The sequence below is a fragment of the Cucurbita maxima genome, unplaced genomic scaffold, assembly GCF_002738345.1.
Source record: "Cucurbita maxima cultivar Rimu unplaced genomic scaffold, Cmax_1.0 Cma_Scf00025, whole genome shotgun sequence".
In the NCBI taxonomy this organism is placed as follows: Eukaryota; Viridiplantae; Streptophyta; class Magnoliopsida; order Cucurbitales; family Cucurbitaceae; genus Cucurbita; species Cucurbita maxima.
In genome coordinates, this window is record NW_019272041.1 from 1,586,699 (window position 1) to 1,655,358 (window position 68,660).

At 36.1% G+C, this 68,660-nt stretch overlaps 11 protein-coding genes across 15 annotated transcripts in view; 4 read left to right on the forward strand and 7 right to left on the reverse strand.

The window, feature by feature from the left end:
• Positions 1-343: 343 nt before the first annotated feature.
• Positions 344-1,840, reverse strand: LOC111498819 (scarecrow-like protein 18). Its single transcript, XM_023150193.1, has 2 exons — positions 1,134-1,840; positions 344-1,054 (listed from the first exon to the last, which is right to left on the reverse strand). Exons 1-2 carry the CDS (start codon positions 1,838-1,840, stop codon positions 580-582), a joined length of 1,182 nt encoding a protein of 393 aa, XP_023005961.1. The 3' UTR covers positions 344-579.
• A 2,925-nt stretch (positions 1,841-4,765) lies between these two features.
• Positions 4,766-8,723, forward strand: LOC111498360 (glutamyl-tRNA(Gln) amidotransferase subunit A). 2 transcript variants are annotated; one of them, XM_023149561.1, is made up of 13 exons: positions 4,766-5,047; positions 5,454-5,530; positions 5,614-5,698; positions 5,801-6,025; positions 6,225-6,307; positions 6,390-6,490; positions 6,647-6,770; positions 6,858-7,012; positions 7,316-7,452; positions 7,527-7,697; positions 7,784-8,008; positions 8,076-8,312; positions 8,423-8,723. In XM_023149561.1, exons 1-13 carry the CDS (start codon positions 4,880-4,882, stop codon positions 8,558-8,560), a joined length of 1,926 nt encoding a protein of 641 aa, XP_023005329.1. In that variant the 5' UTR covers positions 4,766-4,879; the 3' UTR covers positions 8,561-8,723. The 2 variants fall into 2 exon arrangements, with proteins under 2 accessions (XP_023005329.1, XP_023005330.1); XM_023149562.1 differs by lacking the exon at positions 5,454-5,530 and having other exon boundaries at positions 4,767-5,047; positions 5,609-5,698.
• Positions 8,724-9,981: 1,258 nt separating this feature from the next.
• On the reverse strand, positions 9,982-24,434 carry LOC111498320 (DNA-directed RNA polymerase IV subunit 1). Of its 2 annotated transcripts, XM_023149479.1 has the most exons (20): positions 23,981-24,434; positions 23,296-23,365; positions 22,691-22,789; positions 21,215-21,335; positions 20,994-21,118; positions 20,606-20,659; positions 20,264-20,491; positions 17,322-17,477; positions 17,107-17,202; positions 15,081-17,009; positions 14,782-14,951; positions 14,615-14,681; positions 14,401-14,519; positions 14,122-14,270; positions 13,232-13,488; positions 12,943-13,116; positions 12,720-12,857; positions 12,365-12,624; positions 12,090-12,201; positions 9,982-10,729 (listed from the first exon to the last, which is right to left on the reverse strand). In XM_023149479.1, exons 2-20 carry the CDS (start codon positions 23,329-23,331, stop codon positions 10,559-10,561), a joined length of 4,461 nt encoding a protein of 1,486 aa, XP_023005247.1. In that variant the 5' UTR covers positions 23,332-23,365; positions 23,981-24,434; the 3' UTR covers positions 9,982-10,558. The 2 variants fall into 2 exon arrangements, with proteins under 2 accessions (XP_023005247.1, XP_023005248.1); XM_023149480.1 differs by lacking the exons at positions 21,215-21,335; positions 22,691-22,789; positions 23,296-23,365; positions 23,981-24,434 and having other exon boundaries at positions 20,989-21,118.
• Positions 24,435-28,311: 3,877 nt separating this feature from the next.
• Positions 28,312-29,784, forward strand: LOC111498526 (5-epiaristolochene synthase-like). Its single transcript, XM_023149818.1, has 4 exons — positions 28,312-28,491; positions 28,611-28,714; positions 29,359-29,577; positions 29,651-29,784. Exons 1-4 carry the CDS (start codon positions 28,408-28,410, stop codon positions 29,724-29,726), a joined length of 483 nt encoding a protein of 160 aa, XP_023005586.1. The 5' UTR covers positions 28,312-28,407; the 3' UTR covers positions 29,727-29,784.
• Positions 29,785-34,785: 5,001 nt separating this feature from the next.
• Positions 34,786-35,418, reverse strand: LOC111498515 (ethylene-responsive transcription factor ERF026-like). The gene has a single exon (XM_023149803.1). The coding sequence runs from the start codon at positions 35,394-35,396 to the stop codon at positions 34,896-34,898; it is 501 nt and encodes a 166-aa protein (XP_023005571.1). The 5' UTR covers positions 35,397-35,418; the 3' UTR covers positions 34,786-34,895.
• Positions 35,419-37,623: 2,205 nt separating this feature from the next.
• LOC111498398 (lysophospholipid acyltransferase 1-like) lies at positions 37,624-43,961 on the reverse strand. Of its 2 annotated transcripts, XM_023149630.1 has the most exons (10): positions 43,956-43,961; positions 43,134-43,138; positions 41,762-42,131; positions 40,533-40,588; positions 39,121-39,344; positions 38,623-39,031; positions 38,457-38,542; positions 38,262-38,325; positions 38,062-38,180; positions 37,624-37,973 (listed from the first exon to the last, which is right to left on the reverse strand). In XM_023149630.1, exons 3-10 carry the CDS (start codon positions 42,061-42,063, stop codon positions 37,836-37,838), a joined length of 1,398 nt encoding a protein of 465 aa, XP_023005398.1. In that variant the 5' UTR covers positions 42,064-42,131; positions 43,134-43,138; positions 43,956-43,961; the 3' UTR covers positions 37,624-37,835. The 2 variants fall into 2 exon arrangements, with proteins under 2 accessions (XP_023005398.1, XP_023005399.1); XM_023149631.1 differs by lacking the exons at positions 43,134-43,138; positions 43,956-43,961 and having other exon boundaries at positions 41,762-42,150.
• LOC111498463 (F-box protein PP2-A12-like) lies at positions 42,982-45,370 on the reverse strand. Its single transcript, XM_023149727.1, has 3 exons — positions 44,907-45,370; positions 44,664-44,782; positions 42,982-43,560 (listed from the first exon to the last, which is right to left on the reverse strand). The coding sequence occupies exons 1-3, from the start codon at positions 45,237-45,239 to the stop codon at positions 43,140-43,142; spliced, it is 873 nt and encodes a 290-aa protein (XP_023005495.1). The 5' UTR covers positions 45,240-45,370; the 3' UTR covers positions 42,982-43,139.
• Positions 45,371-47,820: 2,450 nt separating this feature from the next.
• On the forward strand, positions 47,821-50,923 carry LOC111498359 (scarecrow-like protein 28). The gene is made up of 2 exons (XM_023149560.1): positions 47,821-48,055; positions 48,195-50,923. Exon 2 carries the CDS (start codon positions 48,773-48,775, stop codon positions 50,726-50,728), a length of 1,956 nt encoding a protein of 651 aa, XP_023005328.1. The 5' UTR covers positions 47,821-48,055; positions 48,195-48,772; the 3' UTR covers positions 50,729-50,923.
• Positions 50,924-51,891: 968 nt separating this feature from the next.
• On the reverse strand, positions 51,892-56,827 carry LOC111498367 (plant UBX domain-containing protein 8-like). Its single transcript, XM_023149576.1, has 11 exons — positions 56,658-56,827; positions 56,072-56,142; positions 55,335-55,917; positions 55,155-55,235; positions 54,974-55,080; positions 54,597-54,807; positions 54,277-54,477; positions 54,062-54,193; positions 52,948-53,091; positions 52,811-52,867; positions 51,892-52,333 (listed from the first exon to the last, which is right to left on the reverse strand). Exons 1-11 carry the CDS (start codon positions 56,739-56,741, stop codon positions 52,226-52,228), a joined length of 1,779 nt encoding a protein of 592 aa, XP_023005344.1. The 5' UTR covers positions 56,742-56,827; the 3' UTR covers positions 51,892-52,225.
• Positions 56,828-62,118: 5,291 nt separating this feature from the next.
• Positions 62,119-64,998, reverse strand: LOC111498369 (WPP domain-interacting protein 2-like). 2 transcript variants are annotated; one of them, XM_023149578.1, is made up of 3 exons: positions 64,720-64,998; positions 63,395-64,587; positions 62,119-63,073 (listed from the first exon to the last, which is right to left on the reverse strand). In XM_023149578.1, exons 2-3 carry the CDS (start codon positions 64,491-64,493, stop codon positions 62,400-62,402), a joined length of 1,773 nt encoding a protein of 590 aa, XP_023005346.1. In that variant the 5' UTR covers positions 64,494-64,587; positions 64,720-64,998; the 3' UTR covers positions 62,119-62,399. The 2 variants fall into 2 exon arrangements, with proteins under 2 accessions (XP_023005346.1, XP_023005345.1); XM_023149577.1 differs by having other exon boundaries at positions 63,395-64,593.
• Positions 64,999-67,978: 2,980 nt separating this feature from the next.
• The window catches only part of LOC111498330, a 3,972-nt gene continuing 3,290 nt past the window's right edge, over positions 67,979-68,660 (forward strand). Inside the window, exon 1 of the mRNA XM_023149511.1 lies at positions 67,979-68,660. This exon is cut by the window's right edge and continues 3,290 nt beyond it. The gene's annotated coding sequence lies outside the window, so the exon portion shown is untranslated.

Here is a 68,660-nt window from a genome sequence, read left to right on the forward strand (position 1 = left end):
TTGTTGAGGGGACACAAGGCAGAGTTTCTGGTTTTTTTTTTTACAAAGCAATGACTACACTTAAATAATAAAATATAATAATGTGTACAAAAAGTTCAAAGAACAAGAACTTCTCATGGATTCCCTTCTGGAAGCCACACCAATGGAATTTTAGGGAACAAATCAATCCAATTAACTTAGTTTAATTACCATTAATTATACAACAAGGAGACAAGTGAGGATGTTAATGAAGACGATGTTTTTGGTTTGAAACATCATATGAGAAGAAATTAGGAAGAAAATAAAACTAAGAAACAAAGATTTTATTGAGTACATAAAATAATATTGCATATTCATATTCATATTCTAGTTTTACACATTTATATCAAGCAAAGGAATGAAATTTGGCTGATGGGGTTTCTTGAAATCACTCAAATTCACAAAGGGGTTGCTTGATTTTGGCTAATTCCTTCATTTTTCTTGGTGGGGTTTCTTGAAATCACTCAAATACACAAAGGGGGAGCTTGATTTTTGCAAATTCCTTCATTTTTCTTGGTGGGGTTTGTAAATCAAAGCCATTTTGAGTGGTTTTTTGAGCCTTCAATGCCATGAAGAGACTGAAAAAAGGGGTCTATTTTGCCAACCAAGAAAAAGGGAATCATGAAGGATTTGAAGATGGTAACCTTCAGATGGATAATGAAGCCTTAGAAGGAGTTTAGCTTGTGAGAGAGCAAAAGGGCTCAAAGGAATATTAGAAAACCCCAAACTTTTAAGCATTGTCTCCCATGATTCATACCTCTCATAACGCTGCTTTCTCTTGTTCCCTTCTCTTGAAACGACGTCGTCTATTTCCCTTCCAAACCAAACTTGCTCCACTGCTAGTCTCTCCCTACTATTTGGAGGCAAAGTTGCTTCCAATGAGTCAAATATTAGAGAATAATGATTCAATGCCTCTAGAAACCTTTGCATGAATAAAGGGTGGTTGAAATTCGCTTCCTTTTCAGCAATGGTCACCACTTTAGGGTTCAATGCCTTGATTTTATGTAGCAACACTTGAAGATCCTCCTTTACAAGCCTATAAAAATATTATAAAAATGTCAAATATGATATCTATGATAAACCGTAATAAAAGGCTAAATATCCTGAACACTTACTTGTGTAAGTAGAGAACGCAATTAAAGGCGAGAGCTTCATCGGGGAAGAGTGTAAGAGAGGCGGGGATAAGGCGGTGATGATCATGGTCATTAAGAAGGAGAAGAGGATGAAATTGAAATCTCAAACCGAGAGAGTGAGCGAACTTCGAAAGACGGTCACCAGTCTTGTGAAGAAAGTTAAGGTCACGACCAATGGCAGAAATCCTCAACATAGGAGAAGGAAAGCGCTCGGCCAAAGCTTGCATGAGAGGCGGCCATTGAACACCATGCATGATATCAAAATCCACAACATGAATCCCTCCTTCCACAATAGCTTCCAAAATGGCTTGATTTGCAGTCAAATGGGTGAATCTTATAAAGGGTGTGATTTGATTCAATGATAAATAACAAGATTGAGTCAATTTGTGTTGTTCATCATCAATAGAACTCAAACTAGGAAGAGGAAGAACAGAAGAGGAATTTGAAGAAGGGATGCGATGGGAGAGAGAAGTGGTGAAATAATGAAGCAATCGTTCGGTGGCATCGCCATAAGGGGAGGAATTTGAGGAAAGAATTGAGAGAAGGCGATGAGCTGAGAGGAAATCAGATTGAGAAATGAAATGAGCACAACGGATGAGTAATTGACGCATTTGGAGGGAATTATTTGAAGAGGAGGTGGTTTCTTCTTCTTGATGATGATGATGATGTTCATAATGATGAGAGGCCATCAGCATGATCTATTGCCACAAAAAAAAAAATGGGGTTTTTATTTTTATTTTTATGGGTTGATATATGGATTTGGAAGAAGAGAAGAAGACCCACATCGGTTGTTTTTGATCTGAAACTTGTAGTAGTTAGTAACAGTGAGCAGCACTGTTCCCATTTGTGAGCTTTCATTATTTATATGAGGGGCGAATGGAATGGTTGGGCATTGATTTGGGTGAGTGGAAGTCAAAACCCAGGGCGGGCGGCTTGTTTTGGTGGTTTGTGTTGGTTTGAGCAAGAGGGAGGAGGAGAGAGATGATTACTTCCATTTTGGTTCGTGTAAATCAATCATGGTTTCGTATGGATTGGATTTAGAAGATAGAAAGGAAAAGTTTCTTCCTTTTTTGTGTCTCTTCCTTTTCTGTGTCCCTTCTCTCCTATCAATTAAACTACATCAAATTCTATGCTCTATTGGTCAATGGAGAGATATGGTTCAAAAACTATGTACAAATAACTCCGGGTTTGGCCTAAAAACCGTTCAAACTAGTTAACTCTTGTGCATACAAATGAGTAGCAATTACATGTAAAAAGTAGCCATATAGTGGTACAATCACTATGTACGTAAGTAGATGATTGTCATAAGATGATATCACAGTAAGGAGAACAAAGTTTAAGTCATAGTGACTTATGTGTTGAATAAATGGTTTATTTTGTTTGAAGGCTCTAGAGGAGTTGAGTCTTAAGAGGAGGTTGTTAGTGAGCTCTATAGAAGAGGTTTCGAAAGGAAGCTCTATGTTGTACTTTGTTTGAAGGGTGGATTCTTTGTTTGAAGGGTCTACTTTCTTTGAAGGAGGGTTCGAGAGAAGGTTGTAATGTGTTCTTTGAAGGCAAGACGAGGCATAAACAAGATTGAGATAACAAGTAGACAAGGACCTTAATCTCAAAAGTTGGAGTTTTGAGAGGAGTTTGGACATGCAGCTCTCCATCCATATAAAATATGAATACTCATCAAGTATGGTATGGTGTAAATATTCTAACGGATTATAACCATGCAACTCCTAAATGCTTTCCCTCCTCGACCGACGCAGCCAGTAAACACATTATATATTGGGTTTTCCTCTTTAAGTCATCTTTATAAATGGTGTTTCGTTCTATTCCTCAACCACGGTGGGATATCATTGCTCACTCTGGTTCTTGAGATTGTTCACCCATTTATACGTCTCAAATAGAAGCACTACCTCATAGTTGGTAGTTACATGTTTTGTGAGAGGCTATTAATGATATACATTATTGAAGCAAAGTTAACCCCAATTGTTGGCTTAACACTGAACACTCCCCAATGCCTTTTGTTCATTACATTGCGTTGAGAAATGTGCAGGAAGGTCGATGTGTCTGAATCAAGAGCTCGTGTGTGCCTTTTTCTATGCCAATCTTTGAGGCAATTATTATGAGGTTGGGGAGAGTTGAGTGATAAAGTTGTGGCCTTTTCCCAGTCATTTCCATATCCTGTGTTCATTTTTACCCTACAAAATGTGGAGTGCAAGCTTTAAAAAGCTGAGCCCCCTCCTCCTCACTTCAATATGCTTTCTTTTCTTTCCCTTTCAATTCAACTCTCTTTTGATTTGACATTCTATCATTCTTCACCTTCTTCTTCTTCGTCTACACTTTTTTGACTTGTACATTTCACGTGGTAGAGAAAGCGGAAACAACATCGAACATACTTACAAACCCACGAACATAAGTGAACAAAGAGACACAAATTTACGTAATTCGGAGAGAATAAATACTCCTACATTCACTAGCGGTAGCCAATCACTGTAACCGTAGTGTTTACAAGTGAAAGTCTCATTTTTTAAAGTTTCTCTTTGTTGAATCTAGACAAATACAAAATGACACTGACTCCCACGTCTCACAAAATAATGAGATAAGATGGAAATGTACCAAAAATGTTATTTTAGTTCAACACTTCATTTGTTATATTTTTTGGTTAAATGGGGTTCGACCTAAATAAGCTTCCGCTCAAGTTCCAAATCTCTTGATGCAACGTGACTCCATGCAATTCTATAATGACCGGAATTTTCAATACTTGATTTGGTCGTTGGTATATACCTGTTATGAAGTTCTACGTGCACATTGTACACAAAAATCTTTTGGGGTCATACCCACTTCTGTTATTCTTGTGCCTTGTCGAGTATGCACTACTTTCATACGCATCAACCCAACACTACATGTTGTGATGCAAGTAGGTTCTCCAAAAGAGTATATTTTCATGTCTATATGAATCATGCACATCCATGAGTTCCCCCGAGAACAAAGCATTTGCTTTAATATATGATGTAACATCGTAACTATTTGTTCATAAATGTTTTTTTGTCATTCGCATTGCTTACATAAATATATCATTTAAAAATCGTAGTTAGCATTCATCTCCTCGTAAAAATGTTTACATCAGACAAAAACTATCAAATATATATTTTTAAACTATACAAGAATCGCATCAAATTTATTCTCATTTTTGGATCCGCTCGAATCTTCTAAAATTGAGGTTCAACTATTAAAAATCATTATGTGCATGTAAGGCATAACCCAATACTTTAGTGCAAGCGTTTAAGCCAATTGACCTGCACGAGTAGCACGGAGACACTATTTTTGGCATCTCGATACAAAATGTTACTTTTTCTTTTTCTTTTTATCATTATTATACGACAAAAACGTTTATCGGAAAGGCGTCGTCAAAGCTTCGTTGGAGATTAAAGGTATTTTCGTGTAGAAAATCCATAAACAAGTCTAGCAAGGGTTTTAATTGCGTATTGTTCTACTATTTGTGTGTCGTATGATTGTCAATATTAACAAACAAAGGGACCTGAAATTTTCAATTTATGAACAATAAGGTGTTCGTTTACTTTACAATTATTCAAAATCCCAAATTCAACGCCGGGCGAGAGTGCTACTATGTTAATTGCTCAAATGGAGAAATTCAAAGAAACCTGCAGAAAGCGAAAGAGAGAGAGAGAGAGTGAAAAATCTCAATCTCCGAGAAGTGACTAAGTGGTCACTCGGCCATGCCGATCGACAAGTGGCTTTCAATGCCGGCGACTCGTACTGCCATTGCATCCAACTGTTTCTTCTTCGTCTTCTTCGTCTTCATCTTCTTCGCAGTTCCACTCCGATCTTCCATTTCCCCCAATTTCTCTTCCTCCGATCAATCCAGACCTTGTTTCACTGCAATGGTAATCTCTTATCTTCTCTTTTTTGTTTTTTGTTCTTCGTCTTTTGTTTTTGCAGCGACTGATGATATAGTCTTCTTTTTTGTTGCGACTGTCTAATAAATCAAACCCGATCCGCCCTGTAGCTGTTAAGAGTAATCGACAATATTAGAAGTTTATGAATGCGTTAATTTTTTTGTTGTTAAAAGCTTAAAAACATAATTATCAAGTAGAATAATCTTGAAAATTGAGGATGTTGTTCTTTTTTTGTGGTTAAATTACGAACTTAGTTTCCATATTGGATTTGGATATCCAGAAGTTTTTACAAAATTAGTTGAAAGGTATTATAGTCAACTTTAAGACCAAATTTGTACATTTTTCTTGTTATTAATTTTTTTGAAGTATTAGTTCTCTGATAAACGTAAAACAGGGAGCAACTTATAAAAAAATCTGGAAACTTTTGTGTGAAAAAGTTGGGGATCATTACCGTTCTCCTCCTTCGTACAGGTAACACTTGTTGGCTACCTGCTAATGGATTGTTCTACTCAATTTTTGTCTTGTTTCTTTTCATATTCTTTTCATCAGGACAGAAACAAAGACACTGAAAGTTTCAAAAATGGTGGAAAAAGATCTTTTTTTAGAGCATTTGATGCAGAATTCTTCAGTAAAACTGAGGTATACATATATATAGCGAAATTCCTTTTTGTTTTCATGTTTTTATGTCCTGTTCGGTCCTTTTAATCCGTATAGGGCTTTGGAACTTCTGTTTTTGCGTAGATGGATGAGGTTTTAAAGGGAGCTGAAGAATTTAATTTTCCTGTAATTCGAGCCAATCGGAAGCTAGTTGCTTCTGAAAATGGAGGTCTGCATAATCCTTCTCCTTTAGTGTTCAGTTCCAACTGGGCGAACGAAGGATTTCAACATAAGAGTAGAAGATTTTGCTATCCTCCTGTTTTTGGAGTAAAGAGACCAAAAAACGAAGAAGATATTGCCTTCATGAGCGTATGTTTGTGCAGACTAACCTTTTTAGTTTTAAATGGGTTAAAATACAAGTTATAGTTTATGAACTTTCATATCTACTAGGTTCTGAACTTATAATTTTGTCTCTAAAAGATAAGAGTAAATTGAAAAGAGCTAAATATTAGGGACTAGATTCAATAGTGATGACTTTTGTGGTTCTTGACGTGTTGGTGTCTATTAGGTTCTTGAGCTTGGAGAACTGATCAAAACGAAGCAGATTACATCCCAGGAGCTCGTTGGAATATTTCTGCAGAGATTGAAAAGGTATTTATGCGCAAAATCACCTTATAGTTTTCGCTATCAAGGTTGAAATTCTTATGCAACAAATTTTTGTAAACAATACCAGGTATGACTATGTTCTTCAAGCAGTAGTTTCCTTTACTGAAGATTTGGCTTATAAACAAGCCAAAGAGGCTGATGAATTGTTCGCTCGAGGAGTGTATTTAGGTTCGTGCTTTTTATGATTAAAATTTGTTCTGCCACGTCAATGGAAGTGGTTGATTATGGTGGTGCATCGATCAATTGTAGTTTTCTTGAACTTTCCTCTTCATTTTTCAAATGCTGTGTTAAATTTATACATTGAGTTAATTCTTTGTTTTCCAGGTCCACTACATGGAATTCCATATGGGTTGAAGGATATAATTTCTGTTCCAGGATATAAAACAACTTGGGGTTCAAAAAGTTTTAAAGAACAAGTAATTGATGTTGAAGCTTGGGTTTACCAGCAGTAAGAAAGATTTGGCTGTAAATTTCTCTCAGAAATATGTCAAGTGACAAATTTCACCAACAAATCATGAATTATTTGGTTATACAGGTTGAAGTCAGCAGGTGCTGTTCTTGTCGCTAAGCTTGTTACAGGATCGCTTGCATATGATGACATCTGGTTTGGTGGGAGGACAAGGAACCCGTGGAATATCGAGGAGTTCACAACAGGGTCATCAGCTGGACCTGCTGCATGTACATCTGCAGGTGCCTTTTAGACTTGATTGGATTATTTCACCTTAAAATGTTGGGAAAACATCTTCCTTGTTATAAAATATTTTTGTTTGAACTCAAAAGCGAAACTGCAGAAGTTTCAGTTCGAACGGAGACTTCATGGTCTTTTAACAATAACCATGATTTGCTTTGGGACTACCAAGTTAGGTCTCTGTGTTTCTTAAGAAAAAAAGAGCTTGTGTCGTAGTTTCTTGCAGTAAGAATCTTAACTTTATAATGTTGGAAATGACCGAGAGAGATTTGGCTTTACATCTGTATGGCCCCTTCTTTTACTAGGTCTGGTTCCATTTGCTATTGGATCAGAGACAGCTGGTTCGATGACTTATCCTGCATCTCGTTGTGGAGTGACTGCACTGCGGCCAACATTTGGGACGGTTGGTCGCAGTGGAGTGATGAGTATATCCGAAAGCTTGGTAGTAGCTATGAGTCCTTTTTTCTTTTAGTTTCTCGACTCTTCTTCGGTATTCATTCTTCCTTTGCTTAACAGGACAAGCTTGGTCCATTTTGTAGAAATGCTATTGATTGTGCAGTCATTTTGGATGTCATTAGAGGAAAGGATCCACATGACCTCTCATCAGTTGAGAGTTCTCTTGATGATCCATTCTCCATCGACATTTCAAAACTTACTGTTGGATATCTCGATGATGCTGATATGGAGGTTAGTTAGTAACTCCAGTAGACCAACGTCATCTGTCTTGACATCTGGATTGTTAACACAATTTCTACAATTAATGATGATTATAGGTCGTTCGGGTTCTTTCATCAAAGGGCGCAAATATGGTTCCATTCAACTTAACTTATTCCCTTGACTCTGTTCAAGGCATCCTTAACTTCACTATGGATATTGATATGTTGGCTCATTTTGACGAGTGGCAACGATCGGGGCTTGATCATGAATATGAAGCTCAAGACCAATGGCCAACAGAACTGCGACGAGCACGTTTAATTCCTGCAGTAGATTATTTGCAGGTACTTTTGTTTCTTGTTGACAAATTATAGAAACGTGTGATTTCAAGTTATTTGATAATATGCACAGGCACAGAGAGCAAGGGGAAAGCTAATAAGGGAAGTTAAAGAAAGTTTCAATGTGGATGCTTTGATTGGCAATGCCACCGACTGGGAGAGGGTCTGTATGGGAAATCTTGTTGGTCTGCCTGTCATGGTTGTTCCAACAGGTTTCAAAAACATCTCAAACCCACCTGCCACGGGCACCACAAGAAGAAGAACCGCCATTACTACTGGAATCTATGCTCCTCCTCACAAGGATCACATTGTATGAACACATCTCAACATTTTCAAGTTTTTGGAACAAAAATTTGATTCCTCCTTTAGCTTTGGATTTTTTTTGAGAAGTGTGATTGGATTGATGATGTGTTGTTGTAGGCACTGGCTTTGGCCATGGCGTACCAGTCTGCAACAGATCACCACAGAGCAAGGCCACCCATTGATGACTTGGGACCTCATGATGCTATTCCAGAACCACCTTCTGTTCCTATTCCTCCGAGATTGTTGCGCGTTTGAGCGTGAATCTGCACTTTAGTCCATGGTCTTTAATAGTCAACACCGCAATCGAAATGGTAGATCACTGACCTTATGTGCCTTATATTTTGGAGACTTCCTTTTTCTTTTCGTATGTTTATATGACACAATGTTTTAGTCCTCAATTTTCGGTTTTGCATAGTAATCAAGTTGCACGCACCTCTAACAACTAGTGAATATAAAAGAGTGAGAAATCTCTGTTTTCAAGCCCATTTAGTTAATAAGGAAACATACCGTTCCCTCTCGAATTTTTTATTTCACTCGAGACTGATTAAACGGACGATCTCTAATTAGGACATCGAGTTTGGTTTGATTTAGCTGAAGTTCTTAATTGATAGGTCACTATTTTGTTTAGCCATAGCCATTAATTGGAATGAATTTCTTTATTTAGATAAAAACACATCTTCATCAGTAATTTTTTTTCTATACAGGATAACAATTTTGAACTACAACGATGAAGGAAGATCATGACTTTTATGTTTTCTTGACTGGTAGTTATAGTCCCTTTTAATTGTTTCTCTAAGATTCATGACATCCAAATGAATTTCAACCTCAACCACAACACAAAAAATAAAAAATGTATATTTTATGTAAATTGCTTTGAGAATGATCGTTATCATTTAAAGATGTTTAGCTAACCAATATGATTGGGGTTCTTCAAATTTATCTCCAAACGAGAAGGTGAATGAGGGAGGAAGTGGGGAAAGTTTTTTTTTTCATTAGATCGAAGTAAGATTAATGCTAAACGGTCAAGGAAGTTAAGTGATGACGAGAGTTGAGACTTAAACTCTGTTGAATAATGTCCATAGCTATTATTCTAAGATCTCACAAGATCACACATTGATTAAAGAAAACATTTATAAGAGTATAAAAAAACATCTTCCTAGCCAACATATTTAAAAAATATTAAAGAAATTCTAAGGAAACACTCGAAAGAAAAAATTTAAAGAAAACCATATATGTATAGCAGTGGACTTGAACCGTTACAATAATGGATCTACAGTAGCGAGATTCCTTGTCAAGTATGATATAATTTAATATTCCTGAACTTCATTTAAACATTGTTACTAAATAGATATGATGTTAAATTAATATTTAAAAGAAGAAAAAGGAAATTCATCTAAAATTCACAACACTCGAACTATTTCCAACTTTCCAATACATACAATCTTCTGGGCTGGAAGGTTGCAAGAACAAACGTTCAACAATATCTCAAAAACCATACTGAATCCTGAACATGAAACCCTTTTTGTCGCTTTGAAAATTCAATAAACACGACCTGAACTCGTATTAGCAAGACCGAACCGACCACATGGCAAAAGAGAACAATTTAGAGTCGGCTCTTTGTAAACAGTGATGCAGAAAAGGGAAGAAAAAGGCATGATCCCAGGAGCCTCCTGATAGCAAACAATGCCAAAATGTAGAGAGAAAACTAAGTTGTTCAATGTATGATTAAGAACATTACATTATGAAGAGACAGACCTGAAAGAGCTTCTCTTTGCTGCTTCCACTAGATCTTTTTTGCCTATTGCTTATATGAAGGCAAATAAGTTAGAGTAGAAGGAGCAAAAAGAAGCTCAGGAATTCAAATATACAGATGAGAGTTTATTATGTTTATTGACAAAAACAAACAAACAAAGACAATGGTTAACTGCTCATCTAGCTCTCTTCCTCTTCACATATATATTCTACATCCTAAACTACTACCTCTCCGCGAGATCATAACAGGGTATACATATTCAAAATCTGATGAACCACCACCCTCAAAGTCGAAGTGAAAATTCATCAATACTAATAGCTAAACAGGTCAGCAAAGCAACAACCAATACCTTTTTTCGGCATTGCTCGATATAAAGACACTAGGCTAAGTCAAAGATGACTCAACTGCGTTCAAACACCCAAAAACTTGGGATATTTTAGACCAAAACCTCCAGGATACTGTACATATCTGAGCTTTGGAATATGTACATGATAGATAGATCACTCGAACTTGTCCTGCATCCATTTTGACTGATATGCCTTCACTCGATGAGGCGCAATGATCTCCAACGCACCTAAAACACACTTGTGATAAGAAAAATCTTCTGTCGTCCCGTCTGATCGTACCAATATGAAGCAACGCGTATTTGAGTATTTTGAGTGGCTACCAACCTGCAAAAGAACCAGGTTGCGGGTCGAGAAATGATTAGATAAATTACATGAATAAACAGGTACCAGGTAACTAGAACTATCTTTTTTTTAAATCCTAAAAATCCATCCTTGTAAGAAGCATCCTTCAGGGTGTTTCCTACGTAATCAAATTCTATACTCATTCAACCTGTGGGCATGCTCTTTCTACAGCCAAGCAAGGATCTAGAGAGGGCCAAGATGACATACATTGTCGTGTAGGATTGGAACAAATTTCTATTAGGAATCGCATATCTCCACAATGGTATGATATTGTCACTTTGAGCATAAGTTCTCATGGCTTTGCTTTGGGCTTCCCTAAAAGGTCTCATGCCAATGGAGATGTATTCTTTACTTATAAACCCATGATCATTCCCTAAATTAGCCAATGTGGGACTCCCTCTCAACGATCCTCAACAATTTCTTCATAGGCACTATACATCCAGGTAGCTCAAGACGTGTTCATCTCTTCATCATATGGCCATGCGAAGTGCATACCTTGCTCCCTCATGGTCCTTGAGTTGTGGCTATGGTAAATAATATGATCAAGGTGAAATTATTCTTCAAACAATATCTTAGACTTTTCAGTGAACATAAACAAGTCAGAGATCTCAAGGCTTAATTGCTCCGAGTCGGAGAGGCAATCAGTGAGATGACTTCGCCATGCTAACTTGGGCTCCACCCTATCTAACCTATTTGAACCTGCCACTGAGACACACCTCTGATATTTATCGTGGAGAACGCAAAATTGCGTTATTCGCAGAAAATAATAGTGAGCAGATACGGTGCCTTGCATCCAGATTAGACTGCTCGAGAATGCTCCGTTCCCAGCAGCTCCCAATCCCGGATCTCTATCATCCTTCAAGGATGTTCTCCCTTCTTAATTCCTAAGAACAGTCTGTCCATAATTGCTGGAACCCGGACAAGAATGGTTCGGCAGAATGGAGCATGGTAACCCGAGCGTCAAAGACAATCGCCCAGAGCAGAGGAAGATAACAATGGTTAAGGGTTATGAACGGTACGACAGAATGGAGCATGTACCCCTGAGAGTTCAAGACTGTGAGATCCCACATCGATTGGGGAGGAGAACGAAACATTCTTTATAAGGGTGTAGAAGTCTCTCCCTAACAAACGCGCTTTAAAAACCTTAAGGGGAAACCCGAAAGAGAAAGCCTAAAGAGGACAATATCTGCTAGCGGTGAGCTTGGGCTGTAACAAAGATCATTGCCCGATGTCCTCTTTCCTTTGTTTTTACTTTAATTATTCATAATATTATTGTTTGGGGGTGCAGGGAGGGGGGATACATGAAATATGCTAAAAGAATTTCATGTTCTATAGAAAATACCTTTATATCCTGAGCTCCAACGCCAATCTTTTCATCCCTTTGAGGATGAAAGTATAAAGCCATCATCAAAGTTGACTTGTCCACTTCATTTAATCTTTCATTTAAAGAATACCTATACACACAAGTGAAATAATTCTAAGATACTAGCTAAGTGATTTTCAAGCAATAAACAATTATTAATCGATCTAGAACATGTCCAAATAGAAAAAACGACGCATCTAATATAACGATGCCAATTGTACGAGCCAAGAAATGCCGAAAGAGGAAGAACTAACTTGCGTAAAATGCTTCTCAATGTATGAGACAGCTTCTGAATATCATTCAATGTCAAGAACTCCCTTAAAATTGATTTAGAAACACTATCCAGCTTTTTAAGTCCTTTAATGGTAGAGCCACCATTTTTATGCACTACAGCACTATATTTCTCATATATAGTGTTTTTATCAAGAGATTCCATCTTTACGTTCGGCTTCTCACAAATGCCTTGGCTACCCAGTAGATTATAAACATCGACGGGCTTACTAAGCTCGTGCCCCTGAAGAGTAAGAACAAGTAGAAAACATTAGATAGTTGAAGTAACGCAACAAATAACAGGCACAGTGATATGACACTATAATGTTATAATCTCACCTTCCCAGAGTAAAGGATATCGAACTGTCCCCCGGTACCCATAGAAGGTATTTTCCCCCACGCCAAGGCGTCTAGACTTCCTGAAAGACTGTCCTTAATTCCAGCCTTAGCAGCTTTAACAAAGGAAGCACCAGGACTCTGCAGAAAACCGAGTACGGATTAAATTTACATTCATTGCTTGCTCATGAGGATTCAAATGAATATTAGCAATTAGATAACTAACTGAGAAGCAAGCTTGCATAAAGGGTGTTTTGACCAAAGCATGTTCCCTTTGACGTGATACTCCTTTAACATTTAAGCCAACAAACTCTCCGGTAGCCGAAAGAGTATTTGCAACAAGCAGCAAATGTTCATGACGTATTGTTTTACCGATATCCAATGTTGCAGACTCCAAACTCTACATTAAAATCTTTGAATGGTTAAATTAGAAGCATTCAAAAGTACCCGTGAATGGTCAGATGCAACAACCGGGCCAAACTTGTAGGGAGAGTAGAGGACAGAAAATTACTCACGTTGAGAAAGTAATTCCTTCCAGAATCTATTCCATATGCCATGCAGAAACTATGGATGTTATCTGGATGACTACGAGACCAATCGATCAAATCCATTATCGGGAGGCAATTATTCATAAGAGTTGCCCAGAATCTAGAATTTCCTTCTCCCGACATGGTCACTCGCAAGTAGAGCTCCCCATGAGATTTACAATGAGGTTTTGGTACCTTTGGTCGGTCATTCCACGAAATATCTACCTTGTCAATCTCAGCAAAGCCTAATGTGAAAACCAAAGGGGGGAAAAAACATAAAATTTTGGTAAATCTAGCCAAATAAAAACCATATTTAGGCATACGACACACCAACGTAAAAAGTCGCTTCATATTTCAAGAAAGTTATACCAGTTGAAACAATGAGAAATCAAGAGAAACCTAGCAATTTATTGTAAATATCATCTCAATCTTGTCAAACATAAGGCATGGTACATGATATATATATACATATATATAGATATACACACGCACAAACACGTCCTCCATCTAAAGCTCAAACCATTAATGACCAATTGGCCTTGTCTTAAGTTTTTTCAAAATAAAGCTCTCTTTTACTAAAACTCGACCCCACTACAACATCACTTGCTCTCGACTTGTAGATTATTCAAATAGAATGAACCAGGTTCCCAAAATTAAAGCATACCAATTATAACCAGATATGAAAAGAGCCCAAAAACATATCACTGAAGATGTCTTTAACACATTGTAACTACAACTCTAAATTCAAGAAAAAAAAACGAACAATGATAAGTTTTATATCTAACGAAATATTATCAAGTCAAAACGTCAGCTTTTCAGACTGGCCTTGTGTGTGTGGACAAGCACATTAAATATTGGAAGGAAACAACAGTACAGACCTCTTATAACTGTACCAAGAAGGAAATGAATCAGCAAATCTTGAATGAAATCTAATTGCAGGAAAGAGTTTTTTGTGTTTTCAGCTATTGTAACAGTTAAGCACACGGTATCACCATCTTCTCTCGATGAATCAGCTAGAGAACAATCCCTTAATAGCCAAGCCAAAAAACGACATACAGCTCAAGTGAGATGACAATGGTTAAACTTGCTCCGGTAAAAGAAAAACCCCCAATTACATGAAAGGGGAGATCTAAGTGTCAATGGAAAAATGAACTTACTGGGTAGATATGTGCAAAAAGGGCAAATTTATTTTTGCTTCTTGTCTCATAGAGTCGCACCGCATATTAAGGGAATGGATGACGGAACTAATTTTCAATCTTCTTTTCTTCAAAATTTCCTGGATCGATGAGCCGTAGTTGATACCAGATATAGAGGACTGAAACAATATATACATACATCATATAATGAAAGACATATTCCAGATTGCATTACCTTGCATACATGAAAGTGGCAAACCCAAGGACTAAAATGCCTTTTCCGGGAGGGCTCTGGGGCGAAGCTAATATCGTAGGAAACGTTGTTAATAATGTCAAACCAAAGATAAACACAGCTAATGAAAAATACAACAAAAATGAATCATAGAAAACATAATAACTTACATAATCATAACACTAGACACAATATCTTTAAAGATTACTCTTTCTAAATGGTTCTTAACTCCTAAAGCTCCATACTCATATCCATAACTTCGTTTCGAAAGTTTCTCCAATAAAAACAAGGAAAATATTTGTTTGGGACTATTCCTCTTTGAACCACACTCCAGCACTTTCTGCACAAGTCAAATATATAACAATCATTAGTCTTGATATTAGAAACTAAAGACTTGTTTATAAATATATACAAATACATACAAATCCTTGATTTAAATTGTCAAATTGAGAGGAGCAGGCTGCAGTACCTTAAGGTTTAGCAATGGAGAAGTTTCAAGTAGACTAATTGGTTGGTCCAAAGCACTATATGCAGCTTCTGAAATGGCACAAGCAGCCAATGAACCAACAGGCTGACCACCAATATCACGATTTGTATTATTATTCTCACCATCCAATTCATTAGAGATGCTCGTGGGGCTATCAGTATCATAAGAAAACTGAACCAGTTGATTTCCATATGCATTCCTCACTGTTCCATCATATGCATTATATATATCCCGCATTAAAAATGTTAGTTTTCGTGTCAAAGTCCCAGGAACTTCAGCATTGTCACTGAAAGAGCTATCTCGATTTGTCACTGAATGAGCAAAACACTCGAAAGGATTAAGCCCTGAGAGAAAGGAATTTTCAACCACAGCATAAGGGATGAAAGACTGAGTACGGTCAGCAAGACCATCCTTCCGAATATAACGAGGCATCTTTTGACTATTCCATGAAGAACATGAGAGTTTATGTGGAAGGCCGAAGGACAGAGTAACCAAAGAGTGTTGCAAGCCAAGACACATGCTATGCTGAACTAATTTCAACAAATTGCCCTTGCTTCCAGCCTTGAACATGGTTAAAAGTGAATTGTCTTTTCCAGAATACTTGTACACAAGATTTTGTATCTCACGGAAAACTCTCTTGAAAGCATCAACAGAAGCTTGATTTAGAGCAGCAGATTTCTGCTTCTCATAACTTAAATGCTCCACTTCGATAGATAGCACGTGTTGATTACCTTCATCATCTCCTGTAAGGGCATCTTTATGTGAATCCACCATCAGCTGTATTAAATTACATGTTTCCTCCGCTTCTTGTAACCCACAAAAGATATCATCCATCATGTTTTTATGTGAGTGTGAATCGACTGAGAGATACAAATCTGATAGTGAAACACTCAATCCCCTCATTGATAACCATTCACAAAGAACTCTTTGAGCGATGTGCAAGTAGTTCAGGGTCATTCCCTCACAATGTTCTATCAGAGCTTGAAAAGGGTTTCTGCCAGTGTCGCGAAGCCAATAAGATCCTTCAGAAGATAGAAGTTCTCCATTTTTAATGTGAACACGATGAGACGGAGAAGAATAATCAAAATCAGGAGGTAGGAAGATGCTAAATAATTGTTTTCCTGTCCACGCACAACTTCTAAATGAAGGAGCTTTTACAATTGCTGGGGGCAACAACTGATGTAAAGCAAACATTTGCAACTGCTGAATTTGGAAAAGATTTAAAGAAACTCCATCTTCCATAATTAAATGAGCAGCAGTTAAACTATCATGACTAAGTGACAGCAGATTTCTACCACTTTGGCCATTGACTAGCTGTCTATCTAGTGCAACCAGCTCTCTAAGCTCCACTCGGGCCTCAAGTGATTGAGGAACATAACCGTGAAGGCAATCGCCATCGAAATCTCCACGGAAAGGAGAACAACAAAGTGGGTTTAAGGAAAGAACTGAGGAGACTGGAAGAACCCTGACAGACAGGGCAATAAGTGAGTGTTGATGTATGGATGGAGGTCGATTAACCAATACAACATCCCCATCAGCTAGGGGCCTATATATAGTATCCCCCATACTAAGTTCAAGAACGTGACGTACACGAACCAGACGACCTTCACGACGAACAAAAATCTCTCCCTTTTCAACAAGACGAAGGTAACAAGAAGTGCTTAGTTTCTTCATATTCCAAGAACTCAGATGCTCGGATATTTGCAACCGCTCTGCAACATGACAAGGTATACCAATTTCACTTAACTCAATGTTTGGATCACCAACAACAACCATGCGGAAACAATGGTCACTCCGCTTTCCAAGAACAACATCTTTGATCCACCTCAAACCATTTGAGCTAGTAGCAGTATCCTTAATTTTCTTTTGCTGGTAAATCAAATCTTTACTTTCTAACTTCTCTGGGCTAAGCTGCATAAAAGAAGTGTCATTATAAGCAAGAACAAAAGTTTCACATAATAGTTAAGTTGATTAAGGAAAAAAAAAAAAAAAAGATGTTGAAAATTGCCTTGGAAATTTTGAGACAATCGAGAACACGAGAACCTAACTCGTTAGCTGTCCCTCTGAAATCAACCAGCTTCTTGTAAGCCCTGGTCCTTTCATCCTTAAATCGTTAAACAGGTTCAAAAGAAACACATTAGAAAGACACAAATATCATTCAAATATCCTTCTATTTGAATAATCTCCATCTAACAATAGAGCATTAGAGAAGACGAGTCTTACAAAGACCAAACGCTGTCCACTTGAAAATGAATGTGTCATTTCAGTCACACGGTGACAGTTTGGAGTCACAGGGAAAGAGTTTAGAAACAATGAATCTGTCGCAGACACAAACTTTTTAAGAAATTTTGGGTCGATGTCTTTCAACAAATAATGCACCTGAAATCCAAGAAAAATGTATCACTAAAATATCGGTGCAGTATCAGTTAAGACATATATCATAGGCTTCCAATAATGTAAGGATTTAAAAGCTTCCAACTAGAAATGCAAAAGGTATAAATGACAAAGAAACACTAGAACCGAAAAGTTGAAGCCAAAATAAATTTTAAAATGCATCGGTGGAGCGAAGTACTAGATAACAATCTCCACTACTTCATAATTTTTGTTAAATTCTCCAGTCTGTTCAAGACTTTTGACATTGTGAAGTTCGTCCACTTAAAAAATTGAGGGAAAAAAACACCGTACATAAAAACCATAACATGGTATTGGTAAAATTGATAATTTTGAAGCACTAATATGAATATCAGCATCATAGAGTTTATTGGGTCAGGACGGGGGAAGCTGTAAGTATTTATTCAAATTGATATAAAATTTACTATAACCTAACAGATTAAGCTTTCGAATTGATTGGTGATTTAATATAATATTACAACAAGAGGTCTTGCGTCCGAACCTCTATGAAGTTATGTCCTCTCCAGTTAACATTGATTTTCACTAGTTGGGACTTCAACAAATTTTCAAGCCCATAATGAAGTACAGTATTTAAGTATTGATACAATTAATTTTACGATAACGGATCCATTTAAGCTTTTGGGTTGATGATTGATTTAACATATTCATTATTGGAAATAAATTAAAGAGGGTTGAGGCACATTATAATAAGCAAATAATTTTAACTTAAAAAAGGTAGATCTAAGACGCATAAGCACAAACGCAAACACAAGACAAAAGCACAACATGACGAGAACTAGGTGACACATTATCTTTTATGAATCTAGGACAGACATATTTCAGGGAGTAGGATTAGTGAGGCAAGTGCTAGCTCTCTTGAAGCTAAATTGTGACACTGCTAAGTTGAAGAAGTGGGTGACTTTGGTCGGGTATGAGGTTGGGTCGTTTCCTTCATCTTACTTAGGTCTTCCCTTAGGCCATAATTCTAGGAGCTTTTAGTAATGGGATCCTATTGTGAGTAAGATTCATAAGAGACTTTCATCCTAGAACAAGTGTTATTGATTAGTAGGGAAACAGCCGGTGGCTACTATTTTGTCTCATCCGATGTTATCTCCTATTTTGGGATTCCTTAGTCCATTGTTTAATAGGGAAACAACAAATGTTATTGATTTTCTTTATTTTCTTGTGAAGTTCTGTTGTACTTCAAGGAGTAAGGATTTCGGTATTTAGAGTTCTAGCGCGACCAACAGTTTTCCATGTAAATCCTTCTTTTTCTTGCCTAATTAATCCCTCTACCTTGGGTGTCTTTGTCTTTGTCTCATTGTTGAAGGTAAAAATTTTCAAGAAGATTAAGTTTTTCATTTGGCAAGTTATCTCCGTGATCGAATCAAGCGTTGGGGCTATGGAGAGATGATTTTTATTTGGCAAAATATCTGTTGAAGCATGTTGTGAGAAACAATAGAGTTTATAGAAGGCTTAAGTATTCTCTGAGCAATAGTCAATTCCTTGTTAGATTTCATTTATTTGTTTATTAGGCTAAAGAATAACAAGTGTCAGGAGGACTCATATTGGACAAAGCACAACAAAACCCTAAGGAAGGCAAGGTTCATGGGTTGAGACAAAACCGTTACAACCAAACAGTTCCTCGTCAAGGATAATTGATATAAACCAGGAAACAAAGCGCAGAGAGCTCTATCCCCTTTGGGAGTGCCTTTGATTCCACTCGAGATCCATACAAAAGGGAACCGGCCGAGTTTGCTCACAATGACTCTCTATCCAAAGGTTTCTAAACGCATCAGTTTAAAACTCTACTCTTTTCTAACCAATGCACCAAAGCGCTTAAAAACCTTCGATCCACGAGAATTTAGCTTGATCTTTCCTGTCATTACAACAAAAATTGAGGATGACCTCACATACAAACACTAAGGGACATGAAAGTTGAATAAATTGATCGATTTTAACCCTTAGGCAAACAGGGCATAGGAAAAGATAAACCTAATTTTCCCACGAGTATTCCGAAAGCTGCATTATGAAAGATTAAGGGAGAAAGACAGATTCCTTTGCTTTATCATTGGTGTTGGTTCCACCAAGGAAAAGTCGCCTGAAAAACTATACCCCGAGTAAAAAGTTGTCTGCAAAAGAAAAATATGGAGGCTACGGAAAGTGAACTAAGTGCTTAGCCGAGAAGAGCTAATTCCTCAAGGGTACCACATTAGCCAAGAGAAGTGGTGGCTTCCAAGAAGATTACAATAAGGACTTCCAATCCTTTATTGCTTTGGATAAGGATGGTCTTCCACATTATTCTTAAAAAATTGGAAACACCCCCTAGAAAAGAGAATATATTGTTAAATCACAATCCACCCAAAAGCTTAACTGAGTGGGTTATGGTAAATTTAATTATATCAATACTCCAATACTCCCTTTCGCTTGTGGACTTATGAATTTGTAGAAGGTCAATAAGTGGAAATCAATCAAATCAATATTAATTGATTTTGCATCATATAGATTCAAACTTAGAACCTTCGACTCTAATACCATGTTAAGTCACCGATCAACCCAAAAGTTTTAAGCTAATGGATTATTGTAAATTTAAGTATATCAATACTTCAACACATAGTAATTGCATCATTAAGCAAATTAGGTTCATTTTTATCAAGAAAAATAATGGTTTTTAAAGTTTATAAGGAACACAAATAGAGAAAACAATGAAAATGTGTATTGCCGAAAAGCCTAAACGAACCAAATCTAGTCAATTTCATAAAGAGGCCCAATACCTGAGCATGTGTTAGGACTTTCCTGTTCGGTCTACAATAACTTTCCTCCTGCTGTTCATCTTTCGGGATAAAATTCCAATAATCAGGAGGCAATCCTCCCCTAGCCACCCTCTTTTGGTACTTCTTCGACATGTTTTCTTTCACTTCCACCATAATCATACTTTTTCTGAACATATCAGTAGTTGAAAGCTTAAACCTCATAGGTGGGTACCAATCCTTAAGACTTCCCTGTTGAGCAACATAGATCATGGTTTGAAAAGATTCTTTTTTCATCAGAACAGTTCTCAAATGATAAACAATTAAAAACGAAATATAAAAACAAAGAGGGCTAAATGAACTTACAAAACAATATCTGCAACCTTTAGGTCGATGAAAATCAGACGTGGGATCCTCAACCTGGTACATGTAAATATAATCAAAATATGCATTTAAAAATAATTTTTATATTTAGATTTAAAGAAGAGAACCTAAGAAAAAAAGCTACCACCACCGCTAGACGAAAAATTCAGAAGGTGAATCACTATGATGGCACAATGACATGTTTTTTCTTTGTTTTGACGAGAAACAAATTTCCGGTTTTTTTTTCAGTTATTGATACTGTTTCTTATCCCCTACTAGAATCTACATATTCACATGGTGAAGGTAACCACATTGTTTAATAGCAGAAATTCATAACTTCTAAACTAATCATAACAATTCAAGGTTCATCACAATAAGTGAGGTACCTGACCTTGCCCCATAGTTCCCGCCGGATAGATTTACACCCTGGACAAACTTTATTCAACACTTGTGCAACTTCCGAGAGAAAATAAGGATGGATTATAGTATACGGAAATTTGATAGCCCCAAAATGACCTTACAAAACAATTCAAGGAAAAAAATGTTAGTACACTCCAATGTGTGAAAGGAAAGTCGACAAGTAATATCTTTATACTGTGACTAGTTAATTACCTTCACAACATTTGAGAACGCTCGCACCACATGTAGTGCACTGATAAGATGGATTAGGAAGTCCCAACTTAGGATCAGATACCTCGCAGGCTGCCTCAATGTTTATCACTGCTATATTCTCCTGTTTTACCGATCACATCAGAAATATCAAAGTCAAATCCAGTATATATAGCGACACAGACCATACAAAATTTAAGGCACGTATGAACTCACAAGGGCACCTTCGGTTTCTTATCCAACAACAATTTTTTTGTAAATGAAACAAAAATATATGGAATAAAAACTAAGATAAGAAAATGTGTAGGGGAAAATTGAGGAAAAATAACCTTTCAATAGGGAGTTGTTATAATCACACCATGCCATTGTATAGATTTGAGCAATTTCCCCCAGCTTGTGAAATTGTTGCAACAAAATCCCATACAATTATATTTTCCTTTTTGTTATAATTTCATTTTGTTTATATCTATGAGTGAAATATTAACTATAAGAACGTTATTCATGTTGAATTAGATCAAATATCATGTGTTATATCCATGAAAATAAACTTGTTATTTTACCCAAAAAAATATATTAATTAAGGTCTTATTCATCATCTATTTTTGAATTGGCTGCTTCAATAATGGCAGCTAGTAGAGAACGAGTGTTTATAGGGCAAGAGCCAACAACTAACGGACGGGCAACGAGAGAAAGTAGGGAGTTGTCCATCATACTTATATTGGAAACCCACTAAAATGAAATGAAGAATGTTAGTTGTGTTGCAGTCAAGATCCCATGTTGGTTGAGAGATTGCTAGAACACTATATCCCAGCCAAAATGTTGGGATGATGTAGAAGTTTCTTGTGATATCGAAGCAAATGTGACGACTGGCACCAACTAAATATAGCACTAAGGAAAGACATCCAAAATGTTTTTTCACCCTCACAACATCATAATTTTTCCACTGCTTGTTTCAAAAGACAGGATTGTACAATTGTTGTCTTGAAATTGTTTGAAGAAATGCATTGACACCGAAAGTTACAAAACCCATGCTTAACCTTGAATGCCATAAATTTGAGGAAGAAGATATTCTTTGCAATATCGAACCAAGGCCTTCCCTCGATTTACCTATTGGATTTAAAGGTAGCCAACCGAGGGCATTGTCTAATATATGCTAGCAATAACTCTCCTCCATTGAGATCCTTTTTCTTGAGTGAATCCACCGCCATTTAGTAGCAAGCGACTGTTTCTTTGATGAAAAGCTCAAATCCATTCAACTAACCCATTCAACTAGTACTGTTCATAACATATATATCCAGGTAATCCAAAACCCAAAAACCCTATCATAAACCCTGGCCCCAAAAAAAACAAGATAGTGATTGTTCTGTTTTTTATTTTCTGAACAAAAAACAAACTTTTCATAACAAGTGATTGTTTTTTAAAATTATTGACTTCTTAAAGCAGTATATGTATTTATCATATCACCATTAAAACACTTACCATATCTTGCTGAGTTGAGACACTAAAATTTACGCCAACAAGGACACCAGATGGAATTTGTAGCTCGCTATCCTGTTCGTCTTCCATATGGTTCATCGCCTAGTGCATTTGAAATAAATTAAATAAGCTATACGGCATCTAAATCACAAAGGGAGACGTGGAGAGATGTTGATCGGAAACCCAAAAGAAAATAACAATGACATTTAATAGAAGCTTTCTGTAACTTTAAAAAGGTGATATAGGAAGTCGATGTAAAACTTGATCTGGAGATCACTGAAACTAAAAGGGCTCTAGCTACAACAAAAACATTATTAGAAAGATAAAAAGAAAGAAGCAAAATAATAGCCCTTGATGGTGGAAAATAAAGTTGATGAACTAACAAAGCTTGTGCAAGTAAGAATAGCAAAGCATTAGGGCATGATGAAGATAAGCAGAGATCAGTTCAACAGGCGTAGGCAAACTCTACATACTCTAGAAGCCTCAAGAGAAAAAGAGACATGTTTAAGTCGAAAATTTAGACGATAGAAGTATACGACGAATTGCTTAATACAATATAAGTTAAGAGATTATTCAACTCTAGAACTACAGCATCCTAAAAATTATACCTTCTGGCCCGATCGAAAGCCTCCAGCGAAATTCATACAACTTCTTCTCCGAGCAAAGCCAATTCAGCAGCTGAAGAAATAAATAAGACAACAAACTCATGTTCATGTGTCAGGCCAAGCTGTTGTGCCTTCAAATATTTATAACTTTGACTCATCCTTAGTACTTCAAGTAGAAAATGCACTGATTTTGCACATAAAAGTTAACAGAAAATGAACATGGACGCATCAGCAGCACTTCACAACAACATGATATCACATAATCAACTAAGTCCTCGCCATTAGAGAATGTTGATGTATAAAGAAACATAAACAGAATCATGAATGTTTCAAAAGTAAAGCAAAACTTCTTGCTTCCATTAGCTCAATGAACTAAACTCTTTGATGGGCAAGTTTCAACATTTGGGGCAAAGGGCTCCTTTATAAAACCTCAAAACTTTGATGATCGACATGCTATATAAGCATCAAAGTTGATCATCCAAACAAAAACACTCATTCCGTTCACCATCCGAATGATCCCAGGAATCAAGAACACCAAGAAAATGCAGAAAATCGGCATGATCAACCAAAAGCAAGAAACCCAAATGCAATGCAGTGGTATAAGTGCAAAGATCCCACATTTTAGACATGCAAAGCAAAACCCCATTAGAACCCAGAAATCAAAATCTAGAAAGGAGAGATAACATACTCGAAAGTGAGAGAAAGAGCAGGAGGTGGTTCAATGTGGGGCTTCAGAGGAATAAAAGCGCGCAACCCCAGGAACGAAATTTCTTGGTTTACAGTTCTGGCAAAGGGGGCGGGGGAGCTGTAAAACCGTTATGGAAAAGTGAAGAAAAGAAAGGGAAAAGGGGTTGTTCCAAAACGGGGAAGAGGGAAGAGGGAAGAAGAAGAAGGGGTTGAGTATCGACGCCGGCCTCTTCCCTGTTCCTTTTCCCACCAACCAGAAGCTACACGCCGAGTTCGAGGAGTAGAATCAGTCCAAAACCAGGCCGATAAAAGAGGTGCTTGGAGTTCTCAGGAATTGACCCTTTCTGTTCCCTTTTATTACGATTCTGACACTTCATAAGCTTTCTTCTGCGATTGCTCGTGGGATGGATTATGATGAGAAGGTCATGTCTTTCTGAACTTTTTCCACAATTTCTCCCTTCCTAATTTTCAACCACAGATTCCTTCTTCTACAACAACCATTTCCATTTTTTCTCACTCAATTAATTTAATATTTTATCTCAAAATTATTTTTTAAATTTTGTAAAAACTTTCAATAATACTATTTCCAAAAATAAGTCAAAAACAATTTTACATTTAATTTTAAAATAATTTTACTTTTTTATTTTTTTTACTAAAAGTGTAAATGTATTAATGTAGGAGTATTTTTGAAACCTTTAATAATATATTTTTGAAGTTTTAAAAAAAATTAAAAGAATAAGCTCAAATGCATTTTTGGAACATTTTATATATATTCGAAGGTTAATTTCTTTAAAATAGTATTAAAAAAATTTAAAATTGAAAGATATATATATATATATATATATATATTTATTAATGTAAAATTTATATGATTTTTTAAATTATAATTTTATTTTTAGATTTATATTTATCTAATTTGGTGTTTATATTCAATATATTTTTTTTTATATATTTCAACTTTTTAAAAATTATAGGACTAAAATGTTTTCTTTAAATTTTTTATTTTGGTTAATAAATTTTAGAAAATGTCATATTGAAAATAATCTATTAAAACAAAATTGGGAATTAAAAGACTTAATGAATACAAAAAGGAAAAAGTTGAAGGAAATACAAAAAATTTTAAAAATTTAAGATCATATTTAATTAAAAGTTGGAAAAAACTTTTAAAATTTGAAGGATTAATTTTTTTTTTTTAAATTGAATTACTAGTTAAATTTCAAAATTAATTTATATATTTATTTTAGTTTTAAAAATGTTTTAAAAATTATGTAATTAATGTTTATAAACTTTACTGAAAAAATATCTTTGATTCTAAATTTATTAACCCCTCATTTTCATTTGCATATATTTTAAAAAAAGAAAAAATAAATAAAAGATAATAAAAAACGTTAAATCATAAATTAGAGAGAAAATCGTAGAATAAAACAATCGATAAATCCTACATAAAAAAAGTCGTCCATATATAACACTTGTTTTATTTTAATTGTTCTTCTCACGTTACTTTTAAATAATTATTAAAGTATCTACGGGTAATAATATTTTAAAAAATTTTAAAAAATTAAGTATATTCATTAAACCTTGAAACAAACGTTGGGGTATTTTTTTAATTATTTTAAAGAGTGTTAATTGAAATTTATTTTTTTTTAATACCAAATATAAATTTAATAAATATTTTTATAATTTAGCATTTAAAAAATTGATAATTCAATGCCACAAACAATTTTTTATTAAAGAAATAAGGACCCGTACTCCAATGACGCATACCCTTGCAGAACTTGCGGTGAAAATCTAAAAACAATTACAAAATAAAATAAAATAAAATAAAATAAAATAAAAGCAATGGTGCATATATAATATATATATTTATTTATTTATTTAGTTTATTTATTTGGGTTGGTTATTTCACAACCTAATTCTTTACTTTTCAATTATGATTAAAAATTAATTTCGTTATTGTAGTAACTTCCTTGGTAATAATTTTAGTCGTTTTATATTATTTTATTTTTAAAATTAATTCTATAAATATTATTTCCATTAATGAATTTTGTTGTTTTTTATTATTTTTTAAAGCTAAAATAAAAAGGCATATTGTTGGTTAGGAACAACATACTACGATCACATATAAAAGTGTTGTCCTTCAACTCTGTAATATGGAACCTCTCAATAGCTCCCATTACTTTATGAGGTTATTTGGTTAGTCAGTCATCTTGATCTACTTCAGGGTATTGAGCTAGCTTCCTTAAAGAGGCTTTATGAAAACAAGGGATTTTCGAAATTCATTCTTGATTTCATCCATGTTCGTGGGTTTAGTTTTATTTTTCAAACTCGACACGTTTGAGGTGCATTATGGATCAATTGATTGGGGCTTTAGATTCGACGTTGCACACCAATCGTCTTCGTTGTAGTATGCCATCGAGAATCGTTGTGGAACGTGGTAACTAAATTATATGGAACCTCTCCTATGTCTGTTTGTTTCTCAGTAAAAAACTACTAACTACTGATAGGTTATGAAGTCCACTAATTATTTATATCTTAGTCAACCGTTATATATAGTATAGTTATATAAATATATGGCATATAAATAAATTGTCATAAATAGAAATAATTATGTATGGTAAAAGATAATTATAGAGAGTGGAGGGCTATATCGAGTAAACTTATATATAGTAAGCTAAATCATATATATATATATATGCTTGCAGAGTTAGAAAATGTAGTATTCTCTGTATTCTCTTACTGTACATACATGAGGTTATTAATATAAATACTTTAGTCAATATTCTCCTTACATTTTCTCTCTCTTGTTTTGTTGTATTCATCTAGATCGAGTATATGTGTTGTTGTGCGATCCTAACTACCAACGTCAATATTATAAAATTTTGCAAAATTTAAAAATGAATCAATTAAAAGACTGAAATCAAACACAAATGAGAGCAATTTAAAATTATTTACGAAATGGAGACCATAGATCGAGATATAAATTTAAACAATACAAAAGACCGAAAAGACACAAAAATCGATGCTCCAAGATGACTCATTTTGTGTGTAACGCTTAATAAGACGATTGAGTTAGTTGGGGTCGATCCAAATTACTACCATTGGAATCAAATTTAAATATTTTTATATTATAATGAATGATAATGTTCAATTTTTGTGCAGTGAAACCAATATTTTCTCGTTTTCTTACAGGAGAGGAAAAGAGTGGTTGAAGGCAGAGGGGCGCAATTCGACAGATGGGACTCGGTACGGCTCCTGAGCCAGCCTTGCGGCGGCAAAAGGATTAGACGTCCCCCATGCTTTAAAGTCAGTGTTGGAAGAGACAAGAAAAAGACAATTTTAATGTTATTACAATTTACTATCACCCCACCATGATAAGAAAAATTCAAAAGCCGGAGTTTAACATTTATTAGATGAAAGGAAGATCCTAAATATATAAGTGAGAGTGTTGTAGTTTATGATGTTATAACTGCAATTTAAGAGATCGAGTTATGGTTCAGTTGAAGAGTCGCCAATAGAGAATTTGGTAGCATTGGTTGAGCCCATGATAATGGAAGCATTGTGAATCTTTGGTCGATACTATAGTGGCTAGCTAAACAACTCATGCGAGAGCCAAAACTATGACAACTCAATAATGTCCAAGGAACTTTTGGTGATATGACCCTCGACCATATCTTTAAAAACTTAATTTAGACAAAGATTTCTTGTTATCACTAGAGACAATATTCTTATTAATGAACTACCTAAAAGTGTATAAGGTGTCACATGCCACGTTTTTGCTAGGGAAGACGCCTTTTTGTGATGGGAGTTCATCGAACCAGTAACAGACTTCTAGAGAAAATACTATCTATCGCTTAGTACAAGAAGAAACAACACGTAGATATATTACCTAGTAATAATACAAGAAATAATACGTAGATAAGCCACATAGTACATGTTAAACATATATCGTATCATTGTCTATCTTAATCTAAAAACATTCTAATAGTAAGAAGATCTACATGAAAGCCTAAGCCGAAGTCACTAAATTCTAAAATTGATGTTCAATCAATCTTACTTGTCGGGATTTGAGTACACTTATGACGTTCCACAACATCATAATTAGAACATATTTATGGAATTATTAACTCTTCTCAATGCTTCCAAATATGCCAATAATGACTTCATATTGGTTCAAATGGTGAGACCATGTCAAAATTACCAAATAGAGTCATTTAAGGTGAGCTGATGGGAAGCTGTCGAGCCGAGCACAAGTCGACAAACCTTTCCCATGCAAGGCTTCCTATAAATATCACTCGCAAACCACCAAAGTTGTTAAAAAAACTAAGCCTTACCATAAGAAAATATCCCTCCTTTGAGCCATTTTTTGTTCATCTTCAATACAAAAAGAAGATACACCAGCCATGGCCTCAAAAGATAATACCTCATTCGATGATGGGTTGTCCCTCGTCGATTTGCAAACTTTCAACCAAGTGCTTGGGGGATTACTTCATTTCCTATGATTCCAACACTATGGTATATATATATATATCTTCGAATATTGTTCTTTAAATTACTAATTTTGATTCAATCTTTCGTGTTTATTTCATTCGGATTCCTACAATGATATCGTTTATGTTTGTACAAATATTAAGGAAAATCAGTTAGAAGAGAAGATGGTTGAGAAACAGCTTCAAAAGCTAAAAGAAGACGTGATGAACATGTTTGTGACAGCGGATAAGTGTTCGGAAAAATTAAGGTTGATAGATTTAATTCAACGCTTAGGTTTGTCCCATCACTTTGAACTGCAAATTAATGAAACACTTCAACTATTACAAAGCTCTTCCGAAGTTGATGACGATATTTACAATATTGCCCTTAAGTTTCGATTGCTTAGACAAGAAGTTTATTCTATTTCATCGGGTAAGTCTCTAGCTCCACCATCTTTTGTGAAGGACAAACGTGGAATATTAAGTCTGTACGAGGCATCCCATTTGGGAATGAAGGGAGAGTTGGCCAATCTATAAAGCTGTGCCAAGGCTTATGACCAAGCACTACATTTCTGTCTATCACAAGGATCCATCAAATAGCACTGTTTTGCTCACTTTTGCAAAGTTGGATTACACCACAAACTCAAAAACTTTACCCGAAAGAACTCGTTCAATATGTGAGGTTTGACGTAAGAATTTTTTTTAGAGATGTTTAAAATATTCGATAACCTGAAAATATTGATCAATTTAACTCAATTCAATTTGGGTTGATCTTGATTATGAACGTATTTAAATTGAATTAAGTTCAAATAAATGGAAACTTTACTAGAATCAAATATTTGAGAGATCCGGGTCTTGGGAGACCTTTATTAGGCCTACCAAATTTTATGTGTGTTTGTGGGTAAATATGTAGGTGGTGGAAGCAATTGAATTTAATAGAAATACCATCTTTCGCAAGAGATCGGGCAGTGGAGAGCTACTTTTGGGCGTTGGGAGTGTACTATGAACCCAACTACTCGGTTGGTAGAATGATATTAGCCAAAATTATTGCTCTAATAGCGATTCTGGATGATATGTACGATGTATATGCTACATTGGATGAACTTTACCTATTCACAGACGCAATTCAAAGGTTTTATCTCTTTTTAACTCTTCATTATACTTGTTCATGAAAGGTTTTAGCCTTTTGATTAAATTTCTTTCAGGTGGGATATCAACTGCGTGGAGAAGCTCCCAGAGTACATGAAGATGTTTTATGAAGTGATATTAAGAACCTACTAAGAGTTTGAGTAAGATAATGAGCAAGGACATCATTAAAGATGGTATTCATTATGCAAAAGAAGCGGTATGAGTTGTTGCACACTATTCTAATCTAATGTTCATCACAAATAATGGCACTCTTTCTAATTCTTTGTTTTGGGAACACTTTAAAAGGCAGTGTCGAGTTTATTTTATGGCAGCCAAATGGTACCATGAAGGATATGTGCCAACCATGGAAGAGTACATGAAAGTGTCCATTGTATCCACTTGTTACTATCTTTTTGCTCCAATTTCATTTCTTGGTATGGGCGTTGTTGCTTCACAAGAGGCTTTCAAATGGGTTGAGAGTGATCCAATGCTTCTCAAGGCAATGGGAATAATTGGAGGCTTGAGAATGAAATAAATTCACACCAGGACACAAGCCATTTAAAGTAATAGGGAGAGTTAATATTAAGCTTTGTTCATATATTTAGCTTCACGAGTCAATAATACAAATCATTGAAGCTCAACTAATGGTGGGTATTGATTAGTTTTGAAGTTAATCGCTTCAAATCTGTGTAACAATCCAACCCATCATTAGCGGATATTTTTTATAAGAGAGATCACGTTGGTTGAAGAGAAGATTGAAGCATTCGTTATTAAGGTGTGTAACAATCCAACCCAAATGTTTCATTGTCTCTGTTTTTGTAGACCCCGTGCCCATTTGATTCATCTGTTGACGATTGTGGGTTCTTTTTTTTTTTTCGGCTCATCTTTCCTACTTGATGTATGTAGTTCTAAAAAATCGCTATAAGTGAAATAAGATTCGGATTACTTTGTTTATTGAGATTTGAATCACTCCACAAGCAAGATCGATTATGTCAAGCATAAATTATTCTAGACATGCAACTTAAATTACATGGAATTACAAAGAAACTTAGTTCTTGACTAAATGAAAGGTAAGAACACTTAGTTCTAATAGTGAGAAATTACTAAGGAAAATAAGACTCAGATTACCTTGTTGATCTAGTATCTCAAGACGATAACATTTGTTTGGGATTTGATATCTGTCAATAAGATTGATCATGTCAAACTAAAAGGATTCTAAACATACCATCTAAACTACACAGTATTACAAAAGAAATTTAGACAAGAAATTTATGCATTGGTTTTGTATGGCCTCAAAGTAAAAACCCATAACCTTCATTGATGCATTCCAAATTTTATGAACATTTTTTATAAAGACTACGGACTTTAACGATACTTTTAAAATTTTATGAGTATTTTCGAACATGTTCTAACGATTACTCTACTTTTCTACTATAATAAAGTCGTTACTATGTACATGAATTAATTAAGATACCTGATAAAGTCTTTTAAAAAATTTCAAAACTGTCTCATAGACTTATAGGTTCATAACAAAATCATAAAAACAGTTACACCGGAAAATAGATCACGTGAATCTTAGATAAAATAAGGAAAAAAAAAAAAAACAATGTCTTGTTCTAATCTAAAGACTACAAATAACATGAGTGCTATTATCCTAACTTCAGTCCCATGACCATCACCATGACATCGTCATCTGTGTAAAGGTGCCTTGTCTTTATCTATAAAGTAATAGTAGCATGTGGCTTGAATATTTTAGAGAATACTTCGAAAGTGACCTCACTATTGGAGTCAGAAAATGAAATCATATGCAGTCGCATTTAGGATCTATGAGTAAATATCATTTCATGGTCTTGATCTCAACTTCCAGCTTAGGTAGAATTTAATATGTAGTATTTCTCTACACACGTCCCACGTATGTGTCATGGCCCCAGGTGAGCTCGTATAACTACCCCCTGAACCTAGCCTTCGACTAACATATATCCAATCTGCTAGTATATCGAGGAGGGAAGGGAGCGCCAGTAGTATCATATAACACGATATCATATCGTTATAGTGTACGAGTCCGTACTATTCATAACGAGAAAGTATCCCGATGCAAGTGAACATACAATACGCATGAGATCCCCGTCGCTTAAAATCATGACACGTGTCTATGTTACAATAACATATATCTTTGTTCATTTCATATATAATCCTTTCGTGTCATTACATAAGGTAGTATACAATATGGTACCATACTTTCATAGCAGCTCCGTTCGAGCAACCGGAGAAGTTGTCAGAGAGTCGTCGGAGAGCAGTTGGTCGGACGTTGGGTTGGTGGAGTCGGTATGGGTCATCAAATCAGTTCGAGCGGTACTGGGTTTGGTCATCAAATCACGGTGATGTCTCGATTTGATATGCTTCATTTCATCTTCCTTTTAATTTCCATGGCCGACCCTTCAATCAATTGTTTTTGTTCTCTTGAAACCTTCGCCCATCTGGCTTGATATTGAAGCTTCTTCATAGTTTTTCTTTGGTTGGACCCCAACAGCTGGTTTTCTTTTAATTCTACCGTGTTTTTCCTCCATTGGAAGGGGAGTGGTGAGCGTACTGTGGTCCAAGCTTCTCCTCTCGGATGCCACCTTGACTTGTCATTCTCAGATGACTCATTTTGTCCAGCTTTTCAAATATTACAACTAAATGTCAGAGGGAGAGCTTCTAAGTTTGAGATGCTATCAACTCAGATTCTTCATCTTCCAGTTTAAAAGGTCGAACAAAGATAGTTTGTATGTGGAATACCCTAAAGTTTTCTTGTTTCTTTATGAATTAGGTTAGGAGATAGATGAACTTGATCGAGCACAGACATCACATACTAGGTGTGGTGTGAGATCCCACGTCAGTTGGAGAAGAGAACAAATCATTTCTTATAAGAGGATGAAAACCTCTCCCTTGTGGACACATTTTAAAACTGTGAGGTTGACGACGATACGTAACGGACCAAACCGGATAATATTTGCTAGTAGTGGGCTTGAGTTGTACAAATGGTATAAGAGTCAGACACCGAGCGGGTGAATTATGAGATCTCATATCAGTTGAAGATAAGAAAAAACATTTTTTATAAGGGTGTGGAAATCTCTCCATAGTGGATGCGTTTTAAAATCATGAGGCTAACAACAATACGTAACGGGCCAAAAGCAGATACAAATAATATATATCAGCAGTGGGCTTGAACTGTTACACAAAAAAGAATGCAATACACAAATCTGTTTGTAGGTTGAGACTCAGTTCCTTAATAAGGTTAGAAGAGGAATTGGGTCTTGACCTAATTCCTCTTTTCTTTTTTTGAAGTTAATAACACGTATACGATGTCATGATTGATGAGTATAATAAAGAAAGAGGTTGAATAAACAATTTTATTCGTGGTGACGTCTACTTATGTTAGCATGTCATATAGTTATTAAATATTTCTCGACGAAAGTCAAATATCGTAGGGCAAAAGTCAGAGGACCACAACCAATTAATGTGAATATTTTAAACCCGCTTTAATTATATCACAAAGTGTCACGGGTATTCAAGTATATTCCAAACTTTTTTATTATATTGTATTGAACTTAGGTATTAATATGGTAACGTGATCAACATTTAATTTGTTGATATTGTGCACATGTTGTATGGAGACATTTAGGGAAGCCATTAATAATTATTGATATGTGCCAAGCCACTTATGTGCGCACTAAATGCACCCATCTTCGCTTTTGGGACAACAGTGATACCCTCATCATCACATTGCCAAAGTAAGGGAAACCACAATTGTTTAGGAGGTCTAAATAGTTAGATTCTGTTTAGGTAACGTTTCATGATGGTCCGGTAACTATGTCACTATACTAATTTTGAGCTAAATATGAGAGTGAAATTCATTTCGAAAGACCAACACGGGTTCTTATCAACTCAAAAATAGAGTTACAAACCATCCAAACTCTAACGTACTTTTATGATTATTATGAAAATTAAAAATATTTGATTGATTCTTGTAATGTGTTATGATTTGTGAATATTTGATTTCTGAGTTTTATGGTATGTTAGTTGTTAATATAACATATATAATAGATTAATTAGATTTTTTTAAATAATTAAAAAAAATAAGAACAACCCGACAACCCAACGTGAGAATAGAGGGTTAGGATGAATTGTGAACTCTATTCAGACTGTTCAAGTCACTAACTCAACCAACTCGGAATAGTCCATAAGATTTGTCTAACTTAACTGAACTCAACCCGTATTTTTTTTTTTATTATTTACGTGTAATGCAATGTTTTGAAAACAAAACATTACTTTTTTAGTTTTTTTTTTTTTTTTTTGCCAAAAATAGAAAGAAATATGATTTTGTAAGCTAAGGCGGTTTCAAATTCAAACTTGGCTTAAAAAAGGTTACACATTTTTCACATTAAAGTGTATTGGAAGCTTTTCAGTGGGTCATGTCCTTCAAAAGTATGTTATATATATATATACAAACTCCACTTTGGATATCGAAATTGAGAATAAAGTGTTTCAATCATCTTAACTACAAACTCCACTTTGTTTCAAGTGCTCATATAACTCGATACTTCGACTCATTCAGACTACTCAATTAAAACCATCAAAATTGAATTGGGTCAGAATTTTTTCGATCACGGTTAGGTTGAATTTTTTTAAAATCAAATAATTTAATTTGGTTTTGTGAGTTAACATGACCCGACCAACCTGACTAACTCGATCAACTCAAAAATAGAGTTTCAACCCAACCCTGACCTACCCTACTTTTTTTTTAAAAAAATGCGTTGTGACTTGTAAAACTCTCTATTCTCGAGATTAGTTGTAAACTTTATTCGAATTGTTCGCATCATTGAACCGAGTTGATTCAAAAGATTTTTCTAACCTAATCCAACTCAACTTACATAAACGAGAGCGGGGAAGTGAGAGAGACAAGTTAAAAAGACTAAATTGTAATAATAGTAAACAGCCAAAAGCAGTCTGACCTATAAAGCATTCCAATTATTACCGACAAGTGCAGCCATTTATGGGTCACACAAAATCATATTTTTTAAGCATAAAGACATGTCCACCAGTCACAATCTCCCTTTTATCTCATCCAAAATCACACATATTCAACTCAAAATCTCCATTCAAATCCATGTTCTTACACAATTTCAACTTTGTTCCTTCAAATTTAGCCTCTCAAAGAGAATCAAGAACACTTTCAACCATGTCTTGTTGTTTTGATGACCTCAATTTTGATCTCTGGTGGGTTCCTTTTGTTTTCTTTCAACTTGTGATTAAATATGTAGCTTCACTTTGGTTTTTACTCTAATAGTAGCTCCATAGATTTCCATCTCCACTCGAGTTCCATGAGTAATACTCATGTCGAGACGGCGATGAGCTAATTCGTGGTGGCGACAACAGCATTCCCTCTGCCATGTCAACAAGTAGATTTGGCATTCCAAAAAGCGCCTCTTCGTCGACGAACTCGTCAGTTGGTGGAGATTGGTGGTGACTATTGTAACTTCCTTCTCCATGGTCGATCCTTTTAGATGCTGCTGCAGCAGCAGCGACACGAATATCAGTCGAGGACATGGAAGTTGGAACCGGGTACGACCCAATTGAGTCGGGGAAGTTGAGAACAGCATTGCAACCCTTTAGAGCGAGCGCAGCCACGTCGTAGGCAGCAGCAGCCATCTCCGGAGTAGGGTAAGTACCGAGCCATATTCGAGTCGTCTTACGGGGCTCTCGAATCTCCGACACCCATTTTCCGCTCCGGCAGCGGATTCCCTTGTAGTGATGATGCTTGTTGGAGGAGGTAGAGGCCATGAGAGATTGAATTGGAATAGAGTAAGTGAGAGAGAATTCAGACATATATATAAGTAAGGAATAGACAAAAAGAAAAGGGCTGAAAAGTGAATGCGTGGGGAGTTCGTAAAACATCATTAAAACAAACAAAACACACGGTTCATCCAAGGTAAGAGCCCACTTAAAAGCCATGAGAGTGATAAGTGTGTTCATAAGTAAAGGATTTAGCTGTCTCCATTTCCCAACCAAACGCACATGCTTTTCATTTCTTAAAAACATCAATTCTTTATGTCTCAAATAATGTTGTTCCCTTTTATTACTATTGTGTTTCATTTTTTTTTTTTGTAACTTATATTATTCTTCATCAATGTTTTGGTTGGAACTAATTTGATTCTTAATTTTCATATACAACTTAATTTTAATCCCGAGTGAATTTTAAACTGCTACCCATGAGGGCTTATCTTTTGATTTTGTAGTTGACTCAATAAGTCTACCATTTTGAAGATTTGACCAAATACGAAATTGAGAATGTAATTTCATGAGATGAAATTCACTCTTTCCTATATAAGGAACGTAGATGAGTGACTTCCTTTCGTGTTCGTTTTAGGACTTGAATAATGGAATATCACCCTCTCATCGGCTTAAAGAAACTTAGTTTATGTTTGAACCATATGCAAATTGTTCATTCGAATATCAGTGGTACTTAAAGTATAAGATGTAATTATAGGAGAAAAATGAATTTTTGACGCCGTTGGAATCGTGAACAACTCATGAAAAATAGACTTAACTGTCATGATTATATTCAAGGACACAATTTGTACCGAGTGGATAAAAATGCAACTTCAGATTTATAGTAAAGTGACTCAAAGTTAATGAACGAAAATTGGTTAATTAATCTTGAATTAAGAAATTTTTGAAAGGTTCAAATTCATATTTAAAATATTTTATATATTAAATCTACGCATAAAAATATATTTAATTTAAAAAGTTCCAATTATTATCCCATTTATTAAATACATTAAATATAAAAAGAAAATGATATTTATTATATATTAATTTATATGGATATCTCAATATTCATTTGTTTTATTGATGGCATAAATCATGTCATTTAGATATTTAAGACCTTTCATTTGTTCGTGTAAGAATGACATGTGTCAAAATATCATACGCCTATATTTATTGAATCACAACATAAAATTCACGTGGTGTTGGATCATTCTCCCTGTGAAAGGTGTCTACCCGTGAGAGAAGCAAATGTGTCCAAATATCTTATGATCTTCGACTCACAACATGAGATCCATGTGGGGCTTTGTAATGGCTTTTAGTTTGTCTCCTTACCAAAGTTGTTTGTCTCGATTAATATCAGGGTAAACACTTCGTTCCAATACTTAATACTTAATCTACCGTGTCGTGACACTTGTTGTGATAAAACTAAATAATCTAAGAGGATGTGTCACGTCTACAAATGGCTCATTGTTAATGATGTCCATATCCTCAATAATAATAACTAAATGTGATAGGAATGAGAGTTATTATTGGGTGAATAGTTGATTATATGATGTTAAGTAATATGGTTTATATTGAAGGAATCATTCATCAAAACATATACAAATCAAAACATGAGTTAAAAATCGAGACTCAGATGTATTTCGATTCCTACAACCCCACAGCTCGTACACACTCTAGCCTTAGGATGACCGAGTTAGCCCCCACCGTTGTTTTTCAAGTCATTATATGCATAATAAGTGAGGCGCTACCTCATCCGTGATGCAGTACTATTAGGAATTAGTCGAAAAATATCTAATATTACCCATATAATCATGACCATTAACCTCAACTTAATCTCAGCCAATTACTAAATATTTGTATGGACATTTATATATCTATCCAAACAAATTCATGACTAAGGGATAATTAGAGATCCCTAATCGTCTCGGGTCACAGTAACCACAAGACACTACATATCATAATCATCTAGGGCAGGACTCTCTTATCTATCATCTCAATCTCATCATCTCATACAAATGTACAAACGCTTCTCTCTTCACAGTTGTGGTAAATGTAGGCGTGGGACGACTTTTCAAGTGCTTAAAAGTACATTCAACACATTTATAAACGCTTGAAAAGTCATTTCAAATGAGACAAACTCAATCCAACCGTTCATTAAATCTCTCCGTTTGGTTTGGATTGAACCGACCTCAAAGACTGTTCAATCTCTCATTAACAACCGCATAGAATGAATTATCAAAAAGGCATGCATTTCCCACAATCATTCAACAATCTTCTCAAAATGATGCAAAATTAAAGGTTAATGATTCAAACTACTCTTATCCTTCTCAAAAGTTTTAACCAAGAAGATCCATCACAACTAAAGTAAATAACAGTGAACCAAATGTTCAGGATGTCCAGTGGAACATAGTCATTCAAAACCCACAAGAAGAACCAACCTTTCTTACCTCACTTATCTTTTCTAGCTTTCGATCTAGCCGGTGCGGGTTTAATTATCGAACCAAGTAAGATTAGCGTGATGGGAATGATGGTTCCGATGTAGTACACGCTTCCATACGAGGCAAGCGTCTCGTGCAAGCTCAAGACCTGCCAAAAATACTATAGCATTAGTAATGTAATTGAGCAAGTGTCTCATGAGAGAGAGAGAGAGAGAGAGAGAGAGAGAGAGCGAGACCATGAAGCCAACACAGGAGTAGTTCAGAACCAAGACTGTGTAAGCAAAGTTGAAAAATCCGAGTACTCTTTTGAGGAAAGCCATGGATGGAGGAATAGCTTGTTGCCATCTGTAAATAGCTGCTCGAAGAGCGGTACCAAAACGGAAGTGTTACAGAACTGGATAATGGACGTTATAAAAACAGGTAGGCCATTACATACCTCTTGAACCAGCAATCATCACTGCTGACTGAACAAAGAAGATGATGTACCCAGGATACAGACCCTATAAGTTTCCAGGTGAGCGGATAAGCAAGTCGATGTCAGAAGACGATAATATAAGAAAAGGACAATCCCTCAGATAGACACTAATAGGCAATAAACTAGAAGCCGTGATCTGTTTCATCATATACTCACATGCCAAACAGCACTGACAGTCTGTGTTGCCAGCAGCTGAAAGAAACCAGGTTTCTTCCCCTTTTGAACCAATCTCTCATAGACATCTACACCAGAATGAAACAGCAATAAGATCATTTTAAAATAATAATGACTCTCTCTTTAGATCAATCACAAATAAACTCACAATGGCGAAGCCAGGTGCTGACTTGAATATTCCATTTAAGAGGAATCTCAACTGCACTCTTCACGAACTCAAGTGCAAGAATGTCGACATTCTTTGCACGGTCCCAGCGTGGTTTAGGTGGGGAAGATTTCGTCCAACCACTGAAACCCAAGCCAGAAATAATGATGGAGGCCTCGGAAATTGACCAAATGAAGTAATATTTCCAGCGTGCAGTGAAGCCTGCCATATATTGGTACCCAAGACGCTTCCAGAATGGCCAATCATGGTAGACCGGATCAATGAAGCGGGACAATGGAAACTGCGGTACCAAGTACAAATACAAGCCCATGCAAAAACCAGCTTGGAGAAGAGCTCTAATGGTTGCCCAATATGGTGATGGAGGTGGGTTTTGTTCATCATGCTTCCAAATCTGAAAAAGAAAAGATTACGAAATTCAATATAAGAACATCTGTCCAAAATTTTGGGCAGAAAAAAATCGCAGCAGAAGAATGGACACACCCCTTTTCCATCAGTCCACTCAAGATAATCCTTCATTTCATAAACAGGGCCAGCAAAGTGGCTGCCACAGCAGAGGCAGTAACCAATGTACTCAATTAATGAGGGCAGCTTAATCAATCGATTCTTCTTTTGAGCCTCACTTAAACCTTCTTCTTCTTTTAACAACCCATCGTTATAATTTATCGCACATGAAATGACCTTCAGCGTCAACACCATCAAGGCCCCTGAACAATAGAAAGAATGTCAGTAACTAAATCAGCATAAATACATCAGTAAACGTGGATTTTAGAGCATATTTGGAATGAATTTCTTAATGACTAAAAAAGGGCTTTTAAGAGTTAAAAAATATTTTTAAGAACTTGGAAAGTAAATTGTGGCTTAAGACTGCATATAGGAACTGAGTTGTTTATCACATAATGACATCTACTACAATCTTGGCATGATAGGTTGGAGTTTTTCTTTAGAAGAAAACTTCCGGAATAGAAACCAAGGAATGAATTTCATGTTTTAGTTTGTTGCAAAATTTTGAGCCAAACTCTATCTGTTATCAGAGATTTTGGAGCCTGGAGAGGTTCCAAAATCATTCCTCCAAGTCTTTTTTAAGCACCTCTTAGCAGCCCACCACTTTTGTGTCTGCATAATTGTAACAACATAAACTTACCGCTAACAGATATTGTCCTCTTTCGGCTTTCCCTTTCGGGCTTCCCTCTAGGTTTTTAAAACGCAAATGCTGGGAAGAGGTTTCCACATCCTTATAAAGAATGTTTCGTTCTCCTCCCCAACCGATGGGAGATCTCATAGTAATTGTCTATATAAGGGCACTAGGAAGCAAAAAAAAAACTTCAAAGAACTTTCCCTAGTCTTCAACCTTGGTTGAACTCAATTTCGGACTAAATTCAAAGAAACCTTCAGCTTTTTTTATACCTAATGCGTGTTTTGTAATAATGCTTAGAGCCTCAATTGCATCTCTTTCAAGATTCATATCACTAGTCTGAGCAGTAAAATAGCTTTAATTGAGAGCAATACTGTCTTATGACTCTCGAAAACAGGTTTAGAAACGAGAAGGAGGCTTAAGAATCAATCAGACTCGAGTATCAATAGAGTACTCTCGATCTAAACTCTTTTGAGATGTATCAGTTCTATGATTCTAGCAATTGGATCATGTATTCTATAGTTATGACAAATGACTTTTGTTTATTATAAAAAAAAAAATGTACGACCAGACAACGACGTGTTGTATATGATACTTCATCAATATCAAATATTCAAGCCAATTGGTACTGAATTTGAGAATAACAATCATTATAAAAAAGGTACTATTTCCTAGTCCCTATTTGAGAAAAAATCTCAAATCAACATATTTTTTCACGCTAATGAAAGAAAAAAGGCACGAGTCGAATGAGTGATCTTACCAGTTGCATCGATACCTCCTTCCTTCCAAGCATCTCCACTCATGTAATATACATGGCTACACATGTATACAAATAGTCAAGAATTCTGGAATCAAAAGCACAATCTCAAGAGTCTGAAGATCTTCAGTCCAAGACTCGACATAAATCTTATTTATTGATGCAAACGGATTATAAACACAAGCACTAATCACATGCAAGATTTTTAGATCAATAAACATTCCTTGTTCTAAATAGAAATCTGCAGAACGATGATGGTAAGATTAGATTATTATACAGTCCAGGCTTTTGAACCGACATCAGGAACGTGTTTGAATCGTTCATGTTAATCCAGCTCCAAAAGGAACAGGTTAACACTCATCCAGTCTTTCCAACCTCCCCATCGATTTCTACTTGCAACAGACAACATTCCTACACTTAACTAAAGAAGGATAGATAAAATTTTTAGAAACTTCATATGGGATGGGAAGGTGCCATATCTAATGGAAGTCGACATCAAGTAGGTGGAACAATCACTCTTCCGATAGACCTTGTGGGTCTCCGTACCGATAGAACTAAGGCAATTCCTAAAGCTCTCCTCATGATATTGCTCACGAGGTTTTATGATTGTACAGAGTACAACTGGAAGTGACTCATCTCCATGATAAATATGAAACAAAATTATGGGACAATAATGTAAGCTTTATCAGTGCTACAACTGTACCAAGACAAAAAGACCAAATGAATCTTCCTACCATAAATTTAGCTCAGGAAAAGTAAAAGACTATATGAACTAAGCCTTAGCACTTTTTTCCCCCAAATTTCCTAACAACTGATCGTACAAAGGCTAAAAGTTTCTTGCTCGCATCAGACGGCTTCGGCTGAGAAAAACAGAATACTGAGCTTAAAACTATTTGACATCTTCCTCCAAGTCACTAGAATCAAAGTCAATCCAAAGCCCACAAAACACTACCGAACCCCAAAAACGAACACAACTCCCCATGGCATGCACAGAATAACAAAACCAGAACACAATACCAAGTTCAATTTCCACTAGATCCATCACTCGAAGAATGAACGATTGTAAAGGGAGTTAGTTGCATGCAACGAAATACAAATACCAACCACCCAATAGACAAAGTACTTAAGTAAGAAAAATGCAATAAGAACCAGATCGTTCAATTCAAAAACCCCATAAATCAAAATCCCCGAAAATGCGATTACAATAAGTGAAATTACAAAAAATAGCATACCATCCAATGAGATAGCCAAAACCCAAGACGAAGGTAATCAAGCCGCAATGGCGACGGAAGAGGACCATGGAAGCATAACCCAGCGACATAGGTACCAAGAAGTGGAGGTTCGAAGAGAATCCAAATGAGAGATAAGAGAGAAGAACGCCAGAGAGAGCGGAATAGAGATGCTTGGGGAGGCGACCTGGAACAATCCGCCATAGGAAACTGACCGGAATTGTGGCAACGAAACAGAGAAGGAACCGGAGAACCGCGACGGAGACGCCAATAGAGGCAGCCAGGGATTCCATCTCCAGGCCCATCGAAGGCGCTTTCTTGAGCAGAACTGGATTCTCTTCCAGGTCTTGTAAATGCTTCTCCGGTTGATGTAAGATCTCGACTGACCCTTCTTCTCTCTGCTTTTATCACATCGTTCCGATCAATGAATTTAGATTTTAATTTCAACTTCCAACTCTACCATGTGAATTTACCACATTGCCCCCCCAGTATTATAAAATACTAAATAATTCTATTTCACTACTTATATTATTGTTGACTAATAAAACTAAGCATAAACTTTACAAAACTATTATTTATTTAATGTAATTCATTAATTTTGTTAAATAAATATCTATTAATTAATTCGGTTCATATTAATTTTACGTCGATATTGACTCCATGGACTTAAAACAACTTTTTGTACAGTTGTGTACACTCACAATATTATTTACATTCTTTTTACTTTTTAGTATTTTAACAACGTGAATACATGTTAAGACCTTAGTCGGGCCTAGAGATATATTAACGAGCACATCTATGGGTCTATGCTCACGTGCGTGAACTATATGCAGAGAAGTACTATGCATCTAACCGTACCTAGAATGAAAATAAAGTCATGTATTACTATTTTTCCCAATAGTTTTAGGTAAAGACAAGTGACATTCGGTCGAATGATGACTTCCTGAGATGTTTTTCACTTCTAGATAGTTTTCTTACATGAGTTCATCCGTTCTCGTCTATTATTTTAACGAAAAAAGTTGTTTTTTCTTGAGAATTTGAAAGTTTGAAGGCTAAAATCAAAGTTATTTAAAGACAAACTCAAATCCAAGCTCTCATCTGTCAGATGTCACCATTTGTTCTTGCTGTATTGTTGTTGGAAATGACATATCAGAGCTTTTGATTTTAGGCAAACTGCCAAAAGAGTCAAGTGTAAACAGCTCATATATAGATATATACATCAATGAAACAAATCAAAATCATGAACATTGCCTCATTTTTTTCAACACAAACAACTCAAGGCTTAGAAAATTAAAGCCAGTCATTTGGGAAGGAAGCTCAACACCAAAAATACCATATTTTTACACGTCTTCTACCGATGACAAAATCCAGACCGAACGAGTCAACGACCCTTCGATCTCTGATTATACCCGACTGGGCAAATCAGCACTGAATCTAAACAGAGACCACCTTTTGTGTGTGTGCAGTCGATCTGAGTCATAGAGAATTTGATCCTTGTCGACTTGTTTCGAGCATCGACATGAAAGTTACCTGCATGATGCAGAGTCCATTTACCAGCTTCGTTTAAATAGCATTCAGTTTTGGCGTGCTGGCCATCTGAAGTCCAAAGCTGGAATTGTGTGGGCTTTATGTTCCAGCCATGAACGTGCTCGAGGTTATGGATTTTACGACCAAACCTCCACGATGTCTGACCCAATTGCAACCTGAAGTATAGGCTGTAAGTTCCTGGTGGCAATGGAAACTCTACCTCTCCACCAACTTCAAGCCACCATGTTTGCTGAAGATATGCAATAGTATTGAATCTACAAGCAAGAACATGAAAAACTGATTTCAGCAACACTATCCCGATCGTGCTACGACAGATACAGACCAATGAACATGGTAAGACTTATATTGTAACAGCACAAGTCCAAGCCCACCACAAGCAGATATTATCCTTTTTGAGTTTTTCCTTTCGGACTTTCCCTCAAGATTTTTAAAAAGTGTCTGTTAGGAGGAGGTTTCCACACTCTCATAAAGAACGTTTCGTTTTCTTCCCCAATCGATGTGGGATCTCACAATCCACCACCCTTTAGGGCCAAGCGAACTGTTACTCGTTCCCCCCTCCAATCGATATGGGATCTCACATATATTGTCCTCTCTGGGTTTTCACTTTCGGGCTTCCCCTCAAGGATTTTAAAACGTGTCTACTAGGGAGAGGTTTCTACACCCTTATAAAGAATGTTTCGTTTTCCTCCCCAACCAAGGTGGAATCTCACAATCCACCCCCTTGAAGGCCGAGCGAGCTGGCACTCGTTCCCTTCTCCAATCGAAATGGGATCTCACATATATTGTCCTCTTTGGGTTTTCCATTTCGGATTTCTCCTCAAGGTTTTTAAAACGCATTTATAAGAATGTTTCGTTCTCCTCTCCAACCGATGTGGGATCTCACAATCTACCCTTTCAGGGCCAAGCGAGCTGACACTCGTTCCCCACTCTAATCGATGTGGATTCTCACATATACATATCCTTAAGTTCTATAAGTTTCAAAGGCTTCCAAATATCAATGTCATGGTAAAACTTCATCTAGAATAACACTGCAAACGATACGAATTCAAATACGATACTAATACTCATAAAAACGCTTTTCCCGATGAATCGAGATCAAAACTTGCATCCATACCAAATCACTGTTCTTATCAAACTTTACATAGGAACCATTCTTCCTCAAACCAACAGATGTAACATTAAGATTGAACAAACAAGATCAAAACATACTCCATGAAATTCAAGCAAGAAAATCCTTGTATCAGTCTAAGAAACAAACAGAACTTCAAGATCCTAATGAGAAAGATTCATTTCAAAGCATTCAAAAGGCATAAACAAATTAGTTCTGTTTCATATCTTCTTGATGAATCTAACTCACCTGGATTCTTTAGTCGAGATACGATTCCAATATCTCCGATCATCAATCCCAGTTATCCTCAAATCCATTGAAGAAATCGATAAACAAACACCGCCGGAGTATTTATCCAGCCAAAATTTCTGAACCGAACAACGAAATATAAAAAATCAAATACCCAGAAGAGAATCAACGAACAATTTGCCCTAATTTTGTAAAAAAAACATCGAATCCGGTATTAAAGAAGAAACGATGAGATGAAATTACCTTATTTCCACCATCTAATGGATTCTGCTGAGAAAGCCTCGTGTAAATCTCTCTTTTACTCATAATCGGAGCAAAATCCCCAATAACTCGTCGAACAAGAAACCTATAATTAAGGGGCAATTTAGATTCCCAAACGCAATCGGCCCAGGAAGCCGCACGAAAGGCCTGATTCAGCCTTGCCAGTTTACAAATCTCCACCGGACTCAAATACTCCATAACAGCCGCAACAAAGCTCTCCGACAAGTTCCCGAGACAGGGGTACGGCGGCGGCGGCGGTGACGGCGGGTGAGACCCATTATGGAGGCGAAAAAACGCGGAGAAATTAACACCCATCAGAGAAGAAAGACGATCATGAGAGAAAAATCAAAAGGGGTTGCTTGAAATTGTTAGTTTTGAACAAATCGGGGGATGGAAAGTGGATATTTGGGATTAAAAATGTAAGGAAACAGGGAAGAATTTGGTTGGGATGAGAGTGGACTTTTGTGGATGGTTGCTGTTCATACACTAGATTGAGCCACTGGTTTTTTTTTTTTTTTTTTTTTTTTTTTTTTTTTTTTTTTTTTTTTTTTTTTTTTCTTATTATTATTTTAATAATTTAATTTAATTTAATTTAGTACAGTTCATCACTTTTGGCTTGGACAAGAACTCCTCTTAAATTTAGTTTGGATTCTTTTAATATATATTTTAATTAAATTATAAATTTAATTTTAGTTATTTAAATCTTTAATTTTATCCACTAATAAATTATTGATATATTCAATATTTTAAAAAAAATTATGAATTTATTAGACTAAAAATTGAATTTTATGTTTACATATTAAAAAGATACAGAAAATGAAAAATTTAGAAATTTATTAGACTTATTTATTGTGAAAGTTGAATGATGTGCCATGTAGGATATTTTTTGTAAGGAGGTTTTGTCATATTCATACTTTATGGAGTTGATATGGAGGAAAAGAGCTAATTTGGAGAAATAATGGTTGGAGATAGCTCATCCGAGTCTTACAGAAAAACGGGTGAATTTATTGGTAAATAATCACGAACTTCCTTTATGAACTTATCTCGGCCACTTAACCATTTTGGATGATTTTTATTGTATTGAGACCGTCTTAATGAGCTCTATACTTTCTATGAAGAGACGAAGTCCGTACAAGAATTCTCTCAATTAACCAAAAACAGAAACGAACGAAAAAGAAGAATGCTGGTACATTTTCGTAAGCTAAAAAGAAGAAAGAGTTGACCGGTCCAATTGAACTGGTTTAACTCATTTTGACTCAAGTTTAATGCTTAAAGATGTGTCGTATAAATATTTTAGAAAATAAAATGGCCCATTGAAATTTCAAGGGACAAGTAAAAAAAATAAATTAGTTTAATTAATATAATTACAAATAAATAAATAAAAAGTTTTTCTGACCATATAAATTAATAGTTTTTAAATTCATTCAATTATTGATTAGTTTTTTATTAATACAAAAAATATATATATATAAAAATTGTATTTAATTGTTTTATTATTATTTTTTGGTCCTATTTTTTTAAGTAGTCGGTCCATCTGGTAAAATAATAAATTATTAATTAAAAAATAAAAATTTGGAATTTGCAATGTAGACCACTCGATAATGGAACGTGTGAAAGCTCTACACGTGTAAGCTTTATCGGAGTAGCCTACTACAGCCACGTATGGCCATCCATGAGAGGCCAATCAATCGACATTGACCATGAGCCTTTAATTGGCTAGAGCTACTGTTTACTCAAGTAAACTTGTTTGGATCGAGTCAACTTGACTAACCCAACCGTCCCTACTTTTAAGAATATTATGGAAATTAATATCATTTGACGTTTGTAATAGATGTTAGTGATAGGTGGTGACTTGTAAATGTTTGATATTTGAGTTTGTAATAGATATTAGTGTCCAAAAAGAAGCGAAGCTAGAATGTCAAAATGCTCTATCACCCTAAATCTAAGCGAGGGAAGCGTTGCTCTCTTTGTATGCTTTTGTTGTTTGGTGTATTTCCGTTACCATAGAAACGGTTAACATTTCAGAATGTGGTTAACTAATCGAGTATGATAAATTGGATCTTAACCGCTATAATCATTACTACGTGCGTTTCATTCTCTTAAACTTCTCCCGATCTTGAACCTAGCTGTACAAGGTAGAAACTCATCCCACGAATGGTTCAGAGGCCCGTGTAAGAACGAAGAGGGTTAACTTACTATATATAAATAAACTAACTAACCATAATTAATTATTTAAAATTAACGTATGCAAAAGTCGCCTACAAATGCTTTACGCCCAATCATTTCGGATAGCGCTTGCATCCTCTGTATTATCGCAGCTGCTGGCACAGAGTTAGCCGATGTTTATTTCCCAGATATCGTCATTGCTTCTTCTCTGGGAAAAGAAGTTCACGACCCGTAGGCCTTCTACCTCCACGCGACATTTCTTTGTCAGGCTTTCGCCCATTACGGAAAATTCTCCACTGCTGCCTCCTGTAGGAGTCTAGGTTGTATCTCTGTCCCAGTGTGGCTGATCATCCTCTCGGACCAGCTACTGATCATCGCGTTGGTAGGCTATTGTTTTACCAACTAGAACATGCAATAAAATATTAGAAAATAAGTGTAAAATGTAAATAAAAATATAATTTATTTATATAAAATTGTCTTATTTTCAAACATATTATTGACGAGGTCAATATAGCCACGTGTAAAACTGTAAATTCCAGGGTGGAAAAAGAATATCAGAAAAAGCACGTAATCCAACGGTCGGTCTACGTAAACAACGAAGGAGAAAGAAAAAAGAAAAAGGAAAAAACTCTAATTCAGAAAGTCACGTGCGTCGAGCGTGACGTTTTTCCAGATGAAGAAAAAAAAGAGAGTCCGTACACCCTCAATAAGCCTTCTCCTTCAACGGTCATATTCCACCAACATAATTCAACGGTCACTTACACTGTCTCTCTCTCCACCGTCAGATTGAAATCCAACGGCCACCCATCAAAGTCCCCACAGTCCTTATACCCTTTTTTCCCCTCTGGTTCATCGTTTTTTGTTTCAGTGCTGCTAAATCAAATCAGTCACAGAACAAAGAGGAGAGGAGAAAGAAGAAGAAGAACAACAACAACAACAAGGGAAGTTGACAGAGACAGAGACAGGTAATGGAAGTTGAACAGAAAAAGAAAAAAAAAAAAAAAAAAAAAACACAACCAAAAACCAAGAACAGAACAAACCTCTGTTTTCTCTCTCTCTCTTTCTGTGGATTCTTAGCTGTGTTTTTTTTCTCTGTTTCTTCAGTTGTTAGATGAATGTTTTGCGGCTTTGGTGGAAACGTTTTGTTCTTGATTCGATTTTCCCGTAATGGCTTCAATCGCTGTTCTGGGTTTGGCATTTTTCTTCGTGTTCATCTCCAGAGAATGTTTCTTCAACTCTCTTCATCGGTTTGTAAGTAAATCTTCTCTCTGTTTTTTCCAATGAATTTGCTCTGAAACTTTGGGAATCCGATGATTTTGTTTTCCTTGGCTGCATTATTGTAATCTAATTGTTATTCTTTCATTCTTTGTTTTGGGGTTGGGATTGAATTTAGGACACACATTTTGGAACTTTAAAACAGAGTGTTTATATTTTGATTCTTTCTCATCGGATTCCTCTCGGTTTTTTTGTTTGTGTTCATATGATTTTTTTGTAATTGTTCTTCACACACACACACACGTAGATTCATTCTTTTTAGTTCTTAAAAGGGAATTGATTTGTTTAGATCTTAAACTGGAAAAGGAATTTAGAAAGAAAAAAACAGAGGAAAAGGAAAATTGGGTTGTGGGGGTGTGTTGATCTTTTTAGAATATCGAAGCATAAAAGTTGGAAGAAGATAGAGGATGTTGGCCGGGTGTTCTAGTTCAACATTGCTCTCGCCAAGGAACCGATTGAGAAGTGAAGCACAGCCGCAGTTTCAAGCTTGTCATTTGCAGTTACCAACTTCAATGAGCACACAGAGATTGGATTTGCCCTGCAGCTTTTCCCGTCCGAAAGATACCTCAGCATCCACTGCTCGATCCCCGTCGATTCGGCCGGTCGGGCTCTCAGTTGAGAAGCAGAACATTAGGCTTCCGCCGCTGTCTTCCACCAACAAGCAGATCAAGCAAGAGTTTTGGAAGGAAAAAGGTAAGAACTTGAAGAGAATTGCAGAACAAATTGGGATTGATGATGATGAAAACTTCATTAGCAGCGCCAAGAGGAAGAGAGAAAGCAGAGATGATGGCGGAGACCGGTTGATTCTGAGCCAATTCGGCAGCGGCGGAGGGAGTTTCTGGTTTCATCAGCCAGATGGGGATGAAGAAGAACTCTGTTTTCTTCCTGGAAGTGAAGTAATTTCTTTGCCATCGCCATTTTTGTCAGAGATCGCTGATTTGGGAGAAAGCAGCAGCCATGTGAAGGCTGAGGACGGGTCAGGCTCTGGTTCGGGCTCGGGATCGAGTTCATCATCCGAAAGTGAAAGATTTTCATTGAGAAGAAGAGTAACAACAGAGAATGTTCCAACAGCAGCAGCAGCGGCAGCAACAGGTGTGGAAATTGGGAATGGTAGCTCAAGAAATCCTTCATATTATCACCATCAAGGATCTGGTTTGAACAATGAAAGGGAAGAAGAAGAAGGGTTTGAGCTGATCAGTCTTCTAATGGCATGTGTGGAAGCAATTGGCTCAAAGAACATTGGTTTGATAAACCAATTGATAGACAAACTTGGTAGCCGAGCATCTCCAAAAGGGTCATCACCAATTTCACGTTTGATAGCATATTACACAGAGGCTCTAGCCATCAGGGTGTGTAGAGTTTGGCCACAAGTGTTTCACATAACCCCGCCGAGGGAATTCGAACAGACGGACGACAATACCACCGGGACAGCGCTTCGGCTTCTGAACGACGTGAGCCCGATCCCGAAATTCATCCACTTCACCGCGAATGAGATGTTGTTAAGAGCATTTGAAGGGAAAGACATGGTTCACATCATAGACTTTGACATAAAGCAAGGGCTGCAATGGCCAAGCTTGTTCCAAAGTTTGGCATCTAGAGCGAACCCTCCAAGTCACGTTCGAATCACCGGGATTGGTGAGTCGAAACAGGAGTTAAACGAAACGGGAGATAGACTGGCGGGGTTTGCCGAGGCATTGAGGCTGCCGTTCGAGTTCCACGCAGTGGTGGATCGGTTGGAGGATGTGAGGCTATGGATGCTTCATGTTAAGGAGCAAGAGAGTGTAGGCGTGAATTGCATACTCCAACTGCACAAGACACTATATGATGGAAATTGGGGAGCATTAAGGGACTTCTTGGGGCTTATCAGAAGCACAAACCCAACCATTGTCGTAATGGCCGAGCAAGAAGCCGAGCACAACGAACCGAGGTTGGAGACAAGAGTAGCAGTGACACTCAAGTACTACGCAGCCATATTCGACTCAATCGACGCTAGCCTTCCACCGGAGAGCACAGCCAGGTTAAAGATCGAGGAGATGTTTGGAAGGGAGATAAGGAACATGATAGGATGTGAAGGAAGGGAGAGGTATGAAAGACATGTTGGATTTAAGAAATGGAAGAAGCTGATGGAGCAGCAGGGAGGCCTGCAATGCGTGGGGATTCGGGACGACGATCGGGAGCTTCTTCAGACCCAATTCCTCTTGAAAATGTACTCATCAGCAGCTCAAGGGTTCAATGTGACAAAGCTGGAAGAGGAAGCAGTTTGCCTGAGGTGGGAAGAGCAGCCAGTTTACACAGTTTCAGGATGGACAGCAGCAGAGGTTTCAGGTGGAAGTTGTTCATCATCATTTAACCAACAAACTTGATATTCTTTTGGGGTTTCAATTGTAATGTGTTATTATTATACAAAGATTCTTTATAGGATTAGATACAGATAGAAAGAAATGGGTGATTTTGATTATTATTATTCTTTCATTCTTTTGTTGGAGTCTTTTAGAACAGGGCATATAGAAGTTAAGAGATGTCTGTACTTGATTTGTTGCAATTCTTTAATTCTTTGATGGAAGTGTTCATTACAAGTTCTTTCCAAAGATTTTCCAGATTTTTGTGAAGCTCATACTACTGAAAGAGAGTCATAATTGGAGCGATAAAAATCATCTCTCAAGACGTAAGATAAGACTCGAAGATGGACTAGTTAAGCACGTGAAATTCACAAATAGTAACACCTTTGTTTGCCTTTCTGTGGATGCCTATATCGATTCTTCGCTTTTGAAGGGTAATATCACTCTCAAAACGTTAGATCTACTACTTGTTCAAGGTAAAGATAGTAGGTAAATATAAAACTATCTTGTATATATTATATTTTTAATAATTTTGAAATTATTTTCTTTATCAAAATTAGTTAAACAATAATACTAAAAATTTAGAAAATATTTCTAAAATCTAAAGAGGAATAAGAATTTTTTAATGGGGACGAACCCGAAATACAAAAACTAAAATAAAATGGAATAAAAACCCGAAATACAAAAACTAAAACGATATTTTAACTAATCTCTAAACCTATATCCTCCAACCAAGGGTAAATGGAATCACAGTCTAAAGCAGAGGAACCTAAATTTTCAACTACTTTATGGTAAATGGAATCACATTCTAAAGTAGAACCCGAATTTCGCATACTTTCACGTGCCCCAAAGTATGTCTTCAAGCCTACATTTGCTAATATAAACGTCCCAATCGAAAATTCGGAGCCGAAAGACATAGGTATATGGTATACTCCCTAAAGAAGTTTGGACAAAAGTGTCATTTCAGACCAGACAGAGAAGCTGTTTTGTCAAGGAAGGGTATGGAACAAGATGGGCAATCACAGACTAAAGACCTATGTTTCTTACACAGTCCTTCCATGAACTAATTTTGAGACTTCTAAATGCCCAAACTATGGAGATTTGTGATATACCAACTCAATGTAAAATCAAAAGCAAAATAATCACTTCAAAGAGCTGAGCTGAACATTTTGAAGGAAAGCAGTGCATTTAGGCTAAGGCAGTTACCCATCTAATCTAATATATTGCAATGTTTCTTTCTAAAATGAATAGAGCTAGTTCATATACATAGCAGCCAAAGATTCCAATACGATCCCTAAAATCATTGTATGAACAAGAAAGCTGCAATACAGACCTCCATGGCAGAAGGATCAAATATTATGCACTTCAAAACCATTATTCCGCATTAATGGATCTATTTATACCTTCAAATGCCATTCCTACACTTCATCCACACAAAGAAAGCTTCAAGAGAGAAGAGAAGAAGTAATTTTCATGTATATATCATTTAATCTCAGCAGTTTAATAGAGCTGGCCACACCATTAAATCAACTCCAGATAAAAAGCTTCTTGCTTGCTGTTAACTCCAAGTTCATTCAACGTTAAGGAACTCTCCCCATCTCCAAAAGCTTTTCGAGGATATGGCCTCACCTGTTCGTGGATAAATATATATTATATATATGACACAAGAACTCCAAAATATTAAACCATAAATACAGATTATGTTTCAGTCTACAATCTAGCTTTTTAATATTTAATTTTAGTTCCTAAGCTTTAAGATGATTTAGATAAGTCCTTCAACTTCGAGAAATAATTATTTTAACCATACACAGTTTCAAATACCAGTACAAGTATTTAAATGTCTACCCTTCAAGCAAATAATCAAACATCTCCGTTTCGGTTTAAAGTAATTTCTTACTTGTTTATTCATGGACTTAAATGGAATAAACGTCCAAACCAAAATATGCTTTAAATCTACAATATACCCCTTCAAAATTTGTTCCTACTCTCTAATAACCATAGCATCAGTGCATTATATGGACGGTCAGGAAGAAAGACAAATAAATATAGTATATCTTGGAAGCTAAACAGGGCACATCATATTTATACGTATGTTAATGTACTCACCAATCTGTAGGAACCAGGCTTGACAACTCTACCGATATCAATGAAGTCAAAGAGACACTACAAAACATATCACAGCCAGTTAGGCAAATAGGGGCATATAATAGAAATCAACTTTAGTTAATCTTTACAAAATTCACCTGTAGCTTATCAGATTTGAGAAATCGACGACCGCGGCGACTGCCATCTGGCATGCGCACTAACAGTGTCACCGCATTCTCGTCATCTGATCTTGGTTCACTGGGAAGAGAAGCCTCTATTTCTGCCAAATGTCTTTCAAGTTCCTGCTAATTAAAAAACCATGGAATGAACATCCAGGACAGAAGATTGCTCATTGTCACTAAATTGCAGAAATGTAGAGTATATGGACCACGTATATATGGCAGAACTACCCATAGTTTAGAATGCATCATACTTGAACTAGTGGGAGAGGAATCACAAACATCATTATGAAAGGGATTACAGTGCAAATTACACCCAATCAACCTTTTTGAAAGGTTTTGGAAAGGAGAACTCATTTGGAGACCAAATTTCAATTTGAATATCTTCATGATGAAAAAAATGCTCGTTATCCAAACACCATTAAACAGTAGCCTTTGAATAAATAAGAAAGTGAGTGATAAGTTCCAGTTGGTATAGAGAAAAATGATAACTTCCAGTCAATTCCAATCAAGTTACCACGGAAACGCTCATAGGAAACAAAAAAGGGAAAGAAAAAAAAAATGATATACTTGGTCGGTTTTCACTCTTAAAACTTATCGTACACTTTCCTACATTTCAATTTATGTCCAATTTCATAGGAGTAAATAAATAAACAAAAGTAACATTTTAGTTCCACTGTCCAACAATTATTTGACAGCAAATGAATTGTTTGATGATCTGTCACGCTTAACAAGTGTTAGAGATATGTTTTACAAGTACCAAACTAGTAATTAATTTGCTCAACTAGTGCCCAACACATGTTGGAAAAATAGCAGAGCATCAAGACACATTAACCAACCCTGGTTTGTCCTACATGCTAAACTTCATATGATAAAACAAGCAGTAGAAGATGTATAAGTTAAAAGAGACTACTCAGACTCGAGTATAATGGTCTGTGAGACTCTTGAATCCCTCAGGGCACAGGAAGAGGGCAAACAGACACACACACACACATATAACTTTTTCTCTCAAATATATATAATAACCAATGAATTACAACAGATGGAAAAAGGAATCTAAAAAACAGAAAGTCACACATATGACCAGAATTACCTTCTCAGCATCCAGTTTCTGACGAGATTCTTCCTCTCTCTGTCTTTCTTTTTCACGAACAGCTGCAGCTTCAGCCATGGCCTTCAGTTCTTTTTCTCTGTCAGCTTCTAAAGCTGCCAGATACTCATCATCCTGATGGGTAAAGTAACTTGCAATTAGACGCATAGTGGATAGCAACAAATTGAACAGTTCGGTTTAAATCACACAAGCCAAACCTGCTGTTCCCTTATCAAGCGCTGAGCTACTAAGGAGGGTGAAGGAGGGCGAGGGGCTGGCTGTACATATGAACCTTGATTTCTCATGAATTCATGAGGTGCAGATGGAAAGCGATATGAACTTCCTTCAGAACCTCCACCAAACATGGCAGCCTCAAGCATGACTGCTTCATCATGCTCCTCTGAAGAAATTCCACCCCACTTCCATAGAGAAGCATCAATCATTAAAATGAATGGTTATAAAGCAACTAAGATGACAAGTTTTATATTTCAAAATGAAAAAAATTAAGGTTAAAACATGGACATGTAAAGTTCTGTACCTCATCAGACTGAAATGCATTCCCATTGTGCTGTGGATTATTACTACTATCAGGATGCTTGGGACTTGATGCAAGGCTTAAATCAACAATTTCAACCCCCTTTGCAGGCTCAGCATTGCCAGAGGACTTGCGTTTGGACCGATGCCTAATTAAATTAACTTCCTCTAGGTCTTCAACCTCATCTTGAGCAGACGTACTTCCTGTTTCCATCCTATGTTTTTCCAATGTAACTTCATCAAACTGTTGCGTTGAACAGATAACACAAAGTATAGACTCTCATTCTCAGTAGGCATCACAATAAACAGGTCGGTGAATGATAATTTACACAAATTCTACCTAGTGTAGTTTACAAAGCATGAAATTGTTGAGAAGAATACCTTCCATTTAATGATGTGACCTTCCTCAGTTCCACATCAGTTAACTTAGAAGTTTCTGTTTTTGATCCTCCAATGTTCTCCCCTCTCTCAGGGAAATCTTCCTCTGGCTGCATTGTCGATACAAGTTATTCATAAGATGGTGTAACAGTTAAGATAAGAAGGGTTTAAGACGAGAATAAACCTTGATAGATGAAGCTGCAGGTGATAATTCTAAATCACTCAAGTGAGAAAGATGTTCTCGAGTCCTAAGATTGCTTAAATCCTGCCATCCAGATAAAAACAAAATCATATACACCACAACACAATCCAATGCCTAAACAGAAAATAAAAAAGTCCACCACAATTATAGTGTCATGCATACAGTTTGTGTAGTTAAGGGATCGCTTGGATAAGCCTGCACAACATCTTTCTTTGAAGCCTCAATTGCAGCACGAATCATTTCTTCTTCAATGTCATTTCTGTCTTGAAACTCAGCACTTTCAAAGGCACCGGATACAGCATTTCTGTCATGAGAATCATGACTAGCAATAGCCTGATGCTCTAAATCTGGTGCATGTGCTACAGAAGCAACTGGAGGTTCTTCATCTTCATTATCATCAATTACTACAGTCCCACGAACCTCTTGACAATGGGCATCCACAGTCCCAGTGACATCCTCAATTGTCAGCACATGGCCAGATTGGCCAGATGGTCGGCTACCATCTCTAAATTCTATGGGAATCTCCCTCACCTCTCTTGGATGAGTCACCATTGGAGCAGAACTAGTAAAATCAGAGGCGTGGTCAAATAAACCCTGGCGGAGATTTTGATCAAGTAATGAAAATGGATTCATAATCTCTCTAGCAGCAGATAGAAGAGACTGAGGAGGACCCTGGGGTTCAACTTCAACTAGATCATCAATGTCCATGAAATCATAATCACCAGAAACAGAGGTCGGATGTGCGCTGAAGATAATGGGAATAGTTCGAGATCAACATCAAGAATTTGGTTAGATACAAAAAATAACATATAGATATGCAGGCAGAAATTCCTTTTTAAAGAAACAAACTTTAGGGGGGGGGGGGGAAATCATGGAGTGATACGGAACTAGTAGCATACTTTACGGACGAACTTCTATCTCCTTCATTGAAATATGCATTCACAGCAGCATTGAGATCATCACCATGTGCCTAAATGTAACACCAGAAAAACAAATTGATTGACGCAATTGTTACGACCAAAAAAGAATTCCATTTCGTCATCAATGCAAAACATTTGTATTCTCCTAATCTTCACTATCACCTGCGCCAGCAAAATGCACACAACGAATTGCCAGCAAATAACTAAGAAACCAAAACATTCCAAATTTAACTAGAAATTCACCACCCACATTCATAGCAGAAATTTAACCACCCCCCCCCCCCCCCCCCCCCCCCCCCCCCCCCCCCCCCCCCCCCCCCCCCCCCCCCCCCCCCCCNNCCCATTAACCAACCACAAAATCAGCTTCAGAAGCAACAACCTAAACCTAAAGGTCCTAAAATCGACATCAACAGTCTAGCACCAGCATAACAAACATCTAAGCTGAGGCAAAATCAGCACCTTCCCTCGAAAAACCAAGAGAGACCAACCCGATTGCAAGAAATAAATGGGGCATCAGAAAAAAAAGAAATAAAAAAAAAAAAAAAAAAAAAAAAAACAANAAAACCTCGAGCTTTTGAACGGCGATCGCTTCGGAGGCTCCGGTGACGCCGATAAAAGTATCAATTGCTTCCCGAGAAGGCATCGCCATAGAAATTAGAGATTAGAGAGAAATTGGAGAGGGGGAAGATGATCGGAAGAGTATAATAAAAAGAATAATAATAAAAAAAAAATGAGATGAAAACGCTGGAAGGGGAACGTAACGGACAATTAACCTAGACACGTGTTCTTCTACACAATGTAGACTCCCAAATTTCTCCAATCTTACATTTTTTATTTTACTTTCTAAATCTAAATCACCCTTTTCAGCTAGTGATTAGTTGTCGATTGTTCTTTCTAAAATCTCATTAGGCCGAAGACAACACGATTTCATGTTGGCTGCTCACTAATGATGAGAATGAGTGTTACACAATCACTTGCAAACGTCTCGAGTGCGATTGTGGCACAAGATGCTTCTAATTCTACCCGTGTTTGAAACAATTTAGAATTCTCTATATAATTGTGCAGAAATCCTATCTAAAATGTTGGTATCATTCCAACAAAATCCCCTACCAACTAATACTTCAAAAATTAATTTCAAATTGTTTCCGTGCTATTAAGAGTTACAAACATTAACTCTAAGGTCATCGAGAGGAGAAAATCTCAATGACTTCAATAAATAAAAGGTAAACCAATCGAGATAAACTTATTCGTTAAAAGAATCAAAATTTAAATTTCTTAAAAGAAATATGAAAGTGGAATACATCCCTGGAAATGTAAGTATCGGGATTTAAACAAACTATTTACTTATTATGAGAACTATTTAACACAAACCATTGAGCCAAAATGACGAAGAGATATTCTCGTATCGGCACCCAACTAATGTCGCAGGTTCGAGGAGTATCATATGAGAGGACTAAGCTGAGGTGACAAACCAAACCAAGGCTGACAAAGCTGACTTCATGGTTCTAATATAGCAAAAGCTTCACAGTGGCAACCAACTTTTACACGATCGAGTGTTGTTTTCCACACGAAAATGGATTGGTAAAATAACTAAATCATCTTGTGGCAACGAACTTTTAAACGATCGAGTGTTGTTTTCAACACGAGAATGGATTGGTAAAATAACTAAATCATCTTGTAACAACCCAACCACTGTATGAAGTTCTTAATTTTGATCTCGAAATACAGGGTAAGAATATTTTTTATTAATAAAAGTGACTAATGTATTTATAAATAATATTAAAATTTTAAGATCATATTAAAAAATAAAGAATTAACGGTTAAAAAGTTTATAGGTGTTAGAGTGAGATAAATTACAAAATTTAGAGATATTTTTATTAATTGAATAAAAATAAAATAAAATAAATAAGAAATAAACAGCTTTGATCATTGAGCGGCGGCACAATTTCGTCAAAAGCTTGAGTGTAGTAGCATCGAAATGATAATGGCTATCGGTAGCATGCGATTAGCATCATTAGATAAACCAGAATGGTTAAATCGAAAAGGATCTAGGAATTCTTTCAACGGTTTACATATATCATTAGTTGGGTAGGTTTAGGTTAAATGAACAAATTCATTTCTGGTACGACCTAAAACCATCGTGACCTCGTGGTCTATTCTTCTACTATGTTCAAGAGGTGTATCACTTTCATACAAATAATTTTATGTGCACCACTCTCGTACATACAAAACCTGCCAAGCTCATATTACTTTCGTAATCCCACACCACTCTCGAGAGTGAGAGTGGTATCAACTTCATGCACCAATTAGTTTAGTTCCATGAGATAAATAGGCTATGTTTTCTATTTATACAAATGACGACGTCCATCGCCATTCATATCCAATTAAATTAAATAAATTTAAAACAGGATATACAATTCTCTTACAAAAAAATTTAAAAAATATATAAAACAAAATCTATACAAAATTTAAATCGAATATAAGGGTGTAATTATTCTTAATTTTTTATTTGTTTGATTTCAGTTATATTAAAAAAAACTAACCCAAAATTAAAATATTTATTATACTCCAAAATTAATGATTAAAATCAAATATATTATTATTATTTTTTTTTTCTTTTCAAATACTAAATTAGAATCCACCCCAATTTCAAATTAACGATTATATGTCACCAATCAAAATAATATACACCAAATTTTAAAATAAATTATCTTTTATATCTTATTTATATTAATTAATTTATAAATTTTGATCCTTTCAAATATTTTAAAAAAAATATCAATTTTTTATTCATTGAATTAATCTTTAAAATATAATGTACGGGTCTTCATAGTCTATTATATTAAATAAACTTAACATAATTTATTTCGAATACGTCTCTCTTAAATTAAAAAAATTATACTTTCTAATATTTCTAACCCTAATTTTGATACCCTAATTTAAGATATCAACTCATATCAACTATATTATTTAAAGTTCAAATTAGTTACAAACAAGTATCATATTAAATAAACGTTAATAGCTCCAATATTTGGATTTAAGTGTCAACCTTTCAAATCCTTTAGATATCAAAAAAAAAAAAAAAAAAAAAATTATATTTTCATAAAAATATATTAAATAAATTAAAAAAATAAAATATATTTGATCCCTTTCCAAATATTGGGTTGAAATGTAATTTGGTTACGTGAACAGCTAAGGAAATCAAAATATAAATGTGAGATTTGTATCCTTTGTTAAGCTCCCACCTTTAATAGACAAAAACAAGCTTCCATAAATCTCGACTCAGTCAGCGTTTCTTCTTCAATTTCCTCTCACACCACTCTTAGCTCCGGGAAGGTTTTGGAGTAGGTCCGATGGGAAAGCGAAAAGCAGCGGACGGTGACGGCGACTGTGATGGCAATGATCGTAAGAACAGATTCAAATGCGGCTTCTGCGGGAGCGAGTTCAGATCGGAGAAGGCGCTGCATGGTCACATGAGGTCTCATCCTGAGCGGAATTGGAGGGGAATGAATCCGCCAGTTTCCGCCGCCGCCGCCGCTGCTATTGCTGCTACCGAAAGCTTCTCGTCCTCCTCCTCTTCTGGCGGCGTTGATCATGAGGTTCCCGATCGGGATTGCTATAGTCCGTTATTAACCTGGTCTACCACCGCCTGTAGAGGACGGAGGCCTATTGGCTCCAGCAGCTCTGCTTCTTCTGGTGTTGTTGATGCCATTGACACTGGGAAAGAGAACACGGACGCGCTTTTGAGGAACGAATATCCGTGCGATTTCTGCGGCAAAGCGTTTGGGTCTCCACAGGCATTGGGAGGCCACAAGTCTAGCTGCCCCTGCAAACCTAGAAAAAATGGAACACAAGAAGCTAAGCTACTCGGCTTTGATCTCAACGAGCTGCCTCCAGAGGATGGTGAAGCATGAGGTATTCGATCAGGAACTAATAGCTCAAAAACTGAAACCCTTAGCTGTGTTGTTTGCATTTTTTTGTGTTCATTCGTTGCTGTTTGTTTAGTCTATTAATTCATTGATTGATATATGTCTCTGATCTAAATGCATAATGTTAGCATTTTATGATAATATATATAGCTAGATCAGAACTAAATTTTGAGTTGTGTAACGACTCTAAAATCTTGACTTTGTATCCGATACTTACTAGAGTATTTGACATTCTCGAATCATATCATAGACAAAAGTTCTGAACAAGATAATCCATTTGAAACTCTAGGTGGTTTTAAAATTACAAAGAAAGTTAGCAGAGAAAATTAACATATTAGGTAGAAAGAGAGGGAGATTATACAATTCATATAAAAAAATTTGATTATTAATTTTGAATTTTATTATTGTTGGTGTCTCTCAAACTAGCTAGTGGGACTAAGTCGGAGAATCATAGAGATTTGGAGCTCAAAAATGAGATAAAGGAGGTCTGAAGCCTGTTATAGTTGACCTGTAACAGCTCAAACTCACCGCTAGCCGATATTGTCTATTTTGGCCGGTTATGAATCGTCGTTAACCTCACGGTTTTAAGACATGTCTGCTAGGGAAAGGTTTCCACACCCTTATAAGGAAATGCTCAATTTCCCTCTTCAACCCTTATAAGACTCGTTTTAAAAACCTTAAAGAGGACAATATCTGTTAGCGTTGAATTTGGACTATTACACGACCCATAGTCAATCCACATTTGTGATGGCTAAGACTCGATCGGGAAGACCATGCATGGCCATGAAAGGTCAAGCTGTAGCAGGTTTCTCAACTGAGACAGCAGAAATTCACGTAACCAGGCAAGTGGCGATCTTCCACCTGACGAGGCACAATAGTTGAGGTATAGAGCTGTAAGGTATGTCTGATAGGATGAAAAGTTATAGAAGATGATGAGTTATTCTCTTCCTTTCCTCAAATGCCTTACCCCTAATGAAGCTCAATCTGTCATGTGATAACTCTATGAGGGAATGTGTGGCCATCATTCTGGAGGCCGATCTTTGGTCTAAAGGTACTATGACTATGACAATGGTACTATTGGCCCACTATGTTGAAGGATGCAATAAGTTTGAAACCCCTGTGACCAATTTTCTCTAAGCCTATGGAACGATATCGTGCGTTTCGAACAATCAAACTATGTTTTCACTGTTATTTGGAGTCTGAGACGGTCATCTATGGTTGAACAGTTAAAATGTGAACATCGAGAAACAACAGATCTTCATGTGCTAAATACAAAAACTAAGTAGCTCGATGTTATAATTCAAAGTATGTGTGCGGCGTTTCAAAGAGGGGAGCTTGGTTCTTAGACAGATTATATGCTAAACATAAGGAATCAAGTCATGATCAGGCTAAGAACCTATGAATTGGCAAACTTGGACAGAAAGAGCATGCCTTGTCTAATGTTATCATTAATGAATCGTTCGTAGTCTCATGTATATTCTTCTATATAATACCCGAGTAATTTGTTTTATCTGCGAAGTTCAATCAAGTTAGTGTGAGTGAAAACAAACCATCAGAAGATACAAAAGTTACCATTATAACAAAGATATGAACACGATACAAAAGACAACGAACAAAAGAGCAGAACTAAAGAAACACAAACAAGATGATGATCATGACTCAAAGACGGAGTCATTAAGGACCTCTCTAGAGACGTTCTCTAAGGAATCACAGAAATAGTTCAAACCAATCCAAACAATTCAATCTTTTCAGATTCAACACCTGATGGATAAATATTTACATCATTTTGTTTTCCAGAAGTAGAGAGTTCTCAAACTAAAGGAGTCTTGTTAGTGACAGTGGCACAACATTTTCAAGAAAGAACAAGAGAGTTTAACCATTTTCCAGACCAGTTGCTCCCAAAGTAAAACAAAAATCTACCAAACGTATCAGTGCACAGTATCATACCTTCAAAATCTTACAATAGTATTAAACTGCTAGTATGCCTGCAATTTCTTGAATTCATCACAATATCGTCCCAATGAACTCGACCCGTGCAATAATATCAATACCGTATAGTTCATTCATTAAAACTTACAAGTAGTTTATAGAAATATATAGTCTCAAGGAATGAATGCATGTGATTCATCGAGAGGTTCCAATCTGTTTAGATACTGTACTGATTGTCTATCAAAAATCATGACTACAACAACAGTCACAAGAGAAAGAAATAAAAAAAGAAACCCATTAAACAACTTACAACTGAGATTCCTACATGCCCCTGCCCTTCCCCTCTCTCTCTTTTTCTTTTTGTGTTCTTTTATCTAAGCAAAATGATGAAAACTGTTCAGTTTGAACATTGTTCAATCCACAAAATATGTTGGTACATCTAGGCTTAATTATGTTGGTACATCTAATCCAGCAGGTGAAGGCATTTGCAAGACAAAAAGCCAAAAAACGAGGAACAAGAGTATCAACTGCACAAATGCACAAGAACTAACCTTGAATACTTCCCAACGTGTCGTCAAAACCTCCTTGGTTTCCGATACATCATCACATGCTTGTTTCTTAAGCACTGTAGCTTTGCTTTCAGCTTCTCTAGGTCTCTTCATCATCTCTACTTGTTCGTCAGCAAAAACTTGTTTTTCACCATCAATTATTGTTTCACATTGTAACTTCTCAATTGCTCTTGTTATTGCCAAATATTCAATTTCTGCTTCAATTCTTTGCCTAAAAAACCTCTCGAACTCCTCTTCTGTTTCTCTAACTTCCTCTTTGTGTGACTTGCTGGTGCTGATGGAGGATTCCAGTTCAGCTACTCGGGATTCCTTCGATTTGAGTATTGCCATTGTCTCTTCTAATTCGGTTTCCAATAATTTTACCTTTCCTGTCAAGCCTAGAACTGTGACTTCAAAAGAACTTGAAGCAGCCTTTCCTGTGCCCATTTGGAAAGATGAACTAGTTTTATGTGTTTCTAGGTTGTTGTCATACACAAAACTTGAAGGTTCAGCATCATTGAATATGCTTGAAGATCGTATCTCGTCCTTCCCAATCTCCCCTAGTTTTTTGATTTCTGGAAAGTATAGTATAGCATTATTAGAACTCAACTCAAAATACCAAATAAGCTGACAGGGTATGCATTCAGCAAGAAACAACCAGATCAGATGGATAAGAACTAAGGTGAAACTGTAACAAATGAGACAAAATTTTGTTAGATTAATAGAATTTAGCATTCAAAAACGTAACGTCCTATCGAAAGCGAAATCACGAGCTAATCAAGCAGTCTGACAGTTCATTGAGCCAATTTTAAGTCATTACTTCATTCTCAGTTCATTAAGGCTCAAAGAAGTTCATAATAACACCTAACAATCCCATTTAAAAAGGGTATAGAAACCTTTTTCAAGGGCATGTTGGGCAGACTGGAGGCTGAGAATAGACTCCTCCATGGGATCCTTATTCAATGGTGACCAGTGATTCCTATCCTTTTCTTCCTTAACATCAAATGACAAGTTCGTAGTTAAATTATCTTGAGTAACATCTTCAGCTTCGACCTCGTCCTCTTTCCTATACGCAGTTTCGACTTCTTTGCTAAACTGTTGATCACCTGCATAAGCTCCATCACTGTTGTCTCCATCATCTGTAACAGATCTTTCATTTTGGTTTCCATTACTAGCACTAGCACCAGCAACATTGCCCTGCCGAAAGACAAAGCACGAGCTCCTCGAGTCGGACTCGATGCTAGACTGAGAATTCTCCTTCTCAACTTTGATTCTTTCTCCTCCTCTTGCCTTTTTACTGCCTTCAACACGTCCCTTTCCCTGATTACCCTTTTGACCAGAACCGCCTGTACTTTTCCCATTCATACTCTTTATCCTGTTTTTTTCCCTCACATGTCCTAACACAGCATTCAAATCGTACCTCGCCTTCGGAGCACTGGCTGCTGTCGACGATTTACTGCTCCGATCTTCGCTGTTTTCAGAATCCGTGCCATGATTAAAAGCAGACCCCATAGCAAACCTGGAATTAGAACTAGAACCATGGAGAGCCAATCCATCGACATTTCCGATATTCCTCAACGGGGTTATAGATCCAACAGAACCTTCATTATTTTGCTTAGTTTCGGTCGGAGAAAGTTGAGGTTTAATCGGATTCCCGGAAGTAGATAGCGCACGCTTCAGAATTTTACTAGTATCTTCACTTGAATTCATATCCTTTATAAAATCTCTAGGAATACGCTTCCATTTCTTCAATCCATAACCTTTTCTTAGTGGAGAAGGAATATTGGGAGGCGAATTCGCAGCTATTCCACTTAAATCCTTCCCCTTAGCAGCAGCAGAAACCGATCCCATGGCATCAAAAGCATTTCCAGCAGCACAAGAGTGGTTAGCATCATTAGCACAAGTGCCATTAGTTCTGATTCGGCTAACATCATCAAAATGAATAGCATCCTGGTTCACTTCATTGTCTTCCACCGATTCGCTTTCAAAATCCATAAAAACAAAACCAGGGAGATCTCCAAAAACCCCCCACAGTGCTCGGAAATGTCAGTCAGATCAAGACAACAAGAATCCCTCCGCCGCAGCCGCACTAAATCTTAAGAACAAAACAAAAGAATCAAAAACAAATAAAACCCAGATGCCAGAAAAGAAAAGGGAAATGGATAGTGGGTCGATGGGGGAATTCAATAAGAGGAAGAAAGTACGAGGAAAGGAAACGTACCTTCAAATCCCCCACCTCTATCCAAAAGCAGAAGATATTGAAGAGGGGATTGGAAAGAGAGAGGGGTGAAGAATTAAGGGCAAATGGAAACCCTAAATCATGGAGGAAATGGGAGGAAACAAAATCATGGTGAAGAAGAACAGAGACAATCAAGAAGAGAATAAAAGAAAAAAAAGAGAGAACGGGTTGGCAAGAAAACGAGATAGAACGTGGAGGAGAGTGATTGGGGCCACATGGCGGACAGCGGCGGCTCAATCACACACAGTACACACCCACCGTCAGATCCTTCTCCATTTATTAAAAAAAATATAAATATATTTTTAAAACCTTTAATATTTTAATTTTTTTTTAATTTATTAAAGGAGAATTGGTATATTTTAATTAATTTTTTTACTATTTTAAATTTTGGTACGTCAGCTTTTTTTTAATAATTGAAAATTAATATGTTATAAAATATTTTTAATCAATATGGTTGAACTAAAAATGGTGCAAAATAATAAGTTTCTTTTTTTAAAATAAAAGCTATTATTTGGTAAAAAAATTTCAAATTACTTCAAAAATATAATAAAATTGAGCCTGAGCGTTAAAGTGGTCTCCCATTGTTTGGACGAAATTGTACATGGCGTGAATAAACCTATTATGTGTTGTGATTCTCGAGGCACCATAAATTAATATATGTTATAAAGTAGAAGTGAAATATTAAAATTATAACAAAGTATTGTATGCATCACCCTACCTAACAATAATTATTTATGCGGATCTGACCATGTTGTGCATAAGTTGAACATGAACAGCCTAGAGTTAATGAAAACTAGATGTTCTCTTAGTGGGTCCACGTGCATGTGTGGGTCGTGTGTAGAGAAATACTATGCATTTAAACTCACTAAAAATATGACTTACTGATTAAAACTGAAAACGTAACGGTATGCATTTTGCATTTTTCAATTACAATGGTGGGATAACTTAACGAATATTTTGAAATACACATTTTATATTTATTTATAAAAAAAAAAAAAAAAAAAAACTCCAAATTTGAAAATATGGTGCATGAGAATATTCTTAAAAATATGTATAATTACCAAGAGGGACAGGAAATTTGATTGGGCCGTGTCATTATAGCTGCTTTGGCCTATTTGTTAATTCCAATATCCAAAATATTCCAATTTTCATTTAAATATTAATATTAATATTTTATTTATTTATTTATTTATTTATGAAGATTCCTGTCTCTAAAATTAATTCAAAATAATAGACAACAAAATTAGGTGGACACGACACAACTTAAATAATTTCAAGAAAAGGGTCTGAAAGTTTGCTTTTTGCAGTTTCGGCCTTTTTTTGGAGGGTTTTCAATGTTCTAATTTACAAACCAACCCTTCATTTTCCATTAAATTATTCATTTGGCATGCCAATATTTATTTAAGTAAATACATTTGAATTGTCAAACTTATTTTAAAAAAAGAATTGTACTTATTCAATTATTACAAACCCCTCGAACAAAGCACGCTTCCCCTTAATCGAGGCTTGTTTGACATTCTGAAACACGACTCTCCACAATGATATGATATTGTCTACTTTGAGCCTAAGCTCTCATGGCTTTGCTTTGAGCTTCCCCAAAAGGTCTCATATCAATGGAGCTAGTATTCCTCACTTATAAACCCATGATCATTCCCTAAATTAGCCGATGTAGAACTTTATCATCCAACAAGTTGATTTTTAAAATTTTAAATTAACCGAATCAACAAGAAATTGAAGCTGATTAGAGTCAACTCAATCTAATCTAGTTTTAAGGAAACTCATGAACTAATCTAATCCAACCGAGATAAGTTTGTAATTCGATTCAAACCATAAGAATGGAATTGAGTTGATCTGAATTTTTAGGGTCATTAGATTTTTTAAAAATTTATATCCTAAATATTTAACCTAAATTTCAGACAAAATAATCTTTAAAATAGGTAACAAGTTGATGGATTAAATACACATGCACACAAAATAAAAATGTAACGTAATTGAGTGACTTAAAGTCGTTGAAAACACGAACATCTAACATGTAACCTGTATTAGAAACATAATCATTTAGGTCATGACCCTAATTGGATAGTACACACTAATCATCTAACATGTCGAAAACAAAACTTATCATGTAGCCTGAAATTAGGAACCAAAACATATAATTTTAGTCTACGACAAAGGTGGTATAATTAACTCATTCACGGACGAGTAATTGCTATCATTCCATGTCACAAATATCATATCTTGCATAAAACGAGAGATTCATAAATCAGGATTCTAATTTGATCATCCTCTGCTTGTAGGGATCTAAGGCACCGCCCTGAAGCGTCACGGACGAACCTAATTGTCTTGCAATTACGCGAACTTGCTCAATAAGCCACGACCGATAATTAGTCAGACTAGTCTGACTCCTTCCTTTGGGGACTATCCTTACAAACCTAAAATAAGTAAAAAATAATAAATAAAATAAAATAAGTTATTATTATTATTTTAATGAGAGAAATATGGAGCAATTCTATCCCTGCCCCTCTCATGTGCAGCTTACAGTGTAGTACTGCATAGTTCAGCAGATATACATTTCTAAAATGCGGGGCCCCTCATAAAAAATAAAATAAAATGATTTAAATAGTACAACCACAATATTATAAACTATGAATTATAAATATTACATCATTATAAATACACGACAAATTAAAATAAGAGTAAAGTTTGAACGTGGCATTAAGACGGTTCATATGACATCATAATTAACCTAATTTAAATCAAGAAAGTTGGATTAAATAGTTTTGAAAATCGAAAAATTTGAATCGGTTTGTGAGTTAAATTTTTTTTATTGGATAAACTCGATCGTCCAAAAATCAGGTTATAATCCGAATATTAATCTTATTTTCTTGCCATTTTCTACTTATTAAGATTAATTTAAATGGTAATTCTTTTTTCATTTATTATGGTGGGTCCCAACATTAAATGAATATCAAATAAAAGATTGTAGTGTACATTTCTTCCACAAGTAAATCAGTCCGAAGTTGGATCATCATCAAGACCATGCGGAGATTAACGGGGGAGAGTGTCACAATCTAAGGAGTGGTTGTGGCTTAAGTTAGTGATTGAGGACGATTAAGAAGGAGAGAGAATCACAATCTAACTAAGAAGAGAATAAGGTGTGACCATCACGTTGGTGGAGTAGATATGATATTGTAATAATATATTCAAATAGGTTTAAAAATCTGTATTTAATTAGTGGAAGAGGGAAAAAAAGAAAAGGTTGCTATCAAACAATCTCTTACTGAGCATCTGGTTCAGTTGGACTGGTCTTGTGGGTACAATTACCACAGCAGATTGTTTGAAATTTTGTCAGCTCAATCTTAGCCCAAATGAAATTCATGATTCAAATTAGTTTCCCTTCATCTTCAACAGCTGATCTGCTGAGTCTTGTTCAAGCTTTGAATATGGAAAGTTTGATCCAAAACCCACTTCCAGAGCCATTGCCGCATCCATGGTTCCACTCCCAATGCCCCCTTTTTTTTCTCTGTTTTCTGACCAATCTTCGGTCTCTGTGATCCATTTCTTTGACCCTTCCTCCTTTTCCCTTGCAAATACACGTAAAACAAAACCCTATTGCTCCATTTCGAGACGGGGTTTTCTTTATTTTATTGTCCCCATCTATGCCTCTCAACAAATCCTAAACTATTCCCACTCCCCACCTCTGTTTTTTTTATTCAAATGTACCTCAGATCCAACTTGTTCAACTTGTTTTGCATACAACGATAGAGGTGGGTTTCTTGTTCTTCTTCGTTTTTTTTTTCCCTTGATGTATCAATGAACCAGTGGCGTTCTGTAACTCGTAGCTGGGTTTTTGTTTTTCGTGGGTTTTGATCAAGAAATGTGATTAATGATTCCTGAAATCGAAAACCCATCTTCTGTTTTCG

Bases quoted from the DNA above. Each gene is read 5' to 3' on its own strand.
- LOC111498320 (XM_023149479.1), bottom strand. From the start codon at position 23,331: ATGAATTTCGCTGGAGGCTTTCGATCGGGCCAGAAG. The intron at 21,336-22,690 runs GTAAGTGTTTTA...TCGGTAAAACAG, and splicing joins TCTCAACTCAGCAAGATATG to GAGAATATAGCAGTGATAAA. The intron at 21,119-21,214 runs GTAATTAACTAG...TTGTTTTGTAAG, and splicing joins CGTTCTCAAATGTTGTGAAG to GTCATTTTGGGGCTATCAAA.
- LOC111498463 (XM_023149727.1), bottom strand. From the start codon at position 45,239: ATGGGTGTTAATTTCTCCGCGTTTTTTCGCCTCCATAATGGGTCTCAC. The intron at 44,783-44,906 runs GTAATTTCATCT...TGTTCGGTTCAG, and splicing joins CATTAGATGGTGGAAATAAG to AAATTTTGGCTGGATAAATA. The intron at 43,561-44,663 runs GTGAGTTAGATT...TCTTGCTTGTAG, and splicing joins ATCTCGACTAAAGAATCCAG to ATTCAATACTATTGCATATC.
- LOC111498367 (XM_023149576.1), bottom strand. From the start codon at position 56,741: ATGGCGATGCCTTCTCGGGAAGCAATTGATACTTTTATCGGCGTCACC. The intron at 55,236-55,334 runs GTATGCATGACA...TCTGGATGGCAG, and splicing joins ATCCCTTAACTACACAAACT to GATTTAAGCAATCTTAGGAC. The intron at 55,081-55,154 runs GTTTATTCTCGT...TCGACAATGCAG, and splicing joins CTGCAGCTTCATCTATCAAG to CCAGAGGAAGATTTCCCTGA.
- LOC111498359 (XM_023149560.1), top strand. From the start codon at position 48,773: ATGTTGGCCGGGTGTTCTAGTTCAACATTGCTCTCGCCAAGGAACCGA.
- LOC111498819 (XM_023150193.1), bottom strand. From the start codon at position 1,840: ATGGCCTCTCATCATTATGAACATCATCATCATCATCAAGAAGAAGAA. The intron at 1,055-1,133 runs GTAAGTGTTCAG...ATATTTTTATAG, and splicing joins TGCGTTCTCTACTTACACAA to GCTTGTAAAGGAGGATCTTC.
- LOC111498526 (XM_023149818.1), top strand. From the start codon at position 28,408: ATGATGGGTTGTCCCTCGTCGATTTGCAAACTTTCAACCAAGTGCTTG. The intron at 28,715-29,358 runs GTTGATAGATTT...GTAAATATGTAG, and splicing joins AAGTGTTCGGAAAAATTAAG to GTGGTGGAAGCAATTGAATT. The intron at 29,578-29,650 runs GTTTTATCTCTT...AATTTCTTTCAG, and splicing joins TTCACAGACGCAATTCAAAG to GTGGGATATCAACTGCGTGG.
- LOC111498398 (XM_023149630.1), bottom strand. From the start codon at position 42,063: ATGGGCCTGGAGATGGAATCCCTGGCTGCCTCTATTGGCGTCTCCGTC. The intron at 38,543-38,622 runs GTGAGTTTATTT...ATTCTGGTGTAG, and splicing joins CAGCACCTGGCTTCGCCATT to ATGTCTATGAGAGATTGGTT. The intron at 38,181-38,261 runs GTATGTAATGGC...CTCTTCGAGCAG, and splicing joins GATGATTGCTGGTTCAAGAG to CTATTTACAGATGGCAACAA.
- LOC111498360 (XM_023149561.1), top strand. From the start codon at position 4,880: ATGCCGATCGACAAGTGGCTTTCAATGCCGGCGACTCGTACTGCCATT. The intron at 5,531-5,613 runs GTAACACTTGTT...TCATCAGGACAG, and splicing joins CGTTCTCCTCCTTCGTACAG to AAACAAAGACACTGAAAGTT. The intron at 5,699-5,800 runs GTATACATATAT...GTTTTTGCGTAG, and splicing joins AATTCTTCAGTAAAACTGAG to ATGGATGAGGTTTTAAAGGG.
- LOC111498369 (XM_023149578.1), bottom strand. From the start codon at position 64,493: ATGGATTTTGAAAGCGAATCGGTGGAAGACAATGAAGTGAACCAGGAT. The intron at 63,074-63,394 runs GTTTCTATACCC...TATACTTTCCAG, and splicing joins CCAACATGCCCTTGAAAAAG to AAATCAAAAAACTAGGGGAG.
- LOC111498515 (XM_023149803.1), bottom strand. From the start codon at position 35,396: ATGGCCTCTACCTCCTCCAACAAGCATCATCACTACAAGGGAATCCGC.